The 72,089-nt window shown below is 42.8% G+C and overlaps 2 protein-coding genes across 3 annotated transcripts in view; one reads left to right on the forward strand and one right to left on the reverse strand.

Moving 5' to 3' along the window:
• The window catches only part of SPACA1 (sperm acrosome associated 1), a 13,331-nt gene extending 13,252 nt beyond the window's left edge, over positions 1 to 79 (forward strand). The window contains exon 6 of the mRNA XM_088519750.1: positions 1 to 79. This exon is cut by the window's left edge and continues 369 nt beyond it. The gene's annotated coding sequence lies outside the window, so the exon portion shown is untranslated.
• Positions 80 to 25,753: 25,674 nt separating this feature from the next.
• CNR1 (cannabinoid receptor 1) lies at positions 25,754 to 39,532 on the reverse strand. Of its 2 annotated transcripts, none has more exons than XM_088519761.1 (2): positions 39,471 to 39,532; positions 25,754 to 27,471 (listed from the first exon to the last, which is right to left on the reverse strand). In XM_088519761.1, the coding sequence occupies exon 2, from the start codon at positions 27,402 to 27,404 to the stop codon at positions 25,983 to 25,985; it is 1,422 nt and encodes a 473-aa protein (XP_088375887.1). In that variant the 5' UTR covers positions 27,405 to 27,471; positions 39,471 to 39,532; the 3' UTR covers positions 25,754 to 25,982. The 2 variants fall into 2 exon arrangements, with proteins under 2 accessions (XP_088375887.1, XP_010212781.1); XM_010214479.2 differs by lacking the exon at positions 39,471 to 39,532 and adding an exon at positions 38,888 to 39,027.
• Positions 39,533 to 72,089: the final 32,557 nt, after the last annotated feature.

The raw sequence follows: 72,089 nt of genomic DNA on the forward strand, positions 1-72,089 counted from the left end.
TCATTCACTGACTTGTATCGCTGAACTTTAAATGAGATGGGTAAAAATACTTACCTTTTAAGGTGGACATCACTTTCCAGGTAATTTCATGGTCTGGGGACCTCTGAACTGGAGTATCAGAATCAGATTTCTGGGAGAATCCTGGAAATGATGTATTTCTCTAAGTTGGTGATTTCATCTAGCTCAGGCAAAGACCATCCTTTGTAAAATGCACCTTCGCTCATTGTTGATCTTCAAACACCTAGAGCGTAACCACTATGATCCAGTGTCTTCTTGACACCTGGAAGGATACGCAATGATATAAAAGATACTGAAAGTTGCTTCATAAGTTGCATTGAATTCGTACTTTCTCATCTACACATGTAACCATTTTTACTAACAAAGAGACCAAAACATATGAACAGAAGAACAGCCCCTTTGGGTCAAACCAAAGGTTCATCGGTATAAATGGCCAAAAAAGGATGCCTAGGGCAGAGTAGAAGAACAACACAAGTTTGCATTATGCTTCCCCTATGTACTCTTCCAGTCTCCATCCATTTGCATATTTTTAAGTCTGTTGCAATTTCCAAGTGGTTAGCAATCTTGAATGGACTTTTTTTCCATTAACTATTGTGTGTCCTCTTGCACCCATGTAAACTTCTGTCACAATATCCTATGCCAAGAAGTTCCACAGCACAGCTGTGTTTGTTCTCCACTGTGAACTCACTACTTGCTAGTTTGATTTGTCACACAGTGAACCACCATTTCCCATCATGTTCTTTCTGACACTGACGATCTCTTAGGTGCCCATTATGCTCCTCTCGTTACTTGCTTTCTAGACCAAAGCCTGCAAGCTTACGTAGAGTTCTTCATTCACAAGTTGTTTCCACACCAGCCTTGCTCACCTCTAAACTTTCTCCATAATGTGTTTACTCTGTTTCTGAAGATGCTTTCTATTTGTGTAAATAAATGCTGTTTGCCGCAAATAAAAAAAATAAGCAGAGCTGATGAGATGTTGAAAAACTGAGTGTGCAGTGATTAAGATTTTTAGTAGATTTTATAATTACCTTTCTCTCTTGTGTATAATAAAAACTCTGAAAAGGGGCCAAGTATCAAGTAGAGAATGCTTCTTAATACAGAACACTGCAAAAAATGTTTAAAAAGAAATAGATAGGATGTAGTAACTCATCCTCTCGAAGAATTCCTGTTCTCTTCAGTTCCTGTATTGCTGCAGATGTTCTAACTGCACCATCTGCACATCCTTAAAAAAGCATTATCATATTTTTCATAGATACATCATTTTGTTTGCTGCTTAGTGAAAAGATCATTTACTTCTTTGAAAATGAAACATTTTAAAATGACATGTCCTTAGCTGTATAAAAATACTTCTTTTTTTAAAAAAAGGAAATGATATTTTTGGTAACGCTGTCATTGGCTATGTCATTTTATATCATTTGATGGACATGCCTAAAAATCTTGCAAGAGTAAGAGGAAAATGCATAGAGAAGGAAAGAGCAAAGAATAATAGTATTGCTGTTTGGAAAAGTCGTTTACAAATTCAGAGTGAGTTTTTATCCCATGCTGTCAAAGAGAGCCTATTATAATGAGTCTGGGATTAGATAGAGGATGCTGGTCTTAAAAACAGATCAAAACCAATTGTTTTTACTCAGGAGAATGTTCCCATTGAAATTATATTAAAACCCTATCACCAGCTCAGTGATTGACTTCTGAATTGCTGCTTTCCTGCTGTAACTTAGGTTTGGCATGTTTGAAAGAGAGAACTGGATTATTAATTTTCAGAATTATGTGAAGATGTACAATTGCACAACAGTTTTATGTTTTAATTGCATTGCAAAGAACCTCCCAGTCAAATTTAGGTTGGCATTTTGAACTTGCAAAATTCCCATGGTCTGCTGGCAAATCCAGCAGAATGTCATAAATACACAAGCAGATTAGTTCAGTTGATGAAATTCAGAACTGAGTGAACTAAATCTGTACTGGTAAAGGTGAGGTCCTTATTGTAGATGAAGGAGTTTTCTTTATTAGATTATATTTTGCAAAATAAGATCATCTTCAGCTTTTTATCTCTCTCTCTCTCTCTCTCTGTCTTTTAACTTTGGTACCTTAAATCCTCCTACAGAATAGAAAAAAAAAAAATCCCTAGAAAATGTGATGGAAAAGCTGTAGCATGAAACACAGAAGAGCTCCCGTTGCTCCATTGCCAGGATAAGCAGGCTGTTCTGTTATTAAGGTCGCAATCACAAGCTCCAAGAAGTAAGAAATTCAAAAAATTTACATGTGTCTGGCCAGACAGCCACTACACAAAGACCATTTTATCATTCCCTTGCCGTGAGTGTAAACCTGAGTGAATTGCTCTTTATACTAGATGCAGTATAAAGCACACAGCAAGTGCAAAATGATCTTTTTAATGTGAGCCACCGCAACTTTCACTGATTTTTAACCTCATAATCTAGATAAAAACTGGTTAGTTCTGAAGGTAAGCAATGACAGATCATTCAGGACAATCACAGAAAGATCATTCAGGAATAAATGCTTAATCTTAGATAGTTCTAAGGGGATGAAGAACAAGCTGCCATCTATTCAAGTTCTGTCAGAAAGCAGTCACGATATAGAGCTGCTACAGGACTGCACACTGTGGAGAAGGCAACGCTCCCGAGGGCTGTGCTGTCATTCAGAGGGACCTGGACATGTTGGAGAGTTGGGCAGAGAGGAACCTCATGAGGTTCAATAAGAACAAGTGCAGGGTCCTGCACCTGGGGAGGAATAACCCCAGGCACCAGTACAGATTAGGGGTTGACCTGTTGGAAAGCAGCTCCGCGGAGAGGGATTTGGGAGTCCTGGTTGACAAGAGGTTAACCATGAGGCAGCAATGAGCTCTCATGGCCAAGAAGGCCAGTGGGATCCCGGCCTGCATCAGGAGGAGCGTTGCCAGCAGGTTGAGGGAGGGGAGGCTCTGGTGAGGCTACATGTGGAGTACTGGATGTAGTTCTGGTCTCCCCAGTTCAAGAGGGACGTGGAGCTTCTAGAGAAGGTCCAGCATAGAGCCATTAAGATGGTTAAGGGACTGGAGCATCTATCTTATGAGGAAAGACTATGTGAGTTGGGCCTGTTTTGCGTGGAGAAGAGAAGGGTGAGAGGAGATCTGATCAACACGTATAAATACCTGAGGGGAGAATGTAAAGAGAATGGGTTCAAACTCTTCTCGGTGATGGCAAGTGATAGAACAAGGGGTAATGGGTATAAATTAAAACATCTTCACGTGAGGAAGAACTTCTTTCCTGTGAGGGTAACAGAGCCCTGGCACAGGCTGCCCAGAGAGGTTGTGGAGTCTCCTTCTCTGGAGATCTTCCAAACCCTCCTGGATGCCACCCTGTGCCATGTGCTCTAGGTGTCCCTGCTGTAGCAGGGGCGTCAGACTAGACACCCTGTGACTCTGTGATTCTGTGATATAGGATGTATAGTTGAACTTGCTATAATCCTCTATCTTTGCCCTTTACACTGAGAAATGTAAAGAATGTTTTCACTGTTACATTGCGGTAGTGGATTAATTCAGAGTACCAACAAAAGTTTGTCTTTTACTGCAGGTTTGAGTACAATATTTCTAGTTCCTGCTGTTTGCTGACTGCAGTGGGAATATTATCTTTACTTACCTAAAGCACATGCCTGAGTCCTACTAAAGCTGCAGTTATTCAAGCACACGAAGTGATAATCTGTGCTGCATTTCTGAGTGGAGAAGCAGAGAGGACTAGAAGGAGATGGGACAAAGATCATCTGAAAATTATCTTTAATGTCTCTAGACATTAGAGCTGCCTGTAAGAGCTTTTGCATAACGAAGCCTCCTTAGTCCACTCTGTAAAGTGGGGTCTGCTCAGAAGACCTGGTGCTGGGGAGCTCCGAGTGTCCCCTCCTCGGGACACCAGGCCTTGGAGGGCCATCAAATGGAGACCTCCTCCCTGCTTCTGCTGTACCCAGGGCTTCTGGTATCTCCTCCCACTGCTCCAGCACCTTCATCCAGTTTACGGGGACCAGGTCAAAGGTGAAAATCTCATCATACTTACATTTAAGCTTCTACTTTCACTCTTTCCTGAGTTAACATGTCCTCGTGTGTATGTTTAAGCAATTTCCCGAATCAGGGCCAAAATAATCTCTCTCTTTCCTTTGCTTTTTATTGTCTTACCTGGCTGCATCAGTTTGCTGGGTTTGTTTTAATTTAATAATGTTTTTCATCTCCTTTTACTTCTTAAAGAAAAAAAATCCTTTTGGAATGCATAGTTTGTCTGTATGTGAACCACCATCTGTCTCAGGAAATTTAGGATGTCTTTATAAAGTTATTTAGATCGTGGTGTATATGCAGTTTCATTTATGTATGGTCTAATAGTATATACCATAGAAGTGTTATTTTTTTCTTTTGACAGTTTTACTGACTCTTTTTGGAAATGAAATTTTTATCGTGAAATGCAGAGATTTTTTTTTTATATATGACTTCGTTTAGTCCAATGTACTTAACAAAATACTAAGTATTCATGTTGTTTTTCTTTGCTGCTATGCGTACGGGAGAGAAATTGCTACAGAAATATGGGCCATTTTTTAACCTGATGCTCTATAAAGTAAAATAAAAAAAAATGCTAGCTGAAACAGATTCTGTCCTCCATGATTGGTAGCAAATTTTTGGCACTGCATAGATATTACAGGGAGAAAATAATTTGATTTATGAAACAGAAAGCTACATCTAAATGTTAAGTCAAAGGTACAGTATTTTTTATTGGTTTGGGGGATGGAGCTCTGCGGTTTCCAGTTATTTCTGTAAAGGGTAGAGATGGATTTTTCAGAAGAGGTGAGGATTCAGCTTCCACTTCATTATGAGAATCTCTTCCAATAAGGCCAGTATCATGCACTCACAATTTCCTAAGTTTTTACTTAGTGGTGTAGAAAAGCTTTGACTTAGAACTAGGTCAGAGCGCTCTGACTGGAAAAATCATTTGGTGATTTTTTGTGACAAAGCTAGCTTACCAGGAATTGTGCTTGGGGGTTATGAAAAGGTAACTGGAGAAAGGACTTGCATGTCTGAAGCACGTAAACCCCAAATCCAGCATAGTTAGATGTAGACAATTAGTCTTCATCTTAGGCTATAAACCCTTTCCTAAAGTGATGGTTTGGTATTGTATATTCTACAAAACCTTGTAACATGATGTCCTGATACTTATTTAGGGTATCGCATGCTATCATAGCAAAAGAATTAAATAATAATATATGAAGCTGTTCAGATGAAGTGCTACTTTGTGCTGTATTACACCTAGAATAACAATATTTTTTATGGGAAAGACAGGTAGTATTGTAAATTAAGATCCCTTGACATTTCTTGTAATCTAGTTTTCTGTCGCTTATAACTGCCAAATTCAGTCTTTAGATTGAAATTATCTATGCTGAATGTTTAGCCTTCAGGCTACTATTTTTCTTTCTGGAAATACGCTCAGGCAATAGTTTTACTTTTTCTGGAAAGCTAGGTTATGGAAAAAAAATGCCAATCCCATACTGAAAAGAAGAGCTTTAGTAGTCTAGCACTTTGAGTAAGGTTTGGGGATAGCTGTGGCACAGCCTATGTGCCAAAAGTGTGTTGTTTCCTTATCCACTAATCTTCCCTCCAGATCTGGCCAAATTATAAGCTAAGAAAACTACAGCTTTGTTCAAGAGAGCTTTAATAGAGGTGATCTGCAAAACTGCAATAGTTTCTTTTGCAGACCAAATTCGCTGTGGACTCACATACTCTCGCCTTGGGCTGAACAGGGCATCTGTCAGAGCTTCCAAGGGTCTGAATATGCCTCATTCTAGAAATATGGTTCATCAGACAGGAATAATGATGAACGTGGAGAAGGAGACAGGGACTGAGAGACTTTAGGTGGTGGAGAGTGGAGACACCTCAGCTGGGGATCCTGGTGTACTGAGTAGGAATATGCAGAGGAGAAAAGCAGATCAAGACACTGGAGCAGGACAAGCAATGTAGGTGCCAGTATGGGGACAGGAAGACTTTGGGTTGGGTTGATTAGATTGAGAGAGCAAGGCTGGAGACATAAGCAAAAAGAAATTAGGGTGAGAAACCATAATGAAGAGTGGACTGGAAGCCACTGGCATGAATAGGCTGGAGTAAGGATCAAGGAAGACACAGGACAAGAGCTGTCAGTTTTGAAACGCACACAGCAAAGAGATCAGGCACAGGGAAGTGTTTGGAATATCAGTGCCCACCTGAACATTCACATCAGGAAACTGGACTGGAGACAGGTTTTCTGAAGCTCTTCAGACCTCCGTAAATATCTGGGAGACTCATTAGCAAAGCATGTGCACAACGTTTGTGCTCACAATGAGCTTGGAGAGTGAAGATGTCACAGCTCAAGTATCCAGAGTCCTGTGTTGGAGCTCAAAACCCCAGCCCATCCAACGGAGGTTATGAGCAAGGCACCACTTGACAGAATACCTAGATTTTTATTTCTGAGTTTAAGAAATCATAGAAAATATTAAAAGAACTAGAAGTCTCAGCGTAAGGAGATGTCGGCCTATTGGTAGGCTGTGCCACGTTAGCCCAGCCCTTGTCTGTGGTTCTTACCTTAAAACTCTTGCTCAGTCTTGGAATACATTCATACAGAAGAGGCAGAAAAGTGGGGTAGCAGAGGACAAGCCTAAGCTGCCAGGTTTGACAAAGCAGATTAAGCAGAAGGGCATCATAGACAAAACAGAGATCAAAAGTCTTCCTTTCCCCCACTTAAGTTTGGCCACAGGCAACAGTGGGACCAGAACACGATCCAAATAACTTAAAAAGGAGAAAGAGAAAGCGACTAAAGACTTTAATGGGGGCAGGACACCTCTTAAACTGGCAGACTTGTATGTGTATATTTACTTTGCTGTACACAAGACAGAAAAAGTTGGCAGATTTTTTAGTGGGTTTTCACTTTCAAATCCTGCAGACTTTCATCATTATAGATAAATAGATAAAGGTAAATTCCTTGCCTCATGAAAAGTTCATCAAGCGAATGATGTAGTTCTTTCAAAATGTCATCAGTCTTCCTGGTCCTAGTGATATTCACAGCAGGTTGTCCGTCAGTGGAAGTCAAAATGCCAGCTCCCTTTGAATAGTGTAGAGGCAAGTCATGTATAATTGAATCTCTTATTTTTATTGTTGCAGCACTGGTTTTCTTCAGGTTGCCTATGTGCTGCCCTTGATAATATCAGGGGAGGACATTTGTGATCTTCTGAAAAAGCTTAAACGATGTATCCAGAAGGGCCTACTGAATCATCTGGTCTGATCTTCCGTCTAGTAGAGGCTGTTCCCTGTCCTATTCCCTATTACTTTCATATTGAACCTAGTAGCTGGAAATAAAGACTGTGTTAAAACAACACCCGCAAGAAAGGCACTGAGCTTGTAAGTACAACACTCACCTTGGCAATCTGTTGCAGAAGTTTATTGCCTTCTCTGCTGAATAAGATTCACTCCTCATTCAAAATATGAACACATTTGGCTTCATCTTTCAGCCATGGGTTCTTCGTTCTGGTGAATTAAGCAACCTTTTAGTGCTTGGTATTTTTTTCTTCATGGAGCATGAACACTCCAATCAATCACTTTCCAGTCTTCTTTTTATGACTAAGCTTTTTAAAAGTCTTGTCAAATGCATTTTGCTCTAGCTCCTGGGTACTTTTTCTCGTTCTTTTTTTGAAAGCTTCTAATTTTTTAGCATTCTCTGTTAATACAGCCAAAGACTGTGATATCCTATGTTAATACAGACAAAGACTGTGATCCTATGATACTAAAGTCCGCGTTCGGCTGCTCGCTGGCTCTACATCTTAAATCATTTGCAGAACACTATCAAATGCAGCTCCTTGTTCAGTAGACAGAACCCACATTCCTTATTTCTGGACCAATTGCTTCTCATATGGCCTTATTAGATCACACCTGGAGAAGAGTAGTTCACGCATGTTCCCAATTGCTCTGTATGCCCATCCCATCTTCATTTACTACTTCATCCATCTTCATGTCCTCCACTCATTTTGTTTTGACCTCTCCTGTTGGTGCATAGACACTGTTCAGAGGAGAGCTTCAGTAGAGATGGTGCTGCAGCAATGCAGGGAGGAATCCTCAGTGTTGGTCCCTGACCCGGTGGCATCCTGAGAGGTGCAGATGCCTCCCTTACCTGAGAAAACAGATCTGGGACAGTATCTGGTCACTGGGCAAATGGTCAGCATGGCAGCCAGTTCATCAAGAGTGACTCATACAAAATGCCTGGTGCACAGTATTTGGGAATACTCACCCATGCCACCGCCTGGGGCTACTGATAGTCTGAACCCGGTAAGTCTTCATGTTGCTTTTCATTTCAGAGAACGTGAAATATATATATTTAAACATCTTGAATAATGAAAAATCATTTTTTTTTCCAAATGTTGGAACTTCATCTCCTCAACTTTGAAACAAGCAAAATGGATAACGGTCCGTGGTTGTGGTTCTTTCCATTATTTTCTTTTGTGATTGTTTTTCCTTCTCATTCTGTTCAAGCTCTCTTACCTGGAGAGAGGACAGAATGGCCAAAGAGTTCCTAAAGACCTCTAAGATTTCAGAAGTTAAAGTGTTAAATTGACAGCATTTCATTTTCAAAGTTTTCCTCTCCATAAGGCATATTGCAATAGGGCTGTATTCAGGCACCATTACACTTGCTCCATACCCCTGTCTTTAGCGGGTTTATTCCTAACTTTTAATCCTTATAATAGAACTTCCTCCAGAATCCAGGAAAGGATCTACCATATCTTTTATCGATAACTTAAAATTTCAACTCATGTTCAGACAGATTGGTTCTTCAAGCAGTGACAGGTCAACCCATCTCAGAAGAATTATATCTATCACTTTCTGTCTCCCACAATAAAATGTCTGTCTCTGAAATACTGATTCACAGTGGAGCCTGAGATATGAATTGTATTGCTAGACTTTGTAGACGTAAAAACACATTAAATAAGAAGCAAATTGGAATGTCCCATGACAAAAAAATCCTTCTTTTCAAGTATCATTTGTAAATGCAAATGCAAATACAATTCATCTAACCTTGCTGTTGCCCAGACATCCCTCCTTCCTTCCTTCATCCTCTCCTTTCTCTCCTTCCTTCCTTCCTTCCTCTCTCCTTTGATCCTTCCTCCTCTGCTCTTTCCCTCATTCCTCCTCACCCTCAAAAAATATTGACTCTCAGTAAAAATAAGCTTTTTTAAAGATTGAATTTGGTATAGGGGGAAATATAACAATCTACTTCCATCTTTCATCCTCTGTGCTGTGGACTCCATAATTGTCAAAAAGCGTTTTTTGAAAGCACAGAACCAGCTCGGTCATTTGGGTCAGCCCTTGCAGCAATCAGTGAGAAGGCAGGTCACAGTGAATGAAACTGCACAGTAACTGTAATCAAAGTCTGACTCCTTGCTTTGGAAACCAGTCCTGGGCTGCGTTTTGGGACCTGCCTGCTGCTGGCAAAGGGCAGAGGACGCAGCCGGAGGGAGCCGGAGCCAGAGGCAGTAGCCGGTATTTCCTTGCCTTGTGCAGCATGTCCTGCTGCTGTCTGCCCTCAGGCCTGCATGGGGGCAATGCTCTGGGCTCTGGAAACAAAAGAAGGGGCTTGTATCAAAATTGAAATTAATGCAGGGAGAATGACCGAGGAAAGCAAGTCCTTAAGACAGAGGCCACTGAGAGCTCCTGGGGGCAGGACCTCATAGTTAATGATTTGAATCCAAATTGTTTTCTGACATGGTGAAGCTCTTGGAAGGCTGCACTGAGCCTCGGGGGCCGAGATGGGCCTAGCTGCGGAGAGAGGAGCAAACTAGGGCTCCTATGGCTTTGTTCGAGCAACCACAGGGCAGAGATGCCCTACAGCTCAAGGAGAGGTGCTGGGGCCTTGTTGTCCTGACCCAGCTTCTCTGGGTTCCTCACTTCTCTGCAAGGACTTGCTCCAGGCGTGGGAAATGTCCTGTGCACCCACAGAAAATGCCTGAGACCTTCAGGTAGGCAGCAGCCCTGGTGAGCTGCAGTGTAAAGTTCTTCAGGGTGACAGCTCAGTTCACAACGATTTTGTACAGCTTTTGGTAGTTAACATTAGCTATTGGTTGATGCGCTATAGAAGATGGCAGTTGTATCTGAGTAGTGTCAAAGAGCTACATGATTTAACTTCTAGTACAACACTAGTCAGATAGTTCACACTGATCAATACATGTAAGCTAATAACAACAGACTCTGTCATCAGATACAAACTCTGTCATGTTGGCCTGGATTCACAAATTTGCCCTGGATTTACAAGAAAAGTGTGTGGGATCAGCACTTGGGCTTTTCAAGTTTCTCATGGACTATAGCTCTGATGATCTTGGCTTACGTCTCTATGTATGTCAATACAATTTCTGTATTTTTTAAAAATCTCACTGTGGGTCTGTCTACACATACACAGCAAGAAAAATGATGCTGATAGAATCACATGGCAGGAAATATAATGTTAACTTGATCCTGGCAGTGCCTTTTGTGTTTAACAAGAGAAAATTAGGAAATAAGGAGAGTGTTGGATTTACTTTTTGAATTTCGTGGCCCCTTACTGTTTGTTGTCTTGAAGATAACACCATCTAAACATACAGGGTCTCAAAAATTTCATTTCCTTTTTCTGTTTCCTAGTTTCCATTGCTCAGGCTCTTGAGCTTCTACTGTGCCTTCTCTTGATGCTGAGACTTGTTGTTAATTCTGAGTGTGTTTTTGGCTCCACTCTACATTTACATTCTTCTCATTCCTTTCCCCTTTTCTTCTGAGTGAAAGCTCCCTGTTCCCATACACACAGTCAGCCTGTGGTGCACTAGGAAAGGCACAGAAAGGGGAATATGCTAGATACTGCCAGACCTTTTGTATTTTCCTTTTCACTCTTCCCCCCATGTCACTGAAATGACTGCTGCCCAGCAAAGCATTTCAGCAGAACTTATGTAGAGCATATTTGATCTCATTGTCCTATATACTCTGCAAGAGGGAAAAGAAATCCTCTTTCTAGAGTCCCAAAATAGCCACTACCTTGTCATTACGCCTTGAGACCAATAAGCATGAGCAGAGGTGCTTTCCTGTGATGTGGCTGAGCTCACCGCTGTTGTTCCTCACTGCTGCTACGTGAGCAGAGGAGGCACCACTGCCAGGTCTTCTTTGCCATTCTTGTGTCCTTGCTGCCCTTGCTACCCAGGGCAGGTGGCCACCCATGTACTAGGGAGCTCGCTCTGCATCTCACCGTGAATCTTCCACAAGCTGAATTGCATTGAATTCAGAGAAGTTCTGGCAAGGGAGTGGTCCCCACATCCAGGCCTTGCTAAAAGCCAGGAATTTACTCTTCTTTAATTAAAATAAAGGATGTACAGATAGAAAAGTGTCTGATATGCTTCCAGTTTGGTTCCTGGTCTGTTTGTCGTTTGGGTGGCCCTCTCAACTAGATCTGTGATCTAAACCTGCACAACCTTTCCCACTGTTTGAATTTTTACATGAACCCTCCCTTTTAGCTGTGTTACTAGGACATCACTCAGTCTTCTTGTGCAGCCAGAAAAGCAGCATTCTGCAGAGAAAGAAATAAAGTCACGTTTTCATAACAGAGGTTCTTTTGTTAATTCTAACCCAGCACACTCCTTCCCACTAAAATCTAAAACAAATTAAAGCAAATGTCTCAGTATATGTGGAAATAATTTTCTAATAATTGGTAGATATTTTGTTTATTATTTATATGCATATAATTCTGGTAGCAATTAACATCTTAATGAAATCTTTACATATACTAATTTTTTTAATTAAAACATGATTGTGAATGTGATTTGTTGCTCCCAGCAAACCAAACATAATCAAGTTCCATTTAAGAACATGCAGAACTATTAACATATGAAGAATGTACTATGAAAACATTCCTGATACGACACAGGATCCCCACAATAAGATGAACTAAGTCACTTTTCCCAAGGACCTGCAGCACAAATGACTGAGATGCGGCTGCAGTTACAACATGGTGATCCCGCTGGAGAGATGCTCAGCCATTTATTTGCGGAAGGTCTGTGCATTGTGAGTCTTATTTAGCTTTTCTCCCCAGAGTTTTTTTTACCCCTTGAGGAAGGGATGAAACCTCTTTCAAGTTTAGATTTCGGGAAACCTGAAATGCTATGAGAAATTAAAGTCTTGTTTATTTTGAGGATTTGGCCAGATTACATCCACTGGTGACAGCACTGATGGGGCTTTGTCAGCATTGTTCCCTAGTGCATGCAGGCAAAGCTCCTATTTGCGCTGGGGGTGATTAGCCTACCCCAGGCAGGAGTAAATTGCACAAATGCAAATTGCTGCTTGCAGTTGCTCGCTGGCCGGCACAAGAGCTTCGTCCCGTGTGAATGTGTTGGATCTGTGAATGGAGCGTCTCTCCCAGGCAGCAACCTGCCTGTGGCTAGCAAGTGTTGGGATAGTAACATACAGCATTTAAATCACAGCCTTGGAGAAGGCAGGTGAGCCATGAAACATGCTTCAGGTTTGGCCTGCACATGGCCCAGATGACTCATGGCGCTCCAGCCTCCCTCCTCATGTACACAAACCTGTTTCAAGGCTTCTGGTGAGTCTGTGCCCAAGAGTTGGGCTTTTGGTGAAGCTTTTATGACTTTTGTTCAGACTTTTGTTTGATTTTCTTTTTTTAATGAAAGGATCTCCCTGTCCTACTCAAATTCATGCCAAAGGGACCATGAAATGAGTCAGATGGGAGTCCTCCCTGGATGACTCAAGAACCTAGCGACCATTAGAGTCACTTTAGCAGATTTTCGCCAAAGCTAAATCTAGATGAGCTGGCTATTCTTCCCGAGAAGACTATTTTGCCTCAGCCTCACAATTATTCATACATCAGGACTCACATTTTGCAGTGTAGCCATCCAGTGGTTATAGTCATTTTTTACACACCTAATTACACCTAGAAATGCATGTTTAGTGATCTGGTGATTACAGAACTGCCCAGTAATTTTTAGCACTTATGTACATGTGAAGTGGTGCATATGACATCAAAGCTGTGTATACACATTAAATAATTCATCCTCGCAATAATCCCCAGAGGCAGAGGTGGAGACACACAAAGCTGAATAATTTGCGTCACAAGTGTCTGGAAGAGGCAAGGTTAAGGATTGCAAGTTTTCAGTGCTGAGGTTTGCGCTTCATCTACCAGCTCTTCCTTCTCTGCCGTGGATGTAAGCAGCAGCTCGTATGTTATTTGGAACATTTCCTACTCCAAGTCATGCTCCTGTGGGAAGCAATCAAGAATTCACATGAACAAAATATTACATAAAAATAAACTAGCGATCCCCAGGCTGGAGTGGCTGGTTCTGTCTAGGAGAGGTAACCCTGCAAAGACAGGCAGTGCTGCTCAGATCGCTTGTGATGGCAATACCAACAAGTGTGTTGTGACACAGCTTCAGGGTCTGTATTACTAAGTCCTTAGAGCAAGAAGGGCAATGGGCTTCTGGACATGATGTGATGGGGAAAGAGGACTCCTTCCTTCTCCTGGTCAGCCTCCTGCTTCCCAGCTGACTGGTTTGCAGTGCTCTGGTGCATCTGCATGGTGGAAAATGTGACCTGAGGTGGCCTGAGGGAACCTAGCCCTGCCCTTCACACCAGACCAAGTCGTTTTTCCAAAAAGCCTTTCAACTTCAGGCATTATAAATGTGATACTGTTTCATTTTAATCTGGGTTACCCTTTGCTGCAGATACTCTTCTACTCAATTCAAGCTTAAAGTTCATATTGCCCCTTTGGAATGCTGGCACTCAGTTTACACATCCTTAAAAAAGTGATTGTAGCTCAAAGACCTCTCCCTAAAACTTGTTAAGCTGTTCCAGATCTTTGCACAATGCACAGGAGGCTCTGGAGAAACCTAGATAACAGAGATCTTTTTCTATCTAGAGATGTTTAGATATTCCTTTTGGACCGTGTGGTGATATACCCATTTTCGAACAGATCTACCCTCCTCCTGTAATATGACTCAAGAGGAGCCCACACAGTTGTTTTGGTTACTTAGGAACTTCCATGCCTGATTAATCAGTTTCTCTCTTCTGCTTCGAGGAACCTAATTGAACTTGTCATTTTATTCCTCTGAAATGTGCTCACAGATTCAAAAAATTTTGGCATTTCTAATATTTATTTTCCACATGGCAGTTGCCGAGCGTACCTCCCTTGGGGTGATGCAAACTAGCTTCCATGTTAACAAAGATCATCCCATACATTTTTCTGGTGCATGCCTACAGAGAATGGAGCTTCTTCTGCTCCTTTTGCGCAGTTTGGCAGGAATTGAGCCCAATTATATATCATGGGGTTTTCCATATCAGCAGTGCCCCTCTTTCTCTTACTCCTGCCGTATCTTTCCCTCCAGCATCTTCCAATTACAGTATTCCTTCCATTACCATTAAATTTAATATAATCCATCAAGTACTCCCAGAGGGGATATCGTTCACTTTGGATTTATCTGCTAATAGACACATGGTAGCAGATGATCTCTCTCTCTCTCTTTTCGGGGAGATTATTAATTACTAATGCAATTTTATCACAGAAGCCTGACAGTCTCCAAACATAGTCTCATATCTTCTTGTTTCGTTTGAATTTCTCCAGTGTAAATGACTCCCTTGTAGTCCTGGTTTCATAGGTACACATTACATTCCGATATAATTCACAACAAATAGAAATACATCATGTTGTAGGTGTGCCTCTTCTTCCTCCTCTTTAGCTCCTCATCCATGTTTGATTCTGCTCTCTTTGGCACATTTATACACTCATTTTTCACAGGGTTATAAATGTTACAGCAGGGGTCGTGGATCAAATTCTCAGCTATAGACTTGTGCCTTCTGTCTAGATGAATAGCTTCATGGAGTTTAAAGCCAGAAAGGACCATTAGATCATCTATTCTGACTTCCTGCACATCGCAGGCCATTACATTTCACACAATCACCCATGCACTGAACTTAATAGCTTCTTTGGCTGAAGCAACTCTCTAGAAAGGCATCCAGCCACAATTTGAAACTCTCCAGAGATAACAATCCACAGGTCCCCTTGAGGATTTGTTCCAGTGGTTAATTACCCTCACTCTTAAAAATATATGCCTTATTTCCCATTTTAATTTGTCTGGCTTCAGCTTCCAGCCATTGGCTGCTATTACGCATTTTTTTTTTTTTTTTTGCTGGCTAAAGAACATTTTAGTCGCTGGTGTTTCCTGCAGTGAAAATACTTTACGTACTACAACAGAGACATCTTTCAATATTCTTTTTGATAAAAGAAAATGTTATGAGCAGTCTCTCTCATGGGAAAATAGATCCTGAAGCCATTAAATCATTTCTATATCTTTTTTTGGCACCTTATCTAATTTTCTCTCACAAGAGATGACATTCACATGTCTAAAGTCATCTCTTTGTTGTGATCTGCTGGAACAAACCCTGCTATCTTCTCCTCAACTTATTTAAGATATAGTCCAGATGCCATGAAGGCATCTGGGGTAGGAAGCATAGGCCAACAGGGGAACAACCGTACTGTGGGATGGTAGATGGACCTGCTGGGCATGGTCCTTCAGGGATCCACCACAGAGAAACTGTTGTCGTTTATTCTGTTGTGCTTTGTTCTTGTTGTGTCCCAAATTGGCAACTTCTCTTCCAATAATGATACTTGCAGAGAAGAGGCTGCTGGGTGGCCTTTCCAGTCTGGTACTTGGCCAAGGCAAAGCAGCTACTGAATGAGTGCGCTGGTGCACCTAGGCTGTCCAGGACTAATATTTATTTTTATTAGAGATAAGTAGCTATGAATGTCCCCGAATGTCTCATCTAGATAATGAAAGCTTCACTTCAAAAAACAAGCAGCAAACAGCTTTAAGGAAGTTTTATGACTGAACTGGGAAACAGTGCTGTTTTTGCGGTGCATCCTGTGGGAAAGAGAGGACTGGAAGCACTTTGCATTGGGCTCAGGCTGCCTGAATCCCATCTGTGTTCAATTACGGACCTGCCAGCTACTGATCCCTGCTGTCAGGCTTGCCCCTGGGCCTGGCGCTGCTGCTGCAAGAGGTTACATGTGGTGGGAGCCTAAGGTGAAGGGCAGATAACTAAGAAAGACAGTCCTTGCCCGTCTATTCAGACCAAGGATGCTGCGAGCCCCCGTTTAGGGGCATGTAGTATTTCATGCTTCAGAATGGGGGGCAAGTGTTTGCTACAGATTTCAGGGGCCTTTAGGTAATAGGTGCTGCCTATAAGTGTTGAGCTGATGAGGCTTAAGATGCCTGAAGTTTGTGTGTTGGGACCTGGATCTTATGGCTTGGGATGGTGTTGGAAGGCACTGGGAAGAGCTGCCTGCGCAGAGGTGCACCAGCCGTGGCCCTGTGTCTCATGGTGTGTCCTCTGGCTTGCACGTGGGGTTGGTCATGCATGTCAGTCCCACTGGGAAATTGCTTTGAGTGCTCTTTGAGCTTCATCAAGAGGCTCCAAGCACACATCTCCAGCAGGGCAAGTAAAGGCATGAAATGCATTCAACTTCCAGTCTTTATGCAAATCCAGGTGCAGTGGGGGCACTGGAGGAGACTGTGTTTGCCGGTCACTGAAGGCAGCAGAGGAAGCAGAGCTGAATGCAGCAAGAGGCCTGCCAAGGTGAGCTCAGGGCTTTGGTTTGGTCCTGGACCCCCATGGAGCTGATCAGATCTGGCTCTTCCAAGTTCTCCCTGCACCACTGAGCTCATGGATGAGAACATCTCTGCTAATGAAGACTCTTTGGATCTTGGTCTTCTGCAAACCTTGTGGCTGTGCTATGAGGTCCTCTTTTGGGGCATGTGGAAGAGAGAAAGGCAAGGAAGGGAAGAAGCTTTTCTTGCTGTTGAAACATTTTATTTTTCAGGGAGAGGGGATAGCTATTTGTTTCATTTTGATGGAACCAGCGCAAACCATTTGTTTGATGGATTAGGCAGTTAGTTTTAATTTGTCAGAGTGCAGTTCAGGCAGGTTAGCTGGAGCAATTGTTTCTATACAAATGGAAAAAATACTGTCCAGAAAAGTCTGTGCTGAGGGGGCTGCTTCTCCTTCACAGGCCGCTCCACAATACTTACCCTTTAAATTCCAATCAACTCTCCTGAGGAGATCTAAGTTAGCAGTTAAAAGCAGTTATATGGCCTTTAGCTGCAGACTAAATTTAACTCTCATAATGCGTCTTCGACATAAGCAATGCTGATTATTTTTTCCTCATAAGAATGCTTTGATAAAGGCTGAATTTGTTGCTAATACTTCAATTTTCCATTATTATGAGCTGCCAGGTGTAATAGCCATGTATACGTAAATGCAGAGCATTAACTCAGGGACTTGCAAAGGGGAATACTATGAGTCTACCTTTTTTGGCCACACTGACTGCCATAGGGCTACTGGCGACGTGTCCTGCTCTTTGGTCCCCAGGTTAGTCTGAAGAGCACCCGAGTACCCAAGCGGGTTGCTGTGGGGAAAGGCACAGCCTGGACCGCCAGGAGTGACGCCAGCCCGCATGGGCTCCGCGCGCCGTGGGGAGCGCGGGGTGCTCTGCCCTCCCGCGAAACGATGCGCTTGCAATTGCTTTTGTGAGCAAACACGTCCGCTCCGCAGCGGTGTGACGGATGTGTGACGGGCCTCCACCGCGCTCCTTGCCAATGTGGTAGGGCTTTTCTAATTTACAGCAGCTTCTCCTCCTGATTTATTTACCAGCCCAGGCTCTGGAGAAGATTGATTTTTTTTTGATACAGAACTAGACAGTTTCTTTTATTTTTTTGACAATACCAGCCTGCAAACATGTCCTGTAGAATCAAAGTTTGATCTTTTTTTTTTTTTTAAATAAGAGCAAACATTTCCTCAGTGCTCAAGTTATCCTTAGTAGGGATTCAAACAAAATTTCAAGAGCAAAATGGCACTGAGGGCTCATGGTACAAAAAAAAAAAAAAAAGAAAGTTGTTATGCATTATCTAACCATTTCAGTCCCCGTGCACAACAATATAAAAGGGAGAAGAAAAAAAAAAAAGGGATATTTCAGCTGGAAGCTGGATCCATGCAGTTAGATGCAGCTCACGAGGCCTCTAAGCAAGCTCTTGTGCTGCCACTATGGAGGAGGCCATATGAGGAGGAGAAGGAAGGGTCTCATGATTCACCATCTCTCACCCTCCTGTGAGATCCATCCCCATCCATTCACACTTGTCTGCTCCGCTGTCCAGAAGGCAAACACTCCGCTCCCTTTGGAGACGTCAGCCTATGCTTTCATGGTCAGCAGAAGGATTTTAGCCTCAGTGGGGGCCAGCTGACGTACCATCTAAGATTAGATCACTAGCAACTATTTAAAACTCTAATAATCAGCAAAAAAGGGCAAAGAGCAGAGGAGCAAGAACAGCACAGCATCGAGTTTGAAGGCTCTATCCTTTCTTTGACAGCCTGTAGCTTTGCCATGTCTTCAGTAACGAAGAAAAGCAGTGGCAGGGCCCAGCAGTGTTCTGCACAAGATTAAAAAAATAACAAAATGGTGAGCAGTCTCGCCTGAAGGCAGGGCTGAGCATCTCAAATAACAGAACCTAAAAGACATCAGTTTGTACATTTGTCTAAGAGGTCAGCTTCTGGTCATTATAGAAGTTGTCCTTCTTTCTAGCACCAGATAAAACTGTTCTGTATTTTGTGCTGCCATTTCAGTGCGATATGTCACTCCTTTAACTAAGCTAAATAATCAGGCCTTCAGCCTTCCTGGGTAAATGAAGTTAAACAGACATTGCCTGGTCTCCAGCCCACTTTCCTCAGCCTTTTTTTTCACTTCTCCAGGTGCTTCCCAAGGGTCTCACTGCAGTCTCCAGCCCCCAGGCACAACAGTTTTGGCCATGTCCCGTCCAGGGAGCCCTTCGCCATTGCATGAACCTGTCTTGAAGGGGCTGTGTGTTCAGCGGTGGCCGCCGCCGTGCTAGAAGAGGCTGCCCATCCCGGCACCGGCGCTTGCACAATCCTTTGGGAAGTGTCTCTTGCCTCTGGTTTGCATTTCTGCATGGGGAGAGCAAATCCCGCCCTGTCTCAGCTTTCTCTTGCCTGTTTTCTTATACATCATGGTTGAAAAGACCAGGGGCCAGCAGCACAGCTCCGGAAGGCTCTGCCCTCGTCTCCTGCCAGCTTTGCTGCCAAGTGTCGAACCCTGTCCCATCACCTCCCGCCCAGAGCTGCGTTGGGCAGCGTCTGTGCGCCCAGGCCGCCTACCAGCACCGCCGGCACCGCCGTCTCTCAGTGAAAACTGAGACAGTCCCTTCGCCAGAGCTGTCAGCCAGGCAGGTTTTATCAGTGCTATAATAAGAATAAATAAAACTCCCCAAATAAATAGGAAAAGATATGGAGGCAGATAACTGTAATTCTCATGCCTGATAGTATTACTCAATTTAGACATTAATGTGCTATCTCAAGCTTTAAACCTCACATTTAGAGAGCATGCCTGTTATTAATTTTGCCAGCTCAGGCTATGCTGGTAGCAGGTAGGTGTGATGTGCATAATTTAAAGATGCCTTTGGATTAGGTGGCACATTAGGCTTTGCAGAGACAATGATTTACTTTTTCCCCCCTCGGCTGCTGATGAAGGGACTTACTGGATCTGAACATTTGCTTTTTTCTCCTGTGAAGGCTTGGCAGGAGTGTTTACTGGATGGATCTCTAGCTGGTATAATTCCCCGTGATCCTCTATTAAGATAATGCCTTCTAATCCTTGCTCCTTAACTAAGGAGCGAGGCACAGCGAGGCACAGCAAGCCCCCACATCTCCAGCACATTTCTATGACGTAAATCCTTTCTTTCTGGCATTCCACCCAGAAACATTTATTCTCCAGCTCTCCCCACGAGCCCTGTGCTCTGGTGCAGAAGTGGTGCCGAGCCCAGTCCTGCTGTGCCGAAGGCAGAGCTTGTTTTATTTACTTTACTTTTTGCTATTATGCTTTACATGTTAAAAGGATGTTTTTTGGAGAGCGATTTTGAATATTTGTGGAGCCTGTCTTCACATACCCCTGTCCACATATATGCATAGAGAGAGAGAGAGACAGGCAGAGGGGGGAGGAAGGCAGCATCAAAGCATCATCGGTGCAAGTGGTCAGAAGTGCCTCTGTCAGCATTTCTGTGAAAGCATTTTTGCTCGTGATGTTCTCCACCCCCATCTGCACACGTATGGATAAATAAATTGCTTCACTCATATGTCCAGTCCATTGAACTCCTGCCAGACATTATGATTCTGCATTGACCCACCAGAATTGAAAATGGATTATTTTGGAGGTAAAAAGGAAAAAAAAAAAAGAGTATAGAGGTTGTTATTTATCCTGCCTCAGCTTTGCTTTAATGTCAGTGAAAATGCAAGTACTATGGAATACAACATTGCACTCTCCAAATGCAGACTCACAGTTTGAAAATCTGGGCTAAGATATCATTTCTGCTGAAGTCAGTAGCAAATTTTTAGTGACTTTATTGGGACAGGATTTCATTCCTTAATTTGCTTCAACATTAAACTGAGTGCTCCTCTGAATAGCACAGATGATTTATTGGAAAGCAATACCAGGGCATGTCATACCCAGTCGTTAGGATTACCTTGGGCTCATCATTACTCTTTCTGCTAACTGAATTTTAAACATTAATATTAGATGGCTGTTCATAGAAAGGAGACCCATTAAAGACAATCATATGACATGTGCTGTCATATACTGTTCTGCTATTAAAACAAAAAAAGAAAGAAAGAAAGAAAGAGATGATAATCTTTATAGCCATTACCTAAAAAGACCAAGGGACAAAGTTAGAATAGAGAATATGCACTATGACCCTATGCTTTCTTAAACATAGCCAGCAATTAAAATATTGATTTTTGTGTCTTTTATAATTTGTTCCCAGATGTTTTCAGTACTAAAAGCTAGACCTTTACTGAAGATAAGAAATAGCTCTTTACAAAAAACAAATAAAATGCAGACATTTTATTGATCAAAACTATGCTTTCCTGTGTGCATGATGATCTTGTGACTATTGAAAACAGCTACCAGAAGAGGAAAAGCAATAACTTTAATGCGAAGGACTGAAATGACGACAGTATATTTGCTGGCATGCTTCTTGTTTTGGTATGAAATGGGAAAACAGTTGCTTGGAAAGTTATCGTTATTTCCTCTTGTGTTGTTTAGAATAGACTTACAAATGCAGTTATGTGTTACTGTCAAAAGGAAATGTCAATTTGTGACAGTATAGTCCTTATTTACTAGCGAACATGCTAATACATGCAGAATTGTCTCTCTGGCTATTCTGATAGTGACAGCTTTCAGCAGAAATATTCAGACTTCTTCATTTAAATGTAGCATGCAGTCAGAGATTAAGATCTAATCTTTCATCTCTAGTTGCTTTTATCTAGAATTTCATAGCGTTCATCAGTGATTTAATATTTAAAAATACAAGTAATATGTCAAAACCATGATTCAAGGCCATAGAACATGCTACCTTCATCCATGAAGGATGTCAATAGTTTTGACACCACAAATGCAGAGAAGGAAAAGTACCTGAGTAATTTGAATCAAATCTTAATTCATATGGAAAACTGATCCTTTGGAGTGAGCAGGACTCTTTCTGTGGCATTGAGTGGGCTTTGGATCAGCCTTTTGAGACCACAGAGAGATGCAAAGCGATTTTCAATTTTCTTTTTAGCTGGAGAGGAGCAGAGATGGGAGCCCTTTAGAGTGGCCTAACTATGGCTGAGTGTGTGCTCCTCCCGGGCCACTTCCATGTGTCCCATTACACAGCTCCAGCATCCCCACATGTGCCTGGACCTCTATGCCCAGTGGCAGTGGCCAAATCTAGACTATCTCTGTGTTTGCCTCACATCTGCTATTACATTTACATCTGCCAAGAAATAATTTAGTTGGTTGTTATTCTTATTGACAGCACTATTTTAGCTTGCATTTCTTTATCCTGCTTTTCTTTGCTTTTTCTGTAGTCTGTTTTTTTATTAATGTGACATCTTTGTGCAAACATATGCATCTGATGAAAACCAAAGAGATTTATTGCATTTTGTATGCAATGTATTAATTTGTATTATATGTCTAATATAGAGGAAAGGGGAAATTGCCCACATAATGGAACAGGAGATTTGGTTTTAACTATGTAATTTCTCTCTCGTCTCCATAGTAGTGAATACACAAATATAAAATACATAATCTACCTCCTCCTTCAAAGATATCAACGTACAATTAAAACCCACAAGGCTTGACAACGTGTTGTCAAGTTGTTTAAGCAGTTGTTTCAGAATCTGACAGACAAACTTATAAACAAAACGTAGAGCGCCAGATTGTGGCATGAGGCGGCATCATCACATGGCTCCCTCAGTCATCTCAAAATTTGGAAGACAAAAAAAGTAGAGGAATACTTTTTTTTCTCCTTGAATAAATAACAGTTTAATTACATTATAGAAATAAAATATGATATGGTGGTAATACACTGGAAATCTTACAGAAATGCTATTCTGCTACTGGTAAGTAAATGGTCAAAGCTACTTTTAATGACAATCTGAACAGTACTTGTGTACAAACTATTATACAGGTTGCTAACGAAAGATATTGCAGCAGTTGCAAGGATGTTACCAGCTCAAACAAACACCTAATGATACAATATTCTTCTAAGAGGAAGTAATAATGTTAGATTTACAGACAATAAAGAGTTACGTTCTTCACTTTGAAACACTGAAAATAAAAAGCTCAGGTAATCCAATTTATTTACCTCATATTGTCACAAGGAAAGATTTTTCCTTTCTCTATGAAACAGCATCCCAAGAGACCCTGTAAACAGTTTATTCAAAGGTAGTATTTGAGATGTCACAGCAACTTCAACAATTGTCCTAGTCTACAATTACAGACTTTTTAGGCCACTGCTTGTACAGATGACTTTTTTATTTTTCACTTATTTACATACATTCAGCCCAATAACAGCAGGTAAAATGCGCTGTCTATCTCACAATAGACACACTAACATTTTTGTCAAAAGGCCAGTGCAAGAAAACGTGGATAGTGATTGCACAGCATCGAGGAGATTATATTATACAAATATACAATTAGACTGTTGAGAATCCTAACTCTGCACACATGTGACACAGATGGTCTTCTTTATAGATACACAACACCTGAAGGTGGTAAGTATACATACAGCTGGAACTATAGTTATTTGATGACGGTGTGGGTGGTGGTGGCACACAGTATCATTGGCTGTGCTATCACTAAGTGAAGGTAGACAACTGCAAATTAGAAATACCTAAAGCAGAAGTTTTAAGTACAGCTAATCTTGGAACGGCTATGGATTTTCTAATGACAGAGTAGGTCTATTCAGTGTGCAACTTGCAGGGAAATTGTTGCCAGCTCTTTAATAAATGGTTCTGTGTGATCCGACACAGTTCTCAGAGCGTTAGAAAAACTCATTATGCAGTGAAGATAGTGATGATAGACAGTAATGTTTCACAGGATGCTATTTCTTATTATATCAATAAGCACCAAGTTAAGTGCCAAGACAGCCCCATTGTCCCATGATTTATCATGTAAAATTTAGAACTTGAGTGCACAACATAAGTCCACAAAATTTGCATTTAGTTCACAAGAAGACAGTTTCAAAAATGGCTCTTAAAATACCTTTACATTTCAAGTGGGCTTTCCCCACCTGCCAGTGCCTAGAGGATTGCTTTAGGATGCACAACATCTAGATAGGAGAAAGGTCTTTGAGAAGGAGGACTCACACGTCCTATGGGAATGCTCTCCAGCCATCGTTCTTGCCATGCCACACCAAGTCTTCGCTGAGCTTGAACCTCCACTGTCCTGGTGCCCAAAGCAGCTTGGCCTTTCGTGCTACTGGCTGCTCTGACTTGCACTGAGATTTCAGAAAGGCCATGGGGACATCAAGTCATCCAGGAGCACCCGGGGCTCCGGCTATACTCCCTTTCCCTAAGTAACCCCCAAGGAACGGCTGCAGGACAGCACATATTGGGCCCCGCCAGCCCCATGCCAAAAAGGGAGTCTCCTCTCTTGTCCCTCCTCTCAGGCAGCTAAGCTGGCTTAACAGTGATTTGGGCAGAAATCAGCCAGAACAAGGATCAGGAGATGGTCCAAAATGCAAGGCAGCAGAAGACAAGGCTCATACCTCTGATTTAGAATGGAATTACAGAATATCCGTGTTCCAAGGGTTCTTCAAAAACATGCTCTTTGACAATGTCCCAGATGGTAAAAATCACTTCCATCATGGAACAAAGTTGCAATTTTCATTCAATAATTTCTCCTTCCTTGCCTTGAAGCTGATGGTGTCAAACCTTGTCAACTGTATCCTAGTTTCACAGTGAGACCCATCTCGTTTCAAATAGTAAGATTTAAATACTGAAGAACATAAAAGAAATTTCCATTTATATCTGGTGTTCTCAGTTTTCGGGAACACTTTCAATACCTACTTTCAGTTGCCAGGGCTGGCTCATGCCATACTCTGCCTCTTGCTTCACCTCATTCCCAAGTATAACTAAAAGGCTACTTTCCCTAACACATGCCTGCATCTCAGCATGGATCTGCATGTTCTTAATATGGTACCTTCATCACTACCCAGTTGGAAGAACTTAATTTTAGAAACAGAATTCGTGTGCAAAGCGTGCAACAAGAAAAACAGTTTACATTTGGTCATAGTGTCCTATCTTAGTTATGCTACCATGACTCACACTTATTAGTGTACTTACACACACACGCACACACGCACATACATACATACACACACATAGATATTTACTTATATACACGCTCACACAATAAGAAAATGTCTAAGACTGACAATATTTCCTCCTCTCCTAGTGAAGACTGGAGTGTGGCATCTCAGGCTCTGAGTCTGCTTAGACCAGGAATGAAACACAGTTCAAGTATACATCAACGGCACAGTGATGGAATTACACATCGTGTCCTATACATGCTGTCTTCAGAGGTCCAGCACCAGCATGGCACTAAAAACAGCTGCCCACTAAAGGAGCCAATATCCGGGACCTTCTCTTTTCAGTGTTCATATTCACACAAGGCCCGAGAGACGGGCAAGAGTCTGTACAACAGTGAATGTCCTTCTGTATAAACGCAGTGGTATTTAAAAGTCTGGACCAGTGCATTCCTCTCTTATATTCCTTCTCTATTCCCTTGTTGCTGTTATTCTTGTACGCATGTGAAAGTAAAGGGTAATGGGGAAATAATTTTAGTAGAAGAACACAAAGCCTCTGCTCTAAGTCCACAGAAGACCACTAAAAGTGTAAAATTTTCAAAATAACTCATAGGAATTGTTCAAACACAGCAAGTGTTTTCAATGGGGTTTACATACCACATGTTTCACATTATTTCCACATAAGTCTACCTTATCACTTTGTTTAATCAGACAAATATCAATAACACAGATTAAAACAGCATACGGTTCACAGGACACAACACATTTTACAAAATCTCTAAAACTCAGTACTGCCGCTTTTGGAAAAAAAAACAAAACAAAACTCCTATTACTTACAGACATGAAATACATTACACATTGAAATGAACACCATGATTACACGGCTTTTTCTTATTTGATGACATTGTTTTAGGATGCATTAGTTTTCAATTAGGTTTCACAATTTGTCTTTACACGCCCAAAACGAACGTCTGCTAATTTGATATTTTTACTGTGCCCTTTCAGAAAACGCATTATTACTTGGTACATACTTTTTAAGAGGGAAAAAAAAAAACCTTTTGAGAATATCATTTGAATCCCTAATTGTAAAACTTGCAGAACTGGCTGATGGTAATGCTCTGAACACAATCATTGTTTAGCTTACAATGACAAACCGAAGAAGTATTACAGGAGGGTACAAACACATTAAGCCACGGGTTTGGTTTTCTCTGTTGTTGTTGATTTTTTTTTTCAAACTTTTTTTCCTTTCTGCACAATGCTGAGAAGTCTCTGGCCTACAATGCTTCAGCGGTTGTGTCTGTGGAGACAGACATGGTGACTTTGGCAATCTTAACTGTGCTCTTAATGCAGCTCTCGGCAGCCCTGTGGACGTTGCCCGCGTTGTTGGCGTGCTTGTGCTGGCAGTCGGACTCCATGCTGTTGTCGAGCGGCTGCGCGGTTCCTTCGCAGCTGGGGAACATGCTGCGGAACGCGTGCCGCAAGTCCTTGCTCCGCAGCGCGTAGATGATGGGATTCACTGTCGAATTCAGCAAACAGAGCATGCTACAGAATGCAAAGACAGTCTTGATGAGCTTGTTCATTTTCCCAAAGACATCGTACACCATTATGGCGAGGAGAGGGCCCCAGCATATGATTAGTACAACTAGGATAAGGACCAAGGTTTTGGCTAATCTGATGTCCATACGAGTTTGATCAGGCCTAGTGATCTGTACTTTCCCATCCTCCGTAGTCTGAATGATTATGCTTTTCTGAGTACCACGCTGAATCATTCGAACAGCGTGACTGTGAGCCTTCCACAGTATGTACATGTAGGCATACACTATGAACAGCAAGAGCACGCTGGTGACCCCGATCCAGAACATCAGGTATGTCTCGTCGATGAGGGGGAATATGTCCGAACAAACAGAATTGAGCTTTTTGCAGTTCCAGCCGAGCAGCGGAAGCACAGCTATTACAATAGCAATGGTCCACATGACGCAGAACGCGACGACGGCCTTTGGTCGGGTAACAATCCTTTTGTAGGCCAGCGGCCTGTGTATAGATATGTACCGGTCTATTGCCGTGAGGAAAAGGCTACCTACAGAGGCGGTGAAGGAGGCTGTAACTCCACCCAGTTTGAACAAGAAGACGTTAGGGCTGTCCTTCCGGTGGAAAACATGGAAATCAACAAAACTGTAGACAAAAATCACACTGCCCAGGAGGTCAGCCACGGCCAGACTGCCAATGAAGTGGTAGGAGGGTCGACACCGAAGGCTTCGGGAGTGCAGGATGACGCACAGGACGAGGAGGTTCTCCAGGACAGTGAAGGTGCCCAGCGTGAGGGACAGAACTGCGATAGCCAGCTGCTGGCTGGGGTTCAGGATCATAAAACACTCCATATCCATGAAGTTCTCCCCACACTGTATATTCTCATCGTTATCCTTAAAGGTGGAGAAGGACTTGTTGTAAAACTCTGTGATATTGATCTGATCAGATGGAATTATGCTCAACAGGGGATCATCTCCTGCAGTCATTTTTTCTTGGAATGGATCACCCCTGAAGGAAGAGAAAGGGAATTTCTGGGGGTAGTACCCCAGCTTGGATGCCAGGTCACCCTTCATGTCTTCGTACTGGATATCGTTGGAGCCCGCGTAAAGGAGATCTGTTGTAATCGTTCGGAAAGTGGTGTCCGCGAGGCCATCTAGGACTGACTTCATAACCCCAGTCTTGTTTTATGTTGGCTTCAGAGAGACTTGGGGAGGGGAAAACGCATCTGAGGAAATCCTAGAGGGGGAAAAGATCAAACTTCATTAAGATAAACAGGGAGAAACTCCACAACAACTTAGTTGAACTGCGTCAAGCAACATTGACCTTTCTCCTGTATTCAGTGAAGGTCTAGCTGTGGCTACCTGCAGTAGTGAGGATGAATCGAGCACTTAGAAAGTAAACATCTGAAATCACTAGAACTGGAATTTTACTAGAAAGTGACTCAAACAGAAGGTGCAGAAAGTGGAGAATGCTGCAGGAAAGTAATTTTCATTTCTCGTCAAAATGCTTTGAACCACTTCACCAGAAAGATATTTTTCCCTAGATCGGAACTTAGGCTCTGATTGTAAAATGCCTTGTAGACCAATATTCCTTGGGCTTGCTTCATTTAGACAACACCAAGTGCACCTGCAGGAATAGCCTTAAACTGAACAATCCCCTTTTTTTCTTCTCTTTCAGGAAGTATCACAAGTGCTGAAATCCTAACAACAGGCAAAACAAGGAAGGAGTCAAGCACTCTGATCTTCACAGCTCACCCTGTACGTCTGTACATTCACAATGCCCTGTTACAGTAAGATCCTAGATTTGCTATTGAAAATTGATTTGCAAGTAGTTTCAGCTATAAATATACAGAGCTCCGATACTCTTTATTACACATTAATTACACACATTACTTTTTGCTCCTAACCAAACCAAGGCAACGGGAATGCCTGGACTACAGGAAGGAGGTGTTTTCTTACCCAGCTCTATCCACAATTCCAGAAAAAGTGAGCAGCACTGATAAATCTGTGGGTGTAAGAGAGACCTGTTTTATTCAAATCAGAAGCCTCAATCAGAGCTGTTGCCTAGAAAAACAGGGCACAGTGATGTTAGAGCTGATCCAAAATCCAGGCAAAAAGGACGAGAAGCCTCTGCTTATGCAAGACTCATGGAATGTAACTCTTCCCATTGAGGACATTCTTAGAAATTGGGATCCGAAGAGATGGACTCCAGGTAGTCATAGCTCTCTGAACCCCACCATGCCCAGCCTTCACACATAGGTGATGACTTGTGCAAGACTTAAGTCCTGATGTGGCTGCTCCTGTTAAAACAGGCTCATCAGCATCTCAGCATCTTACACGCATTGACATGGAAGAGATTCTACAGCTCTGCTCATACTGCTATCCTTTGTACCACTTTCATTATATATCATGCCCTTAATATGCATTGAACATCTGCTTTAAGGTACCTTTCCATGGCCAGAGTGGCACAGAGTGGTCTTAATTTAAAGAAGAGACAGAATTACTGCTTTTGTGTGCTACCACATGCTGCTGCATCTGCTATGGGACATGTAGGCAATTACATCAGCAACAGTAATACTAAAAGCTTCTTCATGCACTTAGAGCAGAGGAAATTGTCTTGAAATACCCAAGGAATTAGTGATACCCATGTACAGTCTCATAATGACTCAATCTGTGCAATTCATACAGTTGACAATAAATGGCTGAAAGGCCACTAGATATTAGCAGTTAAAATCCAGAGTACTGATCACCTCAACTCTTTGAGGATACTTGCTCAACAAGCGATATTGATCAGCTTTTCCTTTAAAAACAAGAAAAAGAGGAAAAGGCTTTCTCTTTACAACAATACAAACACTAAAAATAGACAAAATCATTAGCATTTCCAAAACAAAGCAGAGATCATTTGGCTAGCAAGACGTTTCTACTGCACTTACACTTGGCAGCATCTGGATGCTCTAGATTTTTTACACAGTTCACTAATATGAAGCTTTCCATCTGATTCAGCAGGCCTGGACAGTGCTTTTTAAAGGAAGTGCATGAACCCAGATCTCCAGGAAACAGTGCAACTTCAGTAACACAAACAAGAAGTATAAACACTTGTCAGGATGGTCTAATACACAACACGGGCACTTGCTGCGTCAACTTTTGCAGGCCCCTTGGCTCAGCAGAGCAATAAAAAATTATAAAATAGACAGACAATCCTAAACTATATTAAGGAATTTAATTTTGAGGGTTGGAGCAGAGAGTGAGGGAAATGTCACAGAGCTGCGCATGAAAATGAACGTCACTAGACTGAACATAAGGCCCTCTTCTGCCAGAAGGTGCTTTACAGCTGTTCCTAGTAGATTTTGCAGATCCTACGTGTTGCAAAAGCTGACCCTGCTAACAAGTGACAAGTCTGCTTTGGGGTGAAATCTGGCAACTTCAATCTTGGCATAGTAACACTAGTTTAAAAAGAAGAGTGAAGAATGTGTTATTCATTTGAAAACTCAAAAGAATATACATAATCAAGGAGGTCTGTAAATATGTGAAGATGGCTGTGGTATTCTTTGTGATGCCAGCTCACTTCTGAAGAAGGAAGACAACCATTTCAATGATTAAAGCCACAGCCCCATGTTGAGAAGATTATGTTTGAGTAAAGCTTCAAAAATCGTATGCAACTGAGTGCTTCTGCTGGAGAGACAAACAAACTGTTATGAGGTGGATAGTCCCTGCTGGAGTCATGTTAAGTAGACACATTCCATAATAAGGTGTGAGCCGTGTCCCAACCCCTACCTTTTGTTTGAAATACAAATGAGAGAACACGAATTCCTGGGCGCGCTTTTAAAGGTGTCACTGAGTTATGTGACAGTATCGCTGTGCCCGCAGATGCTATGCTAACAACACAGTTAATGGGATCAGTAGAGGCAGGGCTTACTTTGAATTTCAATGATTTTTTTTTTCCCTCTGTATTTTTACATTGAGATTATTACAGTAATTTCCACCTTATTGTCTCTGCAAAGAGTTTTCTTTGAGAGTGCTTGGGAGTTCATTAGCAGTGTAGTTTAGGCTTTGGGGGATGCAGCTGACATTAATTTTGTTTTTGTTTGCTGCTGGGAATATCATAATTGGAAATTTCTAGCAGTATATGTGCATGCACCTATTCAAGTAGCAGTTGATTTTTATTAAAGTTGCAGTAAAAACAGCTATTCACATGTTCTGGAATTGCACTTTACTGGAATTCACTTTGTTTTAATTTAGATACCAGCTTGCCCCGGTGCAAGCTCCAACACTGAGCTGCACTGAACTGCAGCAAGTTTTTTTTTCCACAGCTGACCAGGAAGGTCAGGAAGGGGACTCCATGCATGCACCCAGGCCACCCTCTGTGGCTTGCTCTGGTGCAATCCAAATCATGACTGTCCGAAAGCCACTGATGGCTGAAGGGGAATACGCTGGGAGCCTTTGCAGCTGCTTCTTCTCCAACCTCCCTTGAGGACAAAGGGGTTCAGCCCAAATCCCTCGTCCTTGGAGGCTCCTGGTGACAGCTCTGCACTGCAGCAAAGATCCCTGCAGGACAGTGTGGTGCTCAAAACTTCCTGTGCAGTCACACGACCGCACGCAGCAATCAGTTGCAGTGAATTTCCATCATAGATAAGGATTGAAAAATAGATACAAACTTCAAGCATCTTTTATCTTCAGGAGCAAAAACAAAGCAAAAACCAAAAGCCAAGGTGGACGCTACTTGCGCTACTTCTCCCAGAAACCTGTGGCTTTTGCTTGGCACTGCCAGACTGGCTGTGCAGAGTGGCTGCCACTAGATGGAGTGGCTTTTACAAACACACTGGTCAGACGCCTTTCAGACGCAAAGATTTAACTTTGTCCCGTCTATTTCTCCAGCCTGCTTTACCGGGGTTCAAACATACACAGGGGCAAGCACTGGGTTAGAGCTGAAGACATTCCTATCTTGGTAGGTCTTAGCCCTCAAACCAAAAGAATTAGTGAAGAGTAGGTAAATCTCATTGCTGACCTCCACTATGTGGTTTTACATAGCCTATTAAGAGGCCTTGGGACGCTATCAGAGACCTCTTAGGTCAAATGCAATATAGATAACATGCAGAAGGCTGGTAATTCATCTCAGACATCATCGCAGAGAATTACACCTCCCACAGACTTTTAGTTGGTCCCCAGGACCAGTTTACTCAGAGAACAAGAACATGACTTTGGTAAGATGCTATTACCTATCTTCTCATACTATTCTGGGCAAGAGAAAGAGCTGGAAACTTTTTATAGCTATCCAAAAAGGGCTGAATTTATTATGTTTTTCAAAACGGGATGATTGATAGAGCAATTTTAATAGTCTGAATACAAGCAGAAGATTTGACGTGCTTCCTCAGAAAGTAATTATGAGCAATACAATGATGCTACTGATAACTGCAGAAATGTTGATGCAGAAAGAAAAGGAATCAAAACAAGAAAGGGAAATCCACAATCAAGCCTCCCTGGCTTCTATTTTAGAAAATATTTTGATCTCTGTGTTTACACATTCCTTCTATGATATCCACAGCTAATTAAGAACAGGCTAAAAGGACAAGTAGGTATAATTGAAACATCGGTTAGGCATGCACAAAAATATGTAAATGAAAACTCCTTACATAGGCATGTCACAAGGCTTGTAAGTCCTTCAGAGAAGGACTACATCTTCTGGTAAGTCTGTACAGTGCCCAGCACTGCAACTCCAGCCAAACCGGGTCCATTAGGTGCTGCCACAGTGGGGACGGCAGTAATTTATACTCACGTGTAGTCGACTGAAAGAGGGTGAAAGAAATGAGATCTACCACAGTAAGTGTTGGCCTCAGGGAATGAGAACTGTCCTATAAAATGAAAATTTATATGCCTAATAATTGCCTTATCCCATATGGTGATGAACAATAGTACTTTGAGAGCAGGGTAAGGCTTCTGAGCCCGAGAGAAGGAGATGCAGAGCATGAGAAATGGCACCGTAAGGTTCACTAAAAAGAAATGAGAAAAAAAGAAGTAAAAGATGATATGAAAGCAAAGTTTTCTTATTTATCTTATTTATCACTGTCTTCTTTATCACTTTACTATTGCCTCTCCAACACCAGGCTGTAAATGTCAAATATCCTGTCACTCCCAATTTATGAAAACTTCTACTCACTTCAGCAGGAAACAGGAGGGAGCACCAACACTGGGATAAGAGTGTATCTGTGGGGTATCTCCTTGGTGCAGCAACCATGATCAGCTGAGGGACAGACCAGGGCATGTCAGCATTGAACCAAGACTCATTCTTGCAAAACCTGCTGATATCTATTGCAAGTCGACTCTTAATTAGTGCAAAATTAATACGGAACCACGGTTACATGGTTAATGGTTAATTATGTTGAATTAGCATACTAATTGCACATTACTAGGCTGGGGGCTGGACTGTTCTAATTTGGGGACAAACCACCGCAAAGTGAAAAAAACAGTGTCTTCCTCCCTCGCTGTCTTCCTCCATCCCGGTTTTTGCTAGATATGTGTGCTCTTAATTTAACGCAGGCAGGACGTGCAGGCAGGAAGACCGGGCAGCTGCACCTTATCTCCAGCAGCAAATACTCACAGCAGGGCACAGGAGGGTTCAAGCACGGCGGGGTTCAAGCACGAGGCTGAAGTCCCTGCTCTGCTCAACGCAAGCCTTGAGCTTTGCTCTGAGGTGAGCGTGCTGGCAACCTCTATGCTGCCTCCGACTGTTTGAGTTGCTCCGTGTTGTCTCCCCAATTAAATATTCACAAAGAAAGGCACTAATTCATATTGCGGCAGCCAGGGAGCGCACCTGGGATGAGAGAAGCTTAGGCTGAAGCCATTTCCCTGAATTAAGCAAATCCAAGATGAGAATTTTTTTTGTCTCCCACATCCATGAGTTGCTCAACTGCAGGACAAAGAGCAGGGAGAGCTACTCCTGCTTGCCTGCAAAAAAACCTCTGAGGTCTTGAGTTCACTCCGTTCCCAGTTCTGAAACTTCAGGTTTTAAAATACGAGCCGCTACTCTAATTCTAGACAAGAAAAAGTACTGAAATCACAAACAAGCAAAAGGGATCAACAGGGTTATGGCAATGAGAAAGCACCTGGCCTGTTGGTCTTTTTGGGGAAAGGACAGACCACAGTAATGGCAAACCTCAAACAACCAGAAGAGGGTACAAACAGGTGATTTTAAGAGCTTTCACTAATACCTTATGCATCTTAATTTCTTGTAAAGAGAGAGTTTTGGGATACAATGGGGAGGCTTGCTGAAGTGGGAAAGGCTTAGATGAAAAGGAAACAGTGGAACAAGAGTGACCTGGAATTTGCTTAAAAACAGCTACAATACAGGGACCCCTTTCCTAGTAAAAGGAAATGAACAGTAAGAAAAGCAGCTTGATACAGTTGTATGGTATTCACATCTAGGTAAAAGAGAAGAGAACTCATTAAGATGATCAAATTTAAACTCAATCTTCTATTTTAACTTAAGAATTTATCTTGAGTTTCAATGTTCCAGCAAAAAATACTTGGCTTTCTGCATCTTTTCCAGCCATTCTCTAATGCCAAAAGGTGCAGACACTTAGTGCTGCTGAGTAGAATTGACATAAATTTTAAATGCAGAAACAGAGAAGCCCAGAAAGGTGCAAAAGACATGGGTCTGAGCACTGAATCTCCTGGATGCATCCAGAAGAGACAGCAGCTTAACACAGTAAATGTAGTTGAAGAGACAAACGCAATTTGAAAGAGCAAAGCAGGACAGAAAAGCCTCAGACTCCACTGAATGACAAATGCTAACGGTTCCCAGAAGAATGTAATGTCTAGAGCATGGGAACTGGGGAATAAACACACATATTAGCAAAAAGAAAGTGATACCTATTCCAAGAAAACAGCTTCCATGTAATGTCTAGAGCAGAACAAAAAAAAAAGATGTGCATTCGTCCCAGCAGAAAATACTACTGAGCTTTATTAAAAGAGTAAAGATTAGAGACAGAACAACAGGATAAACATGACGCTCCAGGGAGAAGTCTTAATAAAACTGCAGAGAGTACACGTCTACCCCCACCAAAGGAAACTGGGCAGAAAGAAGTTTTAATCAAGGACTTTGCTAGGCTGGAGAGAGATGCTGAATGGAAAGGTAATGCTGGCCCAGTGATGAGCGGAAACAGCACTGGGACGAGGGACAAAAGGTAACTACAGGCCATGCTGTAAACAGGACACTTCCACATAGGACATGAAAATGCAACAGGGAAAAGCAGGAGCCGAAGACCTAAGGGAAGACTTCCTACCCCTTCTTCTCTGTGGGACATTCAGAGCCCCATTCCCAAGCTTAAGGATTTCAGGCCTCGCCACAGCGCAAGAGTTGACCCCACTGCAACAACTTGCTCTTCTGAAAGCCCATTTCTGATCCGTATTCAAGGGGTGAAGGAAGATGCAAAGGGCTTGGAGAAGCCATCCTGAGTAAGGACATGCAAAAGGACATGGATTTACACACAGGACTGAATGGGGACCACTACAAGAAAAGAGGAGCAGATTCAGATGGAGACATTAATAAAACCAAACTGGTTAAGATAAATGAAGCACAATGTACATACCTCAGATGTGGAAAGGAAGACAGAGCGCTCTGATGGAGCTGCTGAACAACCCAATAAATGGTATATCCCATGCAAGGAAAAAGGCAAGAAGTGCTTACGGATGAGGACAGAAAGTTAAAATGCAGAAGATGAGCAGCATATTGCAAAGCAATATTCCTTCTACCGCTTCTCAGGAGCCTACTCTGAAAATTGTTGTTAGAGCACCAAATATTGCCAGTCCTCAGAAGCCAGGATAGGAAGGCTTGTGGTGAACATGATGTCCCACAGCATCAGCACTAGTGAAGGATGGAAATATGCACTCCAATTAAAAAATGGAAAACATTCTTTCATTTCTGGAGCTGTCTGGCCTTTCACAAAATTTAAATAAGCTCAGATAACTCTCTTCCTAGCTACTCTCAGAATATAATGATATTCAAATATACTGCCTTCACACGCACAAACAACTTGTGAAATTATTTGCCAGCATATTAAGCCACTACACCAGATTGCTTGGCAATGGTGCATGTCTTTGAAATATGCAGATGCTTCTCGTTTTTTAAAAAAGGAGAGAGGGAGAAAAGAGGAGAAGATGTGAGAAGGAATTACAGTAGAACATGACAGCAGGGTAGATGGAACAATAAAATGTAGAAAGACTCCCACCAATATGATATTATACTTGGAAAAACAGATTAAAGATATTGAGGGATGAATTATGACTTTTTATTTTATATATACATATATAGAGATGTATATGTATATGTGTGTGTGTGCGCATAAACTTACAGCGAGGCACGAACACACACGCATGCCTACAGGAACAACTAAGCAAAGTCTCACAAATCCTGCAGTAGTTTGTCACGCGTAAACTCCAGTTCTGCTGCCAAATGATCAGCAGACCAGCTAAAAGTGTAGGGACAAAAAATATAGGCAAGATAACTGGAGAATATCATTTTAAATTCCCCCATACACAGCCTTCCTGAGAAAAAGCAGGAGTCTAAAATTAGTCTATCTATCACTGAGATCCTGTAAAAAATTTTATATATACATACCCATGCATACATATATATACACATGCATATAAACACACACACTCCAAACCTATTTTACATAATTTTCCTACTCTGAACTCCAGTCCTGCTTTATGTTAAATAGAACCAGGATTGCCTAAACATAATTGTTCTTTAGAGCAGCAAGCCCATTTCTCATTTTTACCAAAAAGGGGAGAGCAAAGGGGCTTAGCCCTAAAAAGCACCAAGAACAAACTTGGAAAGGTTTCCTAAAATGCAAGTATGAAAATTATTCCAGCTAGGGCTGAAACAGAATTTAGAGTATTCCCTAATCAACTGCTTCTGTTCAGTACTTTTTGGTGAGTAAACATGTTTTTCTCAGGTAGAATTCGCAATTACCATAAAACGGTGGATTTTAGATACAGGGTTGGGGAACCACAGGATTAGGTAAAATTTAATGACATGTGTCCTCAACCTACAGATATAAGACAAAATCTGAAATGTATAAAGCATCCAGCTTCATTAACAGCCTGGCATCAGTATAGCAAATGGCATTTTATTAACTAATGCAAGAGGAAAAATATTGATTTTATCTGTACTCTGAATGTGGGTAGCTTGCTCAAAAAAAAAAAAAAAAAAAGATGTTCCCACTCAAGAGAGGCAGAGCTGGGCTTGCTGTGTGCATATTCATAATGCCCTTGCATGAGGCACAGGCGTCATACTAAAACGTGGTTCAGCCTTATGTTGCCAACCAAATCATTTTTCATGGGTAACAATGGCACCTTCAGGAAGGGGAAAAAAAGTTCTTTCTAATGAGAAATTGATTTATAAGTCATTACAACCGTTTCAAAAGGACAGGTCACTGCTGGTTTCAATGACCATCAACAAAGCCACGGACTTTGAAAGAGCTCCAGTTCTGGGGGGGGATTCGGATCCCACCAGTACTAGCAATTAGACGTGCACCTTCTGCACCCGTTCCGTGTCACTCTAGAGATGGAGACGTAAAGAGCAATACTGAGAAGACAGGTTGTCACATTTTAGCTTTGCATTAATAACAAATGCTGTCGCTGCCTGTTCTGGCACATTTGCAAGCTTGCTTTTAAGTACAAGGGGCTGGCATGCATCTCCAACATAGACAGGAAAACAAGAGCAGCCTTGTTATGATTAAAAGGGTCTATTTCCCTCTGCCTTCTGTCTTCTGTGTCCATCTGCACAGCTGCTTTGAACTTGGCCAAATCCCAGTGTTAGGGTCGCCTGCAGTACATATTTTAAATCAGCAGCAGACTGTGTAAATTTGCTGCTCCAGTAGAGAAAAATCTCCAAATTCTCACTTATATGGTCGATGAGTGATTCTGTAGAACATTCATCATCTTAGATGGCCTAAACTATTTGGAAAATTGCAGCCAAACGTATCTAAAAATAATTTACTGTTTCATGAGGAGAATCAGATAAAGCCAATATAGACATATGCAAAGAAATGAAAGGAAATCACTGCGGACAGAAATGAATTCCGCAGATGCCAAGATCTGATTGACTGACTAGAGGGAGGGCACCAAGTTTCCATCTGAGAAGCAATTTCTCTTAGAACATGTGGAAGTTGGGAAATGAGGTGCAGGGAAGACTGTGCATGAACCGGATCCGTAGAAGCAGGAATTACAGCATATTTATAAAGTTAGCAGGCAATATTAAGTGAATATAACAATTTGGGTTCTTACTGGGCTCTTCCTCTCCTCATCTACCTCCACTCAAAAGGAAGGAGAGCCACAAGCTCTGCTTCCCTAGAGAACGACACTTCTAGCGCGGAAAACCTCAGCGGAGCCACAGTTTGCAAGGCGTTCGGGAAGGTCGCATTAAAAAGACACAAGGACCAAAGTCAGAAATGATCCAAAAGAAAGTTATGCCCTTCCTAAACTTCTATTGCCCAATCAGAAACCCGTGAACATGGAGAGAGAAAGAAACTTGCATTGGCTAAGCCCTACCAGTCCTTCAGCGGCTCATGGAAGCCCAGAACGGGTTCCTCTACACACCCGAGCTCACATCATTCACCAAAGAACCATAGCCAGGGTCAAAGGCGCCCACAGATCTCATCCTCAGCACCTAAGAGCCTGGATTTGCTTTCACCGTGAATTTTGTAGGTGATTTTATTTAAATCCTGCACTTTCAGATGTCATTGAATGGTTGATGAGGCAAATTCATAGCAAACGATTGATTTCTTTACCTGGCCAACTTTTTCTGTGCTCCTCTCCCCGGGCAAGAGATGCCCGCTAGCTCCGTCCAACAATTACTGCTTTTAGCAATTCTGGGTTTACATGTTTTTATTCAAATGGCTCTGCCTCTTATTCCAAAGACCAATGCATAATAAAGCAAAGATGTTCCTGGCTGCTACAAAACTAATTTTAACCTTGAGCAAATCAGGGATTACACATTCATCATTCAAACTATTTAAATATGTTATATGCTTTTTTTTTCTTCTGTTAATTTAATAAACTCTTTCTGCACAATAAATATTCCCCTTACAGTCTGAGGTTCTTTTTCTTTCTCTCAAAGGGAAAACCTGTGTTAGTGGTTGGTAGTAGGTGTTAATCCAAAAAGAATTAAGTTCTGTCAACAAATTTTAACAATGTGGCACATTTTATCATTAAATACTATCTTAATCATCCCTGTGGTCCTTTGCATGATGCCAATACATGTGAGCAGAACAGCCACCCCTAGCAGAGCACGCTATACTGCTTTCAGAAAAGGTGAACAATAACAATGAGAACAAGAGGACACATCTAAGGAAAATAATTTAAAAAAAAAATTACTGTACCTCTAACAGGTTAAAAAAGACACACTATATTATTTTAAAAACTTGCAAATAGCCAAGAAGAAGTATTTTTCCTATCTGCCTCTATGTTATATACACCTCTTCTGAAAGAAGAAAACTGTTAGCACGTCCATTTACTGTCATGCAGAAAACGACACTCATGATAATTTTAAGGAGAAAAGAGGAAAACTATGGACTTAATCTTCCGGCACCATTTTACTTCTATCAGCCTGAAGGCAAAGAGCTCTCTCCCACCAAAGCCTCCTCGGTACCTACCTCGTCCAGGGGTGCTCGCGGTGGAGATGAGCGGATGTCTTGGAAACAAAAAGATGCCCATTTAAAACAAGCCCGTTTGGTTGCTCAGAATTATTTCTCAGCATCCGCCGGTTTCCCACGACAAAACACCACGGGAAGTTTAAAGACTCTTCTTTTTTTTCCCCCTGCCTTTCCCCCCCCCTCCCCAAGACTTCAGGATTTAGCACCAAACTGAAGGCACCGACCCCAGACCCTAGCGGGATACTCTGGAGACGGCGGCAGCTCCGAGCGGGGACTTCGCTGCCTGCGACAGCGCGAACTGGCCTCGACAGCGGAGTTTGGGGGCGGAGTGGGGGGAAAGGGAAGAGAGAGAAAGCGCGTGGGGAAACGGGGCTGGTTCCGCGTGACGGCCCCGCGGGCCGCTCGAGCCGCGGCGAGGGGGGAGGCGACGGGGCCGCCGCCCGCCCCGCGCGCTGGGGCACGAACCGGCCGTGCCCGCGGGGTCCCGCCCGGTGTCACCGCCAACAAACTTTGCCGGGGGGACGCGGAGCGCCGCCCCGCCGCCCGCCGCAGCCCCGCGGCCGCCCCCGCGCTGCCTCCTTACCCCGGGCACGGCAGCCCCGCGCGCGTCCCGCTCCGCTCCCGCCGCGCCGAGCCCCGGCTCGGAGCGCGAGCGCCGCCCCGCCCGGGCCGCCCGGCTCTGGGGAGCGCCGAGGAGGCGGCGCCCGCGAGGGGCAGGCGGAGGAGGGCGCTGCCTCCCCCCGCCGCTCCCGCCGCCCCTGCTCCGCGCGGCGCCTCCTTCCCGCGCCGGCAGCGGAGCTGCGGGGCGCCCGCGGCCGCATGGGCCGCCCCGGGCCGCCTCCGGCTCCGCTCGCCCCCGTTCGGTTCGGCTCGTCCCGGTTCGCCTCGTCTCGGCGCCGCCACGCGCCGCCCCGCGCCGGTCCCATTTATGAAGCGCGGCGCCCGTCACGTGCCGAGGCGCCTTTTGTCCGCGCTGGCAGCGCCGCCGCGGCCGCGCCGCGCCCCGCGTGGGCCGCCCCGCCGCCCCCGCGCGTGGGGAGGACCCTCCTCCATCCCCGCGGCCCTCGCGCGCGCCGTGCCCCGCGTGGCTTCCTCGAGAGCGCGCGGGAAGCCCTCGTCAGCCGGGGTGAAATGGCTCCCTCAGAGGCGAGGAGGGGAGCCGGGCTGCGGGAAGGCAGCGCTGGCAGCAGTGTGTCCCGCTGGCCCTGCTCCCTCGGCACCCAGCTCTGCGGTGGCGCAGGTGGGTGTTCGTCTCCTCACGTGTATTAGTGCGATGCTGCGATCGATATCTGCCATTTGGCTTGGTGTCCGAAGACATTAGCGGGCCCACCTGCGGAGCTGCCTGTTGCCTGGTCTGCTCCCCTCCTGGCGTGAAGCAGAGGGGGCTCTGCTCAGTGTTCCCGAGGAAGGATTTGGCATCTGGGTGGCCACACTGGGGAATTGCCCCATTTCTCAAGGACACTTTTGCCCTCCAGGCCCTCTCTGACTGCACCCCCAGACCTGAGGCACCCAAAACCAAGGGCTGTTTGCCAAGGAGCACAGAGCTGGCCACGGGCAAGCTGCATTCCCTGGCATCCAGCCCCTGCCAACCTCACTGGATTGTAATTACTGCTTTTTGTCTTGTTCTTTTCCTTTTTTTTTTCTTTTTTTTTTCTTCTCCCCCACCGCTAGCTCTTTCTGATGATAATCATTAAATTAACAAGAAAGGAAATATTTGCAAGTGGTGTTCCTGTGAGGAAAGTGGGAGAGAAGAAAGGCTAACTCATTTGTGCCCAACTCAAGTTTCTGGGATAAGGCAGCGTGTTTGGTAATTCAGAAGTGCTGGTGTGTAAAAGGAGCTTTATTTAACACTGCAGTAAATCAGAGCAGATTTCTCTTTGGCTTTATGCCGCTGAAAGTACGGGCTCTTCCTCCTCAGAGGACTAAGAATTCCCATTTGATCCTTTTCCTTTGAAAGGAGTTTGTACTTTTCCCTTTAATGTGAACTTACTAGGTTATGCTCCCCTTCTGCATGCTCGGAGGGACACATCTCTCCTGCAAAGACAAGTCACATCCAGTGGACATGGCCAGGCTGAGATCCACCTGCAAAGAGAATTTAAGGGCATGTGTTACTTGCTGCTCGTTCCACCTCCATATTCATGGCTTGTTAAAGATCCCCATCCCGAACTGGGATTTACTCCAAAAGCAGGGTAATCCTTCTTTCCGTCGCTTCTAAACTCGGATGGTGGAGAGGAAAATCGAATGTTGGAATATGTAGCCATGCCTACACACTAAGGATTTTTCCCCCCCCGAAATCCCCCACAGTTGCTGCTGCCAGTTCAGCCCACAGGCGTAGCAGCAGCACAGGCGACAAGATGTATTTATTGGTAACTAGAGGTGATTTCAGCACTGGCTTCTCACCCGTCTCTGCAGCGGGGCAATCCTGTGATCCCTCACATCCTCTATTCCCCAGCCATGCACCCAGGATCTTCCTTTTAATATACCTGCTTGGCAAAGGGACGGTTGTTGTAATCTTGTGACACCTGTTCCTAGTGGAACTGGTTGGAAAACCACAGGAAGAACAGCTTTCCATTGGAAAATGCTACCCTGTCAGAAGCGAAACACTTTGCAAACTTGTGTCGGCTTCACTGAAAATGCCATTTAAAAAAGAGTAAGTGGTAGAGGGATGTTCCAACAGTGTGGGAACATCTCGTTTTGACATTTCCAAGCGAAATGTTTTAATTTCTTCTTTCAAGATCAGTTTTGGTTTTAAAATACTTCATTTGATATAATTATATATTACAAAATAATACAAAATTTGAAAAGCCCAATGACATGTTCCTATTGACTTGAAATTATTTTTTTCCTTAAGCTGGAGGAAAGTTCCCCTTTCCTTAAGTTGGAGAGTTCTGCTGTTGTGATTGGAGCAAAATTTTAACCTTCCACATGTCTATGAAGACTAGAATATCAGAATTTCGTCTGGCCTTTTTTTTTTCCCTGGACACATGATAGCATTCCAGAGTACATTGATGGCCACCTTTCATGTGTATGAAAAAAGGAGACATCGTAGACTCCAGGACGGAAGTTCTCACTTTTCTTTAGGTTGCTCACAGTTAATGTATTTCAAAGTAGTGCTTCAGTCAGGTGTCTGCTGTCCTGCCCCAGACCTATTGCAACAGAAATTTCCCTCACTTGTTATTTCAGGAAAGGGAGGAAAAGGTTAACAGATAAGATAAATTACCTGTCCACCAGATAGATTTTGGGGGTGGCTTTTGTTTTCAAATACTTGTATTTCACACCTTTATGAGAAATAGACTCTGCCCATTGCTTCCATGTATTCCATGCATGAAGCATTTGATTTATCTGTTCTGGTTGGTCAGTGGTAGCTAATGAGCGCTTACTAAGCTAAACTATGTACAACCACCAGGTTTGGAGGTTCAGCAGTCTCAGAAAGATGACTTGCGTTCTGGTTATGGGGACCCTACAGCTCCATGGCTGCTTTCAATATTTCCTCATCTCTTCAAGCATTTTGCCTACTGCTTCCTCCTGTTAAAAGCTCAGAGATTTGCTCACTTTTATTCCTTCATCCATAGCTAGACACAAAGATGAAACAAGACAGAAATGCTCTGCCCAAAGGTGCTTGGGAGTCTGCACTGATGCACAAATGAACTGGTTTGACCAAGGTCTAGTTGACAGCTCCTTAAACTCTTTTCAGATGAGAGAAAAGAGCTAGTCTTGTGGTCTTGGTACCAACTTTAGAAGACTAACTGCTTCTTGTGATCTTTGTTCTCTCGCCTTGAGGAGACATCCCTGGCAGAGGAGATAGAGCTGGTGCACCCGTGCCTTTCCACCACGTGGCAGTCCTAACATCACTGGAAAGGTTGAAGAGAGTCTCCACCATAAATAGAGTTCTGCTTCTGCAGATCTTGAGGGCTGTAATAGAAATTTCTTTGGGCCAAGGAAGAGAGAAATTTCAAAAAAGCAAGACCTTAAACCTTAAACTTCTCCTGCCTTTTCCTTCTCTTCCTGAACCCTGGATCAGGGAGCCTGAGAATCTGAAATGAATTCAAGTCCTGCTGCAACAGACAGCAGTGCTTTTAAGGGAATGGGATTTTTCAGCTCTTGTACATTTTCTCTGCAAGCTTTCAAACACACCAGGTTAGGCTGGGACCCCAAAATTTGAGCCCCAGTTGTATGATGTTGGCCTCTTTTTGTTTCTTTCAGAAGCGTTGGAGCCCTGCAACCCTCGGCTGACTTCAAAAAGAGCGTCAGGAGCCCGGTGCCTCACAAAGTCCTGCTGCTCGTCTTTTTGTTCAGATGCTTCCCATCTGTGGAACGAGGATAATGCGCTCTCCTTTCTGTCACCTCTGTCAGGCTTGTCTATTTAAATTATAAGATCATCAGGGCAGGAACTGTCTCTTATTAATAGCTTGTGAGCACCTATCACAACAAGCCCATAATCTTGTCTGTGACCTCTAGGCACTAGCAAATTGCAAATAATAACAGCAGAAACCCAATAAGGAATGTATTGTACGGGAGTAAATTTACTGCCAGCAAGTGAATAAAATAATAATAATAATAAAGCCTGCCAGAGAATGATGGAATCGGTGAAAGTGAATGGGTTGCTGGTGGACACTGCTGATTGCCTAACTCCATGGTTAGTCAAATGCTGGGGTGTTTTCTAAAGGGCTTCAGGCTACTTTTGGCACTGACCCAGGGAGCTGGAGGTCGGGGGTTGTTAAACGAAGCAAATGCTGCTTTCCCTTCCCCTGTTTTAAGAATGGTTCTGTCAAAGGGGCTGAATAGACCGTGGGCAGCAGTGAGGTGGCAGCGTCCTCATTTTGTGCAGCCTCAGGAGCCCCTGCCCCAGTGGGAAGGCAGCTCTGCTCCTTTCCCCAGGATGACCCTGGCTCCAGGACGCAGCCTCTCGCGGGGATGGGGAACGCCAGCAAGCTTGGCACAGCAGACATGTCCACCCACGAGGAGCACAGCGAGACCACCAGCTCATCCCACGTGGGAGAAGGAAGCACTATCATATGGTAATGACTTTGTGCTGCTGCTGCCCCTGAGCCAAATTAAAAACAGTGATGCAGGCATTCAAGTCCCTTTGTCCCATCATTAACTCTCCCCTGAAGCTATCCACCTCCCCAAATATTATCCTCTCCAGCTTCTTGCTTTGTCCTTCTAAATTGGAGCTGAGCAATGATGAACCAATTTAGCTACTGTTCTATGTAATTTAGGTTATGAACTCAGTGAATTGAGAAGATGAGAGAGACATGTAACACAGTTAAGACTGCATTTTTTTTTTTTTTTTAATCTCAGCTCTTTATTCAGCTCAGAGTGTTAATAGCCAGACCGGACAGACTGTATTTGAGCTTAATCTTCTGCTATATTGATTTTTTTGCTATGTTTTGCCTATTCTGCTGTGGATGGCGCTGCGGGGTACTAACGAGGTGTCTTCCTTTGCTCTGATGGCAGCAGCTCCGGGCAGCATCGCGTTCCTGCACCAGCCCCTGAGGAGGGTTACAAAAGAGAGCGGGGCCACTAGGTTGGTGAGCACTTGCTACAGGGAAGCCGCAGTCTTAAAACAGGCTTGCCCGGGTTTGGAGACGAGGAATTGCTCATCTGACATCTCCTGCCTGTCACGTGGTTGCTGATGCTTGGGGAAGGACTCTCAGAAATCCTCTTTTGGGGATGAGCCCACAGTCCCCTCCTCCTTCCTTTCTCATTCTCTCTCTGATGCTCAAGTCTCAGCTCCAGCACGCTGGGGAAAAAAACAAAAACACAAAACACGCTGTGTTCAGTGCGAAGCCCTGACACGGTGCTCCCGCTCGGAGCAGCGCCTTATGGCTCCGGCGGCTCTAATTGGCTCTGTGCTTTGAGCTACTCGCCGGCGTGTGCCTCGCTCAGCGCCGCTCGCTGTTGGCTCGCTCTTCATCGCTAGTCCCCGGAGCGAACGGCAGTCACCTCCTGAGCACCAAGACCACCGTTTTGGAGTCTCTTGTTCTGCAGAGTTTGAATCTTTGGCTGCAGCACTGGGGGCAAGAGCTGCACTGCTAATGATGGAAGCAGCTTCGAGTGCGAAGTACAGCATTTTTGCCTGTGCCTGGTGGTTAAGGCACAAAAGTTGCTTGTCCCTCCACCTTCTGAAAACTGAAGAACGCTGGTCCAGCTGGAAAAAGGAGGTTGCCAGCAAGGAGAGCGAATGTGATGCGTTAGAGAGGATGGGCCTCTTTGACCTTGGGGATGCTGCTTTTGAACCTTATTTTTTTTACATTTTTGGGGCACAAAGGAAATCACTGCTGCTCCTAAGTGATCTTTCAATACAGAGAAACACCCTCATTAGGTTTTTTTTTCACCTTCTCACCTTGTTTCATTAAACCATACTCTTTACAGTCCCAGTTGAACAGCAGGGAACATTATGAGCTGACTGAAAAGCATTTTCCTTTGTTAACATGTTTTTTCATCATTGAGCAGAACAGTAATGAGGACAGAGATCATCTTTCCATCATAAATATGCATAGCAAACTATATTCAAAAAAAGCGTATTGCAAAAATAAATAAATAAACAGAACAACTGTGTGGCGAAAGGAAGGAATTGAGAAAAACAGGATGACAAAGCTTTTTCCTGATGCTGTACCTGTGCCTATCGTGCAGAGGCATCAAAGTCGGAAGAGTCTCTAAGCGATGGTGGGTCCGCTGAATGTTGCATTTAATGGAAATAGGCATAGGATTGTATCTGCAACTTTATGCAATGCAAATCAATATCATTCGTCAGTATGGCAGAAGAAAGCAACAAATAAACAAACAAAACACAACTAAAAACACAGCCTAAGATGACTCGAAAATAGATTGCTTCTTTCACAGAAATGTACAGATTTGTTTTCTCTCTTGACTTTTGTTCGCATTCCCCTTGTTCCTGCTAGATACAAAAACAACCCATCATGTCAGCTTTTAAATAGGGACAATATATATCAGCCTGTGTAGCATGCATGTTCAGTTCCAGAAGAGAGAGAAAAATAACCAGTTTGGAGGAGAAGTACACATTTTGCAGCTCGAGATCCTTACGAGATGTCTCTGTGCGGAGGAGGCACTGTTTCTGTGTGTGTATGTACAGCACTTAATAAAATGAGGCCGCTGCTGGAGAGTGGGGGAAAGAGCTCAACTGCGGTCGTAATAAGCATAAAAACAGCAGTGATGAAACGCGTGAGGGAGGTATCGGGAGGTGAGTGCTAGCCCTGGGGCAGGAGGACGGCTGGGCTTGTATCCCTCATCCCACCCCAGAGCTCAGAGGGATGCAGGGCATGGCAGGGGATCTTTCCCTAGCCGTAGGACCCCCTCTGCGATGCGCGATGCTCCTGGGTGACCCAGGATGTGCCAATGGATCCAGTCCAGCTACTGCTCCCTGCCCAGGCTTCCCAGGAGGTGCAGGGAGTCCCCACAACCAGCCCCGCTCTACGTTTCAGGGTGACATTCAGTGACTCTGAAGGACGACGCTCAAACTTCCCTCTCCTCTTCTGCGCCAGCTCTCAGTTTGTGTCAGTGTCTAGTCCTCAAGAGACAGAGTATGCCTATTGCTTTTACCTCTGCCACCTTCTCTCTGCTGCATCTAAACTTATTAAGGTTACCTTGTCTAAATTATCATGTCTGAATTGCATCAAAAGTTATTACAATTATGTCTAAATTCACACATACGGGCCAAGCATGCTAATGCTTTCACACATATCCATGCCTTCCCACCCCACAATTTATTCCCTATAGATCTGCATATACTCCTGCATTTGTTTTCATTGATTAGGATACTTTGGTCATGGAATCATTGTCTGTCTGCTCAGATTTTATATTACACGTCCTCTCACTTGGAAGTCTTCTGGCACCTGTATCACTGAGAAGTCATCTAGCGTTTTTAGGCTTCAGCAGCAGCGCTGGTGCTTTCCAAATGGCAAGTTTGAAGAAGAAAACCACACGCACCAAGCTCAGCCCTGCTCTATCTTTGCTCCACTAAGGCACGGGGGGAAGTGGGTGCAGACAGTTGATCACTTCGTAGCCCCACACTGTCACTGAAGCCCCCTGGACAATAAATGAGCCTTAATTGCAGTGAAGTTCTGGACACGGATGGATCCATCTGGGATCTTGCCACACAGTTCACCTTGTGGCATGGAGTATTAGACTTAATGGAAGGGAAAGGACAAGCAGCCAGTGGGGCAGGGAGTCTTCAGCTGGAACCCTCCTGCAATTGCATTTTGGCATGACCTCTTAAGGCCCTCTTTGCAAATGGTTAGATTTTCTCAAAGCATTTTGTGGTTAAGAGAGGGCCTTTCGGCTTCCAGAATGAATTCACTTTAGGAAGGCAGTGCTAAAAAAATGATAGTAATAATAAAAAAAGAGCTAGAAAATGTGTTTTATCTTAAAGAAAATCAACTAAATCATGTCTCCCTGAGAAAGCAGAGTCTCAGAAGCCTCCTTTACACTAAGCTAGATATAACCGACTCTTGAACCTACACTGGAAAGGACATTCAGAACTAAAATATGGTCTTTTCATAGCTGCTTCCCCTAAAATATTTAGATTCATATATGATAATGTACTAAAACAGAATTATTTAAGGACTCAAAGATGGCCTAGATTATTTTATTATCTACTTTTCAAATACCCTCTTCCTATTTCTGTGAGCCCTGAGCTTATCTTCTGCTCATCTCTACTGGCTCCAGCTCAAAGAGTCATATAATGGCCTAAGTCAATAGCAGAGCTTTTAACACCTGCACCAGAAGCCATCTTGGATAAATGGAGTCCTGGATAAACTCTTCTTCGAAATTTCCCCCTCTGTCATTTATAAAAGCTGCTTTTATTAAAACCTTCCTGGGTGCTTCTCCTGTAGCAGCTGGGAGTCTGTGTGATGAGCATTTTCTATTAAACCATAGACAAAAGAAACAGAAGTGTTTTATTTACTTCTGTGTTTGCTTTCCCTTGTCTTCTTGTTTTCTTTGGGGTGAACAAGACCACTGAAAGACCTGAGAAAAGCCCCTACATATGCCGCAGCCCCAGAATTACTCTGTTTGCCGGGTAAGTTTAAATGAAAAGGTGGAAGACATGTTTAGCCTGTTTGCCAGGAAATTGTTATTTGGTTAGCTCCTTTAAAAGAGCAACACAGAGAGACCATCAATTTTAACCCATTAGGTCATTTAGGAGGCCCGCCTGCTGGCCTGCCCTTGTCTAGTCTATCAAATAAGAAATTACATGGTTTGAGGATGGGTTCTCCTCTGTTGACACAGACTGGCGGTGTCTTCTCTCATTAAAAGTCATGCAGTTGGGTTAAGTCATTCAAGACAGAGGCATGACAAAAGATGTGAAGATCTCCCATGCATTTACACTAAAACGTGTAGGAGCCCTAGCCTGCATACCTTGCTCAGCTAGATTTTCTGCTGGATTCAGTGAAATACAAATGACCTTAAAAGAGGCATTTCTGTAGCGAGAACTATAGAAACAAATTCTGTGGGGCTGGATTTTTGTCCTTTGTGCGAGTCTACGTCACCTGTGCCTCCCGCTTGCTTTGTCCTCTCTTTCCACAACACCCACAACTTACCCCTTAGCAGTGGGTATTACTATGGAAACTATTGTGTCCTTGCTATTGTTAAGGGCAGCTGAGTGACATCCAGAAATCCCATATACCCGCAGAAAATTGTAATAGTAAATCATCTGACCAGCTATTCTTAGACATTCTCTTCCTCACGTAAGAGAAGGATGATATATAAAGGGAGATTATATGAAGAAGTTTTTTTTTTTTCTTGTAGAAATTTATGACCATTCAGCTAAAGCATAAAAGTAAAGGTAAAAAAAAAAAAAAGGCAAAGCATTTCATGAGCAGCAGAACTAATGAAGCCTAGTTCCCTATGGATTTGTATCCTGTGGTTGGATTCTCTGATGACTAATACCGTGCTAGCTGTCTGATCACATCTTTCCTTTTAGCATAGGTATTCAGAAGGTCTCTATGTCATGTGGCTCCTTAGGTATCTAATAACAATTGACCTCAAATTGCAGCTTTTTGTCAATGAGGGTACTGGCAGGGTCTATCTCATCTATCCATGCACCAGTTTTCATTATACTTGTAGAAATCTAACATCTGAGATTGCTATTACCTCCATCAGACTTGGTTGAAACAAACTATTAAGTTCAGAAATTATTACTGGGGAACAGACAGACACAAACGCACGGAACGTGTAATCTTGTGAGTCTCTCTTTCTTGGGAAATCAGCCTACGATTTTGCTCGAATTCTTGTTCCTTATAATAGCCTTTCTGAACCCGGCTTCTGCAGGCTTTCAGGTTGATAACCCTGCTCACCTTCATAAGGGAAGATACAAAGGACAGTTAGTTGAATGTTTATGAACTTTTAGGTCCTTGTCAAAACATTAAAAAAGAGCAAAGTTGCGGCAAGGGAAATTAATATTAAATGTGTGTATATATATATATATATATATATATATATATATATATATATTCACAGTGAAGGTGGTAAAGCTCTGAAACAGGCTATCCAGAGATGCTCTGCCATCTCCATCTTTGAAGATACTCAAGACACTACTGGGGAAAGCCCTGAGCAACGTGCCCTGACTTTGAAGCAAGATCTTACTTCAAAGTGACACTGCTTGCGTGGGAGCTGGACCAAGTGATGTCCAAAGACCCCTTCTGATCTAGATTTTCTGTGATTCTGGTTGTTTGTTGCTTTAGGTTTCTTTTCAGTGGGGTGAAGAATCATAATCAAGGTCAAAATCTTCGGGAGTGCATTGTTCTGATAAACAATGTGCGCATGCTTGGAAGAACACACCATCTGTGTGAAAGGTAAGGTTTTTACTGTGTGAGGCAAACTAGACTTTTTCTATTCAGTTTTACTATTTTCTATGTGCTAGCTTACTCATCAGTTCATTTTAGCTGTGTGCAAAGGCTGTGTGAAGTTTCATATTATATAAAAAACTCCAGGCTGTGCCACCTTCCTCTCTAGTAAGCTGGAGAATAGCAGGCAGGCAGCAAGACCACTGCAGTCAGTGTTGCTTGCAGAGAAATAGTTACTTTATAAAAATCATTACTTTTCTTGTATAACTTTGGGTGGTAAACTCTGGAAAACTTGGCTCAAGCAGGGGAAAAAAAGTGAAGTCTTATTCTTATGAAACACAACATTTTCTAATGTGATTGCCTGTCCCAAGTGCAATCAATCTGTCCATTGTGCTGGTACTGTTTAGAAGCAGACAGAGATCTCTACAGATTTGAAGACTGCAAATGTTCCAAAGCCGTACATTGGGAATATATGGTCACATAAACATAAAACAATACGCACAGAAACATTGTAAATGCATTATATATTATATTTTTTTGCTTTTCCTTTTGTGGACAATGGTGCAATGAAAGATGGTGAAACGGTACATAAATAAAGAACCACATGGCCATAATAAAATGTGTCCAGTGATAACACTAGCCTTAATTCTTCCTCCGTTTCCTACTCCTGAAAATGTCTCAGTGCCTTCTCCCATGAAACCCCATATGCTTGGAACAAATTGCCAAATCTTTCCTCCAGGAATCCAACTTTGCTCAGCTTAAACCTTTTCACCAGCTCCTGCAGCTCTATTACTAAAATAATTGGGTGCTTTATTATTTATTGCTTACCTTGTGATGGCACATAGGGGCCCCTTGCTGGTCTGGAGCAGACACACTGGGGAGCAACAGCTCCCATAGCACAGATTTTTTTGCAAGCTTAGACCAAAGACAACAGGTGGATACAACACACGGGCAGAGGTATCAATAGGGTAATTATGAGCAGCGTGACAAGCAGCTGTCATGGCACACCAGCTGCCTAGCCATTGCCATTTTGCATTTCAGAGAGGGGAGAAAAAAAAAAAAACAAGCCACCAATAACAGAAAAAGCCACTGAGCCTTAGTGAGAAGACTGTGTTTAATTGGAGCTGCTACATCATTGTTTTTCTGTTACTCATGACCTTCTTCACCTCTACCCGCTTTCTGGTGAATGTTTTACCCTCACTTGTCTGTCATCTCATCTGTTTAGGGCTGGACTGTACCACACGAAGGGCATGAAGCAAAGCTTTTCTAACCTCAGCATGAAGGAAAAGGAGATTTTAGATGTTGCAGGGTTATTTTTTTTTTTTTTCCCATAGCACATCCTGGTAATTTTAGCTGAGTTGCACCATTCATAGAACATGTGAGTAGAGGTGCTAGAGTTATCAGGGCGTCTATGTGCTACCGATGGGGGAAGGTGTGAGCAGAAATCAGGGGCTAACTGGGCAATCTTTGCATCTTAGGTATTTGAGGAACTCAGTCAAGCTCTGGGTGTTTAATTTGAGGGTAATGAAATTGTTCTGTGGGCTCCACTGACTTCTTTAGCTAGCTGTTCATGCCTTGTCTTGGTGCCTCAGACCTTCTAACAGCTAAGCAACCACACATACATACCAAAATGTAGCTGTCTTGACCTAAAGCTGACTTCACGTTGGCTTCTTCTGTAGTGAAATACATACATTTTGTAGTGAAAACAACACATACTTTTAATAAAAATCATAGCAATTATTGCAAAGACAGAGCTGTTGTTTGAGAAGAAACTTAAATTAGCACATGCAGAGCTCTGTGCCATTGCAGTGAAACAACATCCAGAACCTGAGCTGGATGTGTTCAAAACTAGCAGGTATCCTCATGCTGCATAGCTGTTTGCAGTGGCAGCACACCTGAAGATTGAAGATGGCTGGTCCTGAAGCTAACATTGCTGTGGGAACCACTTTCTCCAAGGTCCTGAGGTCCTTGCACTTTGTGGGAAAAGTGAAGGTTAACTTGATGAGGTAACCATGCATCTTCTTACTTGGTACTGGAGCCATTGAACATATGGTTTGATCAGACATCAGAAATCAACAGGTCCTGCTCTTCCCATGTACTTTCTCCTGGGGAGATGAGGTGTCTGCTGTTAAGACCAAGGAAGAAGAAAAGAAGAAAAATATCAAATTAGTAATCGCAGCAATCACTTGATCTGCGCTGCTGCCGGAGCGGAAAGCGTCCCTTGCCAGTAGCTAGTGTCAGCTTTAAGATCTTATCTTCAAGCTTCAACCAGCTTCAAAAACATACGCAGGAGTCAAGAGAATTAGTCTGTGATGATACTGTGCTAGGGGGAGGGACAGAAATAAGGTTAGATGATTGTGTTTTGAGCTCATATTTTTGAGAGATTTGGGAAAGGTAGAAACCCAAATCTTGAATGCTGTCTTTTTAATAAGACCTGACTTTCTCTTACTCTTTCTTGTGACAGAAGTAACAGAACAAACCTTTCAGCATTGCTTATAGATTAACAAAGGAGAAATCTACCTGCACAAAGGTGTGTGGCATGTGGGTACCAATATTAATACCTGCCCTGGACTCAGAAGCAATTCAGGTTCAGGTATCTTCATCATTAATTTGGAAGGAGTTCCTGCAGGGTTCTCCCCTGCCCTGCATTGACATGGCAAAAATTCTTACATGTGAATAATTAATGTGGAACACATACTGAATAGCAGCAGTACATTGTATTTTCTAGATGTATCACAAAGTGTACACACAACACAATCGATTACACAGGGACATGAGTAAAGGCAGTTTCAAAAGAAGATGAGATTGCAGAATGCTAAGAGCATTTGCAGATGACTTGCTAGGCTTTATTTTCCAGGCTTTATTTTCATTAACTAATTTTCTAACCAGAAATAAATGCATTTTTGATTGGTTACATTAAACAAGACTTGTGAGAAGAAAAGAGAAGCATTTGAAAAAATTAATTGCATACTGCCAAATCCATCAACATGAGGTTTACAAAATCAGTCTTGAATTAATGGGTAGTGGAAAGAAGAATTTTGATTTGTTTTTCTGAAACTATCATAGAGTTGGAAAAATAATTTAAAAAGTATAAAAGTTGTCTTAAAACTGATGTCACAGTTCCCTCTTCATATTTCACTCCATAAAGACCCTCTTAAAAATAATTCCTCATCCTTATATCATTTGAAGCAAAAGAAACAGAGGGAGATCTCTCTTGGAATTCAATCAGGTGAAATTACAAACTCAGCTTTTCAGTTTGGAGATCAGGCACTCAGAATGTTTATGTCTTAGCAACTGAGCTCTCATCAAAAACTCCTGATAGCAGCTAAAAAAAAGTTTAGCTAATAAAAAAATAAACCACCCAACTATGGGAGATTTGAGTATTGTGGTTAAAGGTTCACATTGCCTCCTGATTATCTGAAGTAGATGCATTCTCAAAAGTTATATCCTCCTTACGTATTAGGTCTTTTGCTTTGAAGCGCAGGCTCTTTGTATTCTGTCCATAGCTTTTCTTTGGCTGCTTCCTCCATTCTCTTTTTGGGTGCATCATATTGAAATCTCCCGTCTTGTCACTAGGTGTAATCCCAGTCTCACTTTAAAATAACAGTGGTCACTAGTGGTGAATAGTTTTCCAGGGGAAATCCATTATCTGAGGCATTTATAACTGGGCTGGACAAATCATTAGAAAATATATAGGAGGGAGAAGGAACAATTCTGCAGCACCAAAGGCTGGACTGGATGACCTGAGAGGTCTTTTCTAACTCAGATTTCTATGCTGAGCATAGAAGGGGACAATCTAATGAGCCAGATATTCAAACATCTCCAGGCAAACTGTTCTGGGCAAAAACAATGTATGTTGGACGCTCAACTTCATGCATCTAAAAAAAATCAATCATTTTCCAAAGCCCATAATAGGACAGAAATAGTTCTGGCAGTTCTAGATATTTCTCTGTGAAAATTTGTACCATCAGTTATATAAGAAACCAAGTATTTTTTGCATCAAAGGCTGGTAGTGAACAATTTTAGTTGCTCTTCCCTTCAGATCTTAGGCTTGCTGTTTTTATATGGATGTCATTAGCATATCTCAGTGCTCCAAAGTCTTTTCTTTAAAGTCACATGCTCCCCTCCCCCAATGCATTGCACTATGAATCCACTGTATTGCAGAATGTCAAGCAAAGTTCCCCCAGTATTGGAAACAAACATCGCATATATATAGAAAATTAGGGAAATTTTCATTTGATGGGCTGATCCAGCTTCTTTCACCATATTTGATTTCATGCAGTATTAAAAATACCAACTGAAGAGCGGTGTGGGTCAAAATCTTGTCCTGTTTGCAGAGCAACGTAATGAGAAAAGCCACCGTGCTAGATCAGGGAATGTCAACTCAACACAGGATGAGCAGCAAGGGCTCCTTGGGAAGCCAGGGGACATGCGAGCAGGATGAGTTTTAACAGGGCCAGCTCGGCCATGTGTCTTCTGCTCTGCCTTGCAGTCCTGTGCTCACCATGTGGTCTTCACTGGAAGAGAAGAGAGTCCTCAGCAGCTGCCCTGTCAACTCATCCCTATTTTGGCATCCATTTAGGTCTTTTTGCAAAAACAACAACAACAAAAAACAAACAAACAAACAAAAAAAACCCAAACTTGTTTGTTTTCAATCCTAGGTATGCTGATGCCCTGGGGATATGAGTAATGTTGCTAGCTACTTAATCACATATAGATCTGCAGAGGTGCTTTTGCATCCCCCTATGTTATCTCACGCATCAGGAGGCAGGTGACAGATTACCTTATAGAGGGTCTTTAACCTGCAGGATGTTACAGCTAAGCCAGTCCAAAATTCTCCAAGAGATCGTTTATTTGTTGGAAAAGGTCTATTTGATGAAACTGAAATGCTGAAATGATCCTGTCAGTTCTCAAGAATTTCCATTTTAGAAAATTCCGTACAATTAGGAATTTCTCTTAAAATCAGCATGTTTTTAGCAATATCGTTTTTGTATTGGAAACATCTGATCTTCAGCTTCATAAAAAGTTTTCTTTTCAAAATATTATTTATTCTGATATTAAATGATTGTGTTTGATCATTCCTTTGGTACTCACTACAGTATCAATTGCTAAATCAATTACCAAACCAATTACCTATTACAAATGACCACTTTGCTCTGTTACCAGTGAACAAACCAAATATGAATTACCAAACCTATTAGAATACCAATTAACGATATTCATTGTAATTACCAGTCACCAGTTAGAATAACCCCAATGGCCATTTTGAATAGCAATTGCCAATTAAAATACCAATTACCAAAGTAAATGCCAGCTACAGTAGCAATTACCAATTATGATACTAATGAATTATTATATTTCTTTATCTGATATTGTTTATAATTAAGATAATTAGTATGCTGTATTCATATATAACAATTAAATTAAAAATAAAAAAAAATCAAAATAGAAACAAGACTTCTCAGCTGACTGTAATTATATCCCCTCACAAAAATCTGCCGTGTAAGAAGTTTAAATTTGGAGACTTTTATGCTAATGAGGAATGAAAAAGAAAAATGTTAGAGTTCCATATCAAATGGAAATGTTGAGTTTCTACTTGCAGCAGCAAAGCCCAAACCCAAAGGAAAGTTGACCTGTTCTCAGGTGCTACTTCACGCATCCTAGTCCCAAATCCCGGAGCCAGGCTGCTTCTGCAGGATCTGTGGGAAATCCCAGTTCTCAGGGCAGAGCTGTCATCCAACATGACTGCATGCAAGTGACCCAGAGATGCACGACTGCTCCCCAGGGTGATCAACCTGCAAGGAACCAAAGCAGCAGCAGCCACCACAGGTGCTCTTGCTGCCTGCCTCTGCTTTTTCTGCACTGGGAAGGAAGCAGCAGAATAAGGGTTTGGCCAGGCTGAGTCTGTGGGGATCTAAGCTCAGAAACTGTGCGTCTCTAAGGAGAATTTTGTGGGTGCCAGGATGGAAGGAGAGGAGGCAGTGCCATCAGGGCGACCTGCGCTGGGCAGCGGGGCTGGGTCTGCAAGCACATGCAGCATGGAAGAGTCCCGGGACCCAGCCGAGCTCAAGCTCCTGCAGGTGTTCGATGCCAAGAGCATGAACCAGAGCAAAGAAACCCCTTCCCCTCATCATGCCCTCACATGAGAGCCTGCTATTTTGGGGTAGGGAAAGTGAATTCTCTCCAACTCAGGAGGTGGCTGAGCCACCCCTACCTCCTGCTTCAGGATGGGTGTCTGGTCCGCACCACTGTTGGGACCTGCTGCTTCAGCACCTGTGACCACAGCTTTGTGCTGACGGCAATGAGGGAGGCTCCTGCTTACTAAGAGAGACATAATCTAAGTCAGTTTTTGGTGCTGGTGCCCTGCAAAGCCGGAGTTTAGCACAGCCATCTCTAGATTAAGCTCAAGAGCTTAAATATACATCTAAAACTGATGTTTTTATTCAGATGCCCATTTCTGATTAGTCCAATCTTCAGCAGCATTACTTCAGGCCTACAGCAGCTCATCTATTTTTGTGGGGACATATGAGCTGGGAGACTACCATACCACACTACATGAAAATATAACCTACTCCCCAAGCTGGGTGAAATCCCAGCACTACAGGGACTATTGCATGTAACACAGAGTCTGCCAGTCCATATGTTCAAGCAATTGTGTGTGATACATTATTCACAGTCACTTTAGAATTACACATATTGGATTTGTTGGGGCACAAAATACACCTCCCAGGTACTAGTCAGGATGTCAGAGAAATCCAAGCTTAGAGGCTTGTGTCCTCCAGGTCCTTGGATGCTCTGGAGGCCCTCAGCGGTATTTTAGCACTCCCAGGAGACTGTGGTATCTCCTCCAAACTGTGCTGTGGTCTCAGCACTGTGCTGACTGGATGCCCACATCTCAGTAGATGCATCCAGTCCTTGGCATGGGCATCTTCTAGTGGTCTCTGCAGTGTTCAGACTTGGGAAATGCTCAACATTTCCCAAGATGTTGATAAGGGAAGATAAGGGGCTGTTGGTGTTCCGTGGCACCTCTGTAGAATAAGTGGGAAACCGCAGGAGTAGAAGTAAAACTTCCCTCAAAGTGCTGCAACGTTCAGCAAATCCTGAGAGAAAGGTGTCTGAAAAGGGAAATATTTATTTGCCTTAGGAGTGAACATCGTGGGGCACAAAAAGAGAAAGAAGGAAAGAAAAAAAAGATCTATGTTTTACTGCAGCTCTGGCTTCACAACAAGGAAATTAAATCTTTCCCAGACAGCATTTAAATGATCTTCGCTTGTTTCCAAAAATGTAACCGTTATTCTCTCTCTCTCTCTCTCTTTTTTTTTCCTTCAGAATTTTTTCTATAAAGTTGGAGGTTTAAGATTAAATGTCAGGACTCCTGAAGTTCAGCAGAATTCTGATTCCCTGCGTAAATTCTATTTGTAGCCAGCAAATGATTTTCCTGTAAGCATCTGATGAGAGAGAAACATACTAGCACTTCTTGCTTACGTAGTAGCTTTCATCCAAGGCTGGGAAATTACAGTAGCAAGCTGGCAATATTATCCACATTTTCACTGTCAAAGACATATTAAATGTCAGGAACAATCTCTCATTAAAGCTGCAATATATCCCTATACAACACCATGGCTTCAACAGAGCTAAACCAGAATGGACTTCTCCTGGACTCTTTAAATTGAGGGATGAATTATCACGGTTTACCATGCTTTGCATTATCAGAGAATGGTCAATTAATGGAAGGGTTTGCAGTGCTCCATTATTTCCTCTCCAGTGTATGACAAGCTGGATTTAGGAAGTGCAGAGTAGTTTGCCAGCTCAACAAAATATAATTCCACGAGAATATTTGGTGCCTATTTGTCTGCTTCCACCCTCAGCTCTTTCAGAGATATTTAGGCAAGTGTATTGGATTTGTTCTGCTAATGCATCCATTCTGGTCTACTCTTTATTACCACATCTCTGAAATATGGACCTTTGTCATATTTGCAACTGCAGTAAACCTAAGTTTTTTCCGATGTCCATAATTAAGCATTTTTCTTGTTCTACATTTGTTCAGTGAATGAAGAAGCTCTTTTCCCTCACTTGTTTGGGGAGGTCTGGGCTTGCCCTCTATATTTACAGACTTCCCAGACGAGTTATCAAACTTAAAACTCTTTAAATAATTCAGCAAATGTTTGGCTGTTGGAAGGGCCATACACCATGGACTTACTGGTTTACAGACCTAAATATATCATTGTGTCATCTTAGTGGCTTTGGATACCCAATGTTTAATTTAATAACCTAATGAGAATTAATAAAACTGATCAGCAATGGAGCAATTAATGTGCTATGAATAGGGCAAGTCTCAGGCCAGCAGAAGGATTCAGGACAAATTTTGATTCCTTCATCCACGAGTAAGAGCTTATAAACCTGGGCTTGCTCCAGAGGATGCCTCCAATCTTTCGTTCTGATTCTGGCAGCTATTCATGTCCCCAAGCACCTCAGTCTTATCACTGCTAAGCAGGTCAGCCCTTATCTCATTCTTAAACCCAGAAACATCCACAAACTGTGTATTTCCTGGGTGGCCCAGAGTGAAACATGGATCCTGAGTACAAAGTGGGGATATAGGAAATGGGGACGTTCCTGGTTTATCTTCTGGCCAAGTGGTGAAAGCGTTCACCCTAGCTGTGGCAAACGCAGGTTCAGTTTTCTCTCCTGCCTGCACAAATTCAAATACACTCTTTGCCACCTTCCTGGAGATTACCCTTGCCTAAATCAAAACCCGTGGATCAAGGACAGGCACCTATATCTCCCTGTGCTAGAAGGAAATCCAATTTAACATTTTTTATACCCAGCTCTGAAAAATAGACAGTTTCAAGAGGAGGGGATGGAGGTTCCTTCCTTCCCTCCTGGACTACTGCCAGCCGATTAGTGCAGTGTCTTGTCCTTGACCAGAGAAAAGGGACTTGTGCTTGAGATCAATGCCACCCCGAGGCCTAACCACAGGAATACTGTGCAAAAGGGGAGGGAGGCGGGAAAAAGGGAGCCATAAATGCATTCCAATCTCTGAATTTCAGTTGCAAATATTGGGCAACCCTTACAGCAGCATGCTGGCCCCACCACCTCTCCTGGCTCTTACTCAGAGGTGCCTTGCACAGTGCAGAGAATTTAGCACCTCATGTCTGCCTCTGGACTCCACCCAAGGACCTGGTGCCTCTGAGTCTGTCCTCAGGATAGCGCCTCCACCTGTAAATCCTCACCCTACCTCTCACAGAGCACAGAACCCCTAAATCCATGTCACACTCTATGCCTCCATGAGGCTTTGACTTGCAGGAGTCATGGCAGAAGGAAAGCAGAAGATGCTGCTCAGCTGAGGTACCCCCAGGAAATTGGATGCCCCTCACGTTCTCCTCTCCTGCTCCTGATGTCTGCTTCTTCTCTGGGATAACTAGCATTAATTCCCCAGCTATCCAGGGAAGACTTAGCAAGCTGAACATGGAGCAGCTGCTGGCAGAGTTTGAACCTGTGCTGAGAAATGTGGGTCAGCAGAAAAGCACCATTACACAGATGCTATTTTGGGAACTTCACGCAACCTAAAGGGCCACGGAGGAAAGGCAAGCAGGGAAACTATGGGGTCTCACTCTGTCTACGGAATAAAAATATCAGTTGCAGCTGCTGTCAGCAGCCGAGAGGTGAGATGTTGGCTAGGAATGGTGGTCCCAGCACTGTGCTATGTGCTCACCCCCCAGAGGGGGCCAGGCCCATCAGCAACCAGTGTCCATAGCAGATCTCGCCTCACGGCTTTGGGTGCAGCGCATCCAGCATCATCAACGTCTGCGACCACCAGGCCCCTCCACGCGGCACCGCTGGGCGCTGCGACGTTCCTCGCACGGGCCCGCTGCTTCCCCCCACTGCCGGGCTTTGCCTTGGAGGCCGAAGGCCTTTCAGGACAGGAAATGCCACAATCATACAGATCTCTCATGGGGACCCTGCCCAGGCCAGCGGGTCTGAAATTCCACATACACGTCCCACCTTAAAAATACTGAATTTGATGTCAGTTCTGTTTCCCACGTCTCTATTATGAAGGCGGAAAAATACTGCTTTTCCAAAGGAAGGCCATTAGTTGTATTAAAACCCCAGCTGGGCGGGCTGCTCTCAACCTGTCCGGCAGATGCGGGCTTGCTGATGGCAGGACTTTGCACGCCAGCTGTGCCCTCACCAGCCTCACCGCGATGGCTTTGCCACCCACAGCCAGCAAGGCGATGCGGACTGCCCGGATCCTGCGCTGACCTGTTTAGAGCCCCAGATACTCATCTTGGGCAGGTTTCTGCTGGCTCTCGCCCAGGAGGAGAGGGCATCCGTGCCACCACAGTCACCAGCAGCACCCGCGCACCAGCGGCGAGCCCAGCGCGCTCGCTTAGCTCTTCCGTACCGCGCTCACGAGCTCGGCTTTTCATCCCGGCACTCGCTGCACGCGCCAGGCTCGAGGGGGTTGTTTTCCCTTCCGCCTCAGCAGGCGCTTTGAAAAGCCCGTCTCGGCTGAAGGAGATCAAATGTTGGTCTCGTCAGCGCCGAAAAGGTGCCTTTAGCTCCTCGCCACCCACGTGCTGCATGTATTCATATACACACACACAAATAACAAAACAGTCATATGTGAGCACGTACACAAAAACACATACGTACGCTTGCATCTATGTGTGTTTTGTATAGTAAGCATCACTCTGAGATATAAAGAACCAGAAGAAGCCTGTGTAAAATGAAAGTCTGGTCCATGCAGGAGCTTTGAGCCCAGTGATCTGTTTTTTGTCATCTTAATTCTCCAAGTCTTGTCAGATACTCTGTTGTTGTCTTCATTCTTTTTTTTTTTTTTCTCAGAAGTCCTCTAGTTACCTGTGGGATGGACAGATAATTACAGATATTGACTGACTTTAAGGCAGAGAACAACAAAACATTGCCTAGGGGAAAAAAAAAAAAAAGAAAAGAAAAAAAAAAACCTCCTGAAGTTGTCATACATTGCCTGAAGGCAAAGAACCAGTAGAAAACACAATCAGAAGGAACTATTTTTATCCAAAGACAATTTAATTCCCCGCTCTTATCCTTAGAGACAGTCACTGTTTGTTGCTATTACCTGTAGCTCTGTGTACCCAAAGGCCCGTCAGATCGGGGATATATTGTGCAAGGTACTGTACAGAGTACGTGAACTCTGCTGATTTTCTTTTCTCCAAGGGTTACCGTCTCAAGCAGGGCTCCTGGGATGATGGCAAGCCACAAGGTGTTATCCTTTGCCAGGACCATCCTGAGAGGAAGAGGAATAGCTATGTTTATCTACTGCTGTCCCAGGAGCATGGAGACTCTTGGAGGTATTCCTTAGAAGAAGTGGTCAAAGGAAGGGCATGGCTGGCCTCCTCAGCTGAGGAATTTGAATTAGTCCCAAAAGGGGCAGCTCTGTTGTTCCTGCTGTCATGGCTCCATCCTCTGAATCCACGGTGAAGAACGTGAGGGAGCCGAGGAGATGGCAAGAGAACACGTCTCCAGTCACCAGCGGCTGCTTCTGTTCGCAGTTCTGGTCTCCTCACACAGCTGATACTTTGCAGTCCGGCGAGCTGGTATTTCTTAGCAGCATCTTCTTGTTGCTGGCACCTGCACTTTATGCTCTGAGTCAGACTTCATACTATATTGGCACAAACAGTACCATTCTCTATGGCCAATAAAAAATGTGCTTGTGCCTGTGCACTCGGAAATGAGTCCCTCTCTCTCCTCTACAGCATTTAGCTTCTGAGTTAGTATTCAAATGTGAGGTAATTAGGTCCTACAGGAGATCTGGATTTACTGCTAGCTGTGAAACCAAACAAATGTGTGACGCACAACTCACGTTCTCTGTTCCTGAGACCCGGCTCGAGCAATTCCCTCTTTGTCCAGGGCTCTTCTCCCCAGGGTCAGGCACTACCCTGCGTGCCCCAGCTGCAGTCAAGCCACCTGGGAAAGCGAGTCAGGAGGACGGACCTAGCATATGTTGTTAGCATGAAACACAATCACAACCCCCAGACTGTTTAACTGACATCTCTGAAGAAAGCAATGAAGTCGCTTATAAAAGAAATGTCACGCTCTTTCCCTTAGCCCAAAGGCAGTGGGTACACAAGCAGGGTTCGCTCTTTCATGTCCCTGGACTGGACAGAGTCCTCACCATGTGCTTTTGTCTGCAATTCCAGATCTACAGCCTTAAGGGTCAAGAAAGTAAAAATATTACAGCAAACATTCAGGGGCGGTAAACCACAGCACTGAGATATCAGGGGATGACGCAGTGACTTCTCAGCTACTCAGTGGTGAGTTCAGACAGCACAAGCCCTCGTTAGATAGAGATCACCATCCAGCCATCTGAGCAATTAAAACCAAATGCAGAGTTATTACTAGGAGCATGTGAGAACATTATCAGGATTACTGGATACAGAAGAGCACTCTTGTGCACTTTAATTCTTCTTACTCTCTTGGTATGTGCCTATCTTAACTCCTGCAATAAATTCTAATCAGTTGGCGCTCAATAGATGGTTCTCCTCACTGATGCCCATTAACATTTTTAACCTTTGTGGTTTTGCTTCTGCAATTAACTCAATAATTTGAAGCCTGACTTGCCAGCGTGTTGATGCAGAAGTGAATCTAAGGGATTCCAGTATAAATGCCCATTGTTCTGGCAACCAGAACAAACATGATTTCTCAAAGCCATTCCAGCTTAGTGTACAAAGACATTCAAATTAATTGTCATAATATGCGATTATGAATATCCATATCCATATTTATCCACATTTATCCACACATATCCGCATGTACATGTATATCTGTTACAGAAATGCAGGGAAATAGATACTTGGCACTCGCAGAACCTACAATCCTAAGAAACCACACAGGGATATTAATTTTAGTGCTATGGGAGATAGCTTATCGAGACCAATACTTCTTAAGTACAGAAACTCCTGAACAGATAACAAGCCCATAATCTCCCTCTTTCCTCACTGAAAGAGTAATGCTAGAGTTCTGACACAAGCCCACCAATACAGAAAACATTGAACTTAAGGTTTCCATTCTCAGAATGTTTGCAATATACCATACTTTAACCTTCATACTACTACAATATCTAGCCATGACTAACAAAATTAAGGCCAGAGTGGGAGATGCATCTCTGAGGATTTTTGTACTGGGTTTAGAATTTTACTGAGTTTTCAAAAATAGAAGGGGGGAAATATATTTCTACACAGTATCTAAAAGAAAGGCATGTCCTTGCTTCATAACTACATGCATAAACATACAAACACATACACCTGGGTTTACACCCAGCTAAAAGAGAACATATATCTGTTTATTTTTAGGTGTACTACTACACATTGAAAATGTGCTCTTAATGATCATTTACAGATTCCTCTCCTCATCCTCCCAGTTAAACAACCTTACCTTCTTCTAAAATTTCCCCCATAAGAATATGAATTTCTGTCATTAAAAGAGTATTTACATGGAATATTCCAGGAGCATAACTTACTATTCAGCTTGATTTCAGAATATGTAAAAACAAGGAATGTTGATAAAGGATTGCTTCTCTCTGTACATTAAATGGAGAACTCAAGGTCTGGCCATACATTTTGAAAGTAGATAATTTAATGTCAATGTAATGTTTCTTACTCATTTCTTTTCACCTCTAGAACATACCCAGTTGATAATGACACTTAGCATTGCGTTCAGATTATTAACCAGACAAACAAGAAGGAAAATAAATGTCTTTATTGCTTAAACATGAGAAACTGGCCATATTTCAAGGATTAAAAGAGTTGCATTTGACAGACTATTGAGACAGTACAGTTTTGACAATTTGCGTGACTTGTGCCGGAAAAAAAAAAAAAAAAACTCTCTAGACTCTCCATCTTGCTAAAAATTCTGATATCTTGCTGCTTTTTCTTTTAATATTGCAATGCAACAGAAAGTTTCTCCTGGGATGTGTTGATTGAGAAATATTAAAGGTTAACCTTCCCCATGCTGCAGAAGGTCAAATGCACCCCCTTCCTGAGGATTAGCTCCCTGGTAATTCAAGCTACAACAAAACATATGCCTTTGCCTAGCTTCTCCCCCAACCCTGGCTGTTCTTAGGGTTTCCTGCAGGATTTCCATCTGTTAGACAAGCAATTTTTTTTTCTAGTGTGTATACAGCAGTAGCTATAATTATCTGAGTATAGATATGTAAAAGATGATATACATAAATGATGCAGATGCACATATTCATATACAGGTACCTGCACACTTGTAATTCTGGACCCTTTGAAGTGTCTGACAGGATTACCACTGACTTCAGCAGAGTCTAGATTTATATGCCTGAATTTATTTTCAGGTGTAACTGAGTAGTGGGTTGACAGTAGCATTGATCTGAAATTTTCTAATAGAATATTTCGCCTCTAAAAATGCCACTTTGTCCAAAGGGAAATATTTCATGAAAATGTGCTAATTAATGATGACATTTCCTTTGCAGACAAAAATGAAAAAAAACATATTGATCAGGTCAAAATATCACCTATTTTGGACGTTTTTGGAATGCAGCATACTGATACTTTTTTCCAAACTATTTTTCACTTGTGAAAGTTTATTTAGTATCTGATTCTTAACTAAAATATCAGAATGAATTGTTATGATTTTATCTAAAAAAAAAGAACTACTTTGCCAACCTGACATGTGATTTTTGTCTGGAGAAATGCTTTTTTTGTGCGAGAAATTTTAGAGGACTGCTTAGCTTTTGCTACAGTTCCAGATATTTTTCCCTTTTTTAGTGGCACAATCCCTAGTGAAACTTAACCCCACAGAGACTAGTTCAAACACAGCTATGTCTTATGTGGATTTACGATGGCAGCAATCTTCAAATGTCTGATCTGAGTAGAGGGATGAAGAAAGAGCTCTTGGCACGGTTTCATCAGTACTGCCAAGTGCACTGTAGAGACATCCTGGCTTTACTCAGCCTTGTGTCTCTGGATGCTCTGGGAACTAAACCTAGGGGACAACTGACACCAGAGGGACTTGGCCTAGGTGTTGGGATAGAGCTCCTGTCCTCCTCTATCTTATAAAACCTTCAGGATATTTTCAGTACTTAGCCAACGCCTTATCACCAGAGAGAAAGAAACTACTTGCAATGGTTTTTAAAAAAGGCATAATATAAAGCAACTGTCTTCTTTTCTGAGACACTTGCCAGTAAGAGGCTATTAGCTTTTTTTCCTTCATCCTTTAGAAACCTTTTGAATAGATTTATTAAATCTCATTTGCTGTTAAATGTACTACATGGCACTTGGAAAGTGGGTTGCGTTCATCGCAGGAAAGAAGAACAGTATGTCACGAACCCTTCATTATTTTAATTTTGATAACTATAGTTGGCATTTCAAGTTGATGAGAGACATGTGCTACTCATAGCAAAACGGCATTGTTTTACTTCATTTAGTAACATTTTTACAGTAAAAAAATGACCATATTTGAATCTTCAATCTTCCATTCCAGATAGACAATTTTATTGTCAGGTTGATAGTTACAGGATTATCTCTTCTGGAAATGTTGAAAAACCTGTCATATTGTTGATAAATTTCAGTCTCACTAGCACCATCAGTGGAAATTTCAGAATACACTTTTGTGGTGCTATTATTAATAGCAGAATCAATCCATTAGTTCAGAAAGAGGTAGGATTAGAGAAGAAGAAAAAAGTTTTTTTTTTTTTTAAAGAGAGAGAAAGAAAGAAAATCTACTACTCACAAATGGAGATTAAGGCAGTCACTGATGACTTCACGAAGAGACAGCTCAAATTATGCTCACGGTTATCAGGTAGAGGACTGCAAATTATACTCCCAGTTCACAAAGAAAAAGCAATCTAGAGGAGAAGTGCTGATTTACATAATCAATATAATACAAATTCAGGGAGGCCACTTTTCAGTACCAAAAAAAAAAGCTGGAGTAAGACAAGGGATTTGCACTAGGCAGATAATGGAGGAAGAACCCTGCAGAGAGAAAACTGAGATAAAAGGAAAGGGACATTAGAGAGTGGGGGGAGGACAGCACCACTTCGCTGCTGTGACAGCCCAGGTGCTGGCTATATGTAAGTTCCACTAGGAGATACGGTTTAAGAAATCTTTTAAGTTTCATAATGGCATCCAAAGTGGATGGTGAGCCCTCAGACTGGCTTCCTGCAGTCTAAAATGTTCTTTGGGGGAAGCCACAAGAACCTGACATTTTCCAGGAGTTATAGGTGGATCCTGAACACCTCTTTTAATTATAATATTCAAATGCAAGATTAGAATATTTGAACTTGATTATAATATTCAAAATGCCTTTGAGCTATGGCAGTCTGATGTATCACACCTCTTCCTTCCCTGCCCCTCTTCTTTTCGTGGTGCTCAGGTGCTAGGAGCACATTCCTAGCTAAGGCAACTGAGAAATATGCCACGAGCTCAGTCACGCTGACAGAGTCCTTCCCTTGAACTCCAGATAGACCTGGAGGAAAAAATGCTTTGCAGTTATTCTCATATGAATGTTGCTGCCTTTGTCCTTGTGTTGCTGGGTAGAGGCTGAGCACTCCCAGCTGTCAATGAGGCCAAGATTCAGTTTCAGCCTGAAGCTGAAATTGCAAAACCCATAAATAAGAAAGGACTTGACAGTTTGGTTCCTAACTTGGCCACTTTTGCACTTGGCTTGATCCAAAGGCAGGAAGTGATTCCCTTGGGATTGCAACTATTGAGTCCTGTGGACTTCATGCTGGAGGATACTCTTTGGATGGTGCCTGCAGCCCAAATCAAGGTTTGGACACATTTGTAGCTTTACGCCCATTTCTGTGATTTGCTGGAGTCACTAGGACTCAGTGAGCTCAAACTTGAGTCCAGACCAAAGAAACTTTTGGCAAGGAGCAGAAGTGATGAAATGGGATGTGCTGGATGGGAGCCAGCGCACCAGGGTGGATCCTTTCCCTGCGGCGTCCCACTGACCTGGCTTTAGTCCTTGCATGTGCCTCCCCATGGAAATGTCGAGGGCCAAAAGCTGCAGTGAGCACAAGTGTGTGCATGTGTGTAAATAGGTCGCTGCTGACAGGCAGCAGAAATAGGAGCGTCTGAGCTCAGTGGGTCACCCTGGCATGAGCAACCGCAGGCACCCCTTCTCTTGCGAGGCTTTTTCCTTGCTCAGAAGCAGCTGAAATGCAGCGCCGGAGCCAATCGAATGGGTTGTGAAAACATATTTTGGTGCTGTGGTAGAAACTCCCTCCTGATGCCATTGGCAAGACTCCCTGCGACTTCTGCGCGATGGGCCCGGGCCCAAGCGCGCCGCAATGCGTCCTCGCAGGCTGCAGGAGCGCGTTGCAGCTCAGCAAGTGGCACCGAGGACGTGGCTGGGTGACCGCTGCGGTAGCCACGCAGCCCGAGCTGAGCCCTCCAAGAGGTGACTGCCGCTCTTTGGCACACCGGACCGCAACCAGTAAAGCAATATTCACAACCTTGTGAGGAAACTAAAAATAAAATTGCAGGAAAATAATACATTCTTTCTAATCTGAGTCAAACCTAAAAATTAATCAGCTATAATTATCAAACCTAATTTAATTAAAACTAGCTACTCACCATCTGGTGTTATTTGTATAAATTTGGAAATCTACTATTTCATATTAAATTCCTCCATTTAACAAATCATGTTAGGGAATAAATTTTTCAACTATAATCATTATGTAATTAATCATTGTACAAATTATGTTTCCTTCCACTTGATAGAAATGCAATTTGTGTAATAGCAAGGCAGATGATCAGCAACTTTATTCTTCAAAAGTGTTATCCCAAATCTTTTGGATTCAAAATTAAGTTTCATGATATAAAAAAAAAACAAAAAACAAAAACAAAAGCAAGCAAACAAAAATATCTCACTGAAATAGAAAGATGAATGAGGAAGCAAGATTTTTTTAATCTTATTTCCCAATTTGTTCATTAAAAGTATAACTTCATTTGCATTGCTATGTACATGTAAGCACATATGTAGATATGCTAGGTATGTTATGTGCATAAGCATATTTATATTATAGCTAACGAGGAACAACACTGATTTGAGGAAGGTTGTATAATTTCCTGTTTCATTGTGCAAATGGACAATTCTAGGCATTTAAAAACACGTTTTCAAAAATATATGTCTCTTTAGAGAGATATAATGGTCATTTATACTGTGCTATGTAAAACTGATGCTAAAATAATGATGAGAACTTCATGAGAAGACTGAATTGCTTAATACTAAAAATGAATGCTTGACTGCTAGTATGGGAGTCATGGGTTTCAGAGTGATTGCTTTAGAAATTTCCATAATTTTTGACATTAAGTCAATTCTGTAAGAAAGTAGAGCAACACAAGTATCATAAAAATAATCCTTTGTACAGACTTAACTGAGTGTGTTCTCAGAATGATATGCCCATTGGGCATCTGCAGGGGTCTGCAAGATGGAAATGAATAACAGCAAAGTGCTGAGATGATAAATGGGTCCAGTTTATAGCATAGCATATCAAAATCAGATTTGGAGACATGGAGCGTATCCCATCTTGTCTGCTGATCTGCTATATGAGTTTATCTTTTCACAAGTAGACTTTAAATATTTCTGGTCCTCCATCTGCATTTGCTCAACATGGGTCAAGAGATGGGAGCTCTTAGTGGAGGTCTCAAGGCAGTACTTCCAAATAAATAACAACAGCAAAACAAAAAAGACCAAGTGCACCGTTCAGACTGGAGAGTGAGAGAACGGAAAGTAGGCAATGGAGACAAGTGGAAGGAAAAAAAATCCTCCATAAATCTTAAAAAGACACCTTTTCAAAAATAAGTTTTCACTCACAGCTTTGATGTGACAGAAAGAAAAGTATCAGGTAATCCTTAGGTCTCCCATTTTTAATGGCATTTTATTACTTAAAAATAAACCAAGAACTACTTTAGCTTCCCAGAGTTAAAGCAGTGATCAATTTAGATTGCCTGTCACCTTACACTGGTGGCAAAGGATTATGTCCTTGCCTACATTTCTCTGGTTTTGCCAAATGTGGCCCTGGCATCACTGACTCCTTGTGAGAGCACACGAGCCAGCCACCTTGCATGACGCTCTGGGGATGTCTGTCTGGTTTGTTAAATATACAGTTGTCTTCTGCATAGGAATCTTGGCTGATTTCAGGTTCCCGGGGTTCCCTAACATGCAAGATGCTTCCACTGATCTTTCCTTTATAAAGATGAAAGCTTTTCCATTGCCACCCTGGCAAAACACCCTGGAACCCTCCCTGGAGCCTCTTCATTACAGTGATCCTTGGTGTTATACAATAATTCCATTCGACTGGCAAACGCCCTGCAATGTTCATCCCCTTTTTACTCATCAGTATTTATAGATCAGCATCCAGCAACATCTATTCCATCGTCCTTGATACTTAGCTACTTGACAATAAAATGAATCAGAGCAATAACAAGTTTGGTTGTTTGGTGCCTGTTGGACTCTGATCTGAGAAGAACCTAAAACCACTGAAGATCTCTGGGCATGTGTTTCTCTACAGAGAAGGGGCAGTGTGAGGAGCACAAAGGAGCCCAGATGATAGTTGCCAGATTTATGCAGGCATTGCAACATGACAAACTGCTAGATTTGGTTAAATTGGGAGTGTTAATTATAGCAGTTTAAATTGGGTTCTGACTCAGAGATTTTGAATTCATAGTGGCAAGATGACAGCCTGGAGAAGGTGTTTGCAAATGGCTGACTCAGAGGAGGATGATCAGTGCGACGGTGCCTTCTGCCTGTGCTAGTACTATGTGTTTATGGAGCGATGTTAGAAGGTGGCAATTGCGAGTTCAACTCCACCACTTGGTCCGTTCACCAGGGACTATGAAGCCTGCAGAGACACAGTGAGCACATGGAGGCAGGAATGGACTAATGGGGTGAGTACAAAATGGCAGGCCGCCATCTTGCCTAATGCCGAATCCCCTTTTTTCCACATGTAATGCTGCGTTTCCAGATTCTTCCTCAGGCATCCAGCTGCTTCTGACTGGAGTTGGCTTCTGTCTGGGTGGGGGAAAGAAATCACAGTATTTAGTAAATTCTTTGTGAAACAGCTGCAGAATTTCTACCTCATGCTCCACAGCTGAGGTTGCGGAGGGCCCCATTAGGAGGCGCTTGGTGTAGACAACAGGACCTTTGGGCTCCCGGGACCTCCTGCAGCAGCTGACAGTCCCACAGCCCAGGACCCCCATGGCAGTGGGGCAGGCAAGCTGGGGAAAAGCTGCCTAGCAAGAAGGTTGCAAAACCTGCCTTAATTTCTGGCTGAATTCCATGAAAATTGAACACCGCTCTCGGAAATACTGAATGCTGACAGATCACCAGTGCGTGTTGACTCTCCTCGCCCGAAAAGTGCTTTAGCCTGTTTCTCCCCACCCTATCAGTTGGTCTTGAAACTCTTGGATTCATGCTTTCGTGAAAAATGAAAACATCCAAGACTTTTTTGCCTGTGTATTGATGTACAAATTAGCTCAAATGTTTAAATAGTCGTTGAAATTAATTTGCAAACACTGTAGGTGACAAAGTGTTACAGCTGCAATTTGTTAGTTACAAGCAGAGGTCAAAATTTAATGCCACATGAATAATGTAGCTAACTCATGCTTTGATCTTACAAATCTTTATACCTGTGCTTTGCTTAGCACCCTGTCAGCTGGACACTGAACAGCAAGCAGTATTTGTTATGAGCTACTTGCAACTGATCTGGAAACTAAGAAGTACATAAACTTAGATCATATATCTGGTGCAAAATAATGCAAAATTTCTGAAACTATTGTTTTCAAATTTCCAACTTCGCTCTAACAACTACTAGAATTGAGAGACTAATGTATTCAATGAATTACTATTTTTTATCCTCTGAATAGCTAAGAACAGATTGTGATTCCCTGCTCTATTTGTTATTCAAATGAATTCAACAAATACCTTTTGTAATCTTTAACTCTGAATTGAAAGCAAGTATCCACAATACATAGTTGTCGGTGGTCTGATAAATCATATGCATCATTTCTGCCTCCTGACAGGAACATTGTGCAAATATGTAGGCTGAATCCTTGTTTATGCAAACACATTATTATTTTTTGCTGTTGTTGTTGTTGTTGTTTTGTTTTGTTTTTCACAAGACTTGCGCATGTGGTTTTAAAAGCTCTTTCCTCTTTTTTTTTTTTTTTTTGGCACTAAAATCTATTTCGCAAACTGTCACAGAAAATGAACAGAAAAGTATTCAAATGGGGCCAAAGCAAGCTTATTGGCTCTTTTTTTTTCCATGGAATATCTATGACTATAATTTAGGCCCTGAAACAGGAAGGTGATTTATGGTAGGCTTTGTTTTAAATGTGCTGCCATACTCACATAACATTTGGTATGGCTGTGCAAGCAAAAAATGAAGCATGAGCATTGTCTTGGAAACATCGGGGCCTAACCTAAGATTATTTGAAAACTCCTTGAATTATTCAGTTGTAATAATCACTGTTTGGACACTAGTCCTGCAAGAACCAAGTCCACCATCTTTACTTCCACATCTTCTAGACAACCTTTACCAGGAAGTATATATATACTATATACTATATCTAAATAGTAGTACTATGTACATTTTCAGAAGTAACAAACAACATTTCTCAGGGGATATCAGGAGGATTTAGAAGAGTTTTAGCTACATGTGTTTGAGAGGATGCTGGGTGGAGGTATGCATGGTTGAGATTGCATCATTCTGTTAACGCACAGCAGAATTCCTGCAGATGTCAACAGGGATCTTGACCACTGGCAAAAAAGAAGAATCTGGTCTTCATATGTTAAGTGAACTCTTACCGCTTCCATAGCAACAGTTCGCAATATCAATGAAACAATTCCTATGCTGAGAGCATCCTTCTTGGAGTTCTTTGTGTCACCCACTTTCCAGTTTGGAAGGACAACTCTACAGTCATGTAAATGATGTGCTACTTTTAGGTTTCTGACTGTGTTCTATAGATAAACTGCATAGATCCATCATGCAAACTCAACCAGACACTCAGTCCCTGCCATAAAATAGATGTTCAGAAGGTGGGGAGTCACTGTCTAGCAACATCGCAATATCAGCGCGTGACGCCTTTCCCCAGCTGCAAGCTTATGCTCAGCCATATGAGAAATGTTCTAACCCACATTTCAGACTGACACAACTCAGTCAACAGAAGCAACTACACCGGAGGCAAGGCATAGTTATGGAGCTTTACAATTTTCAGTATTGTCTACTGTACAGACGTAGTGGCTGATGAGAGGGAAGGCTGGGAGAGAGAAGAAAACAAAGCAGTGTTAGTGGCTCCAGATCGCCATGTGATCTGGATGAGCGCCTCTCCCCTAGCCAGAGAATGGTAGCATCCAGCTATGGCATATCTTAACAGCATACAACGGCC

Source organism: Tinamus guttatus, unplaced genomic scaffold (genome assembly GCF_059628265.1).
Source record: "Tinamus guttatus ecotype Peru unplaced genomic scaffold, ASM5962826v1 Tinamus_guttatus_pri_ptg000070l, whole genome shotgun sequence".
Classification (NCBI taxonomy): domain Eukaryota; kingdom Metazoa; phylum Chordata; class Aves; order Tinamiformes; family Tinamidae; genus Tinamus; species Tinamus guttatus.

Coding starts and splice junctions, on each gene's coding strand:
- CNR1 (XM_088519761.1), bottom strand. CDS start 27,404: ATGAAGTCAGTCCTAGATGGCCTCGCGGACACCACTTTCCGAACGATT.